At 37.8% G+C, this 72,089-nt stretch overlaps 1 protein-coding gene, 1 non-coding gene and 1 pseudogene across 2 annotated transcripts; 2 read left to right on the top strand and 1 right to left on the bottom strand.

The window, feature by feature from the left end:
• Positions 1-16,989: 16,989 nt before the first annotated feature.
• LOC127126294 (oligopeptide transporter 5) lies at positions 16,990-20,000 on the top strand. The gene is made up of 2 exons (XM_051055190.1): positions 16,990-17,158; positions 17,492-20,000. Exons 1-2 carry the CDS (start codon positions 17,084-17,086, stop codon positions 19,739-19,741), a joined length of 2,325 nt encoding a protein of 774 aa, XP_050911147.1. The 5' UTR covers positions 16,990-17,083; the 3' UTR covers positions 19,742-20,000.
• Positions 20,001-28,345: 8,345 nt separating this feature from the next.
• Positions 28,346-31,113, top strand: LOC127126293 (oligopeptide transporter 5-like; annotated as a pseudogene).
• A 20,160-nt stretch (positions 31,114-51,273) lies between these two features.
• Positions 51,274-51,380, bottom strand: LOC127133706 (small nucleolar RNA R71). The gene has a single exon (XR_007807656.1). It is a non-coding gene; the product is annotated as a small nucleolar RNA R71 (small nucleolar RNA).
• Between the last annotated feature and the right edge of the window lie 20,709 nt (positions 51,381-72,089).

Below are 72,089 nucleotides of genomic sequence, written 5' to 3'. Positions count from 1 at the left end.
GTAAGCAGGTGGTGAATGAGGGTACTCCTATAGCGGCACCGACGCCTGTTGGGTCGGAAAAAGAGCTTGATGATGAAGCCGAGGAGTTTTTGAGGATCATCAAGAAGTCTGAGTACAAACTTGTTGATCATTTACAGCAGACTCCGTCCAAGATTTCAATCTTATCTTTGCTGTTGAGCTCAGAAGGCCACAAAAATGCTTTGTTAAATTTTTTGAAGAGGGCTTATGTCTCGCAGGAGATTACGATTAATCAGTTGGAAACAGTGGTGTCTAATGTCAATGCCAACCATGGGATGGGTTTCATTGATCACGATCTTACTGTGGACGGGTGTAATCACAACAAGGCGTTACACATTTCGATGGAGTGTAAAGGAGCAGTGCTTTCACACGTTTTGGTGGATACTGGCTCGTCACTCAATGTGTTGCCTAAGAAGGCCCTGGCTAAGTTGGACTGTGAAGGAGTAATTTTGAGGCCGACTGATCTGGTGGTTAGAGCATTTGATGGCTCTAAGAGGGCTGTGTTTGGGGAAGTTGAGCTCCCTGTGAAGATTGGGCCCGAGGTGTTCAAGTCTGTGTTCTATGTCATGGACATTCAGCCGACATACAGTTGCTTGTTGGGTCGACCATGGATACATGCTGCTGGGGCAGTAACTTCGACTTTGCACCAGAAGTTAAAGTATATCTGGGACGGGCAGGTCATAACAGTGTGTGGGGAGGAAGATATCTTCGTCAGCCAGCTGTCATCGTTCAAGTATGTGGAAATGGACGGTGAAATATTTGAAACACCGAGTCAGGCGTTTGAAACCGTCAAGGTGGAGAATGCCATTTTTGCTAAGGAAGAGAAAAAGCCGTCCATTGCTTCTTACAAACAGGTTGCAGAGGTGGTGAAGAGTGGAGAAGCCCCAGGATGGGGAAGAATGATAGACATTGCGGCGAAAGAGGACCGGTTTGGGATTGGCTATCAGTCGGGCCAAGGCTCGTCTGGACAGAGTAGAGGACGTCGTCAACCGTTCACGTTCACCAGTGCTGGAATGCTAGATCCAGATCGCGTCTGTGCGGTGGGTGAAGAGATTGACAGTGACTGCGGCTCGATTCGTGGATAAAACCGTGCGTACCAGGGATGGAGGTCCAGAACTGGAAGGCCGAAAAGATCATCACTGTCACTCTGCGTGAAGAGTAATATTTATGTTTTTCAATTCTGTTTGCATGAAAGCCATACGCTTTGCCCGAAACGTAATGGTTCATTGTAAGGGCCACCTTATGTGTTTCATTTTGCAATATTTGCATCATCAATAAAAGGATGTTTTTTTCATTAAAAGCAGTGTTCCTTGTTTTTCATTTATTTTTGCAGTTTAATAAAAATAAAATAAAAATGGCAATGTTTATTTTCATTTTTCGTCCTTTTAATTTGTCTCGTCCCGACTCTAAAGCAATGCATGAATCAATATTCATGCAGATGCGATCATTCTCCGGATATCATTGATAACAATCCTGTTACACCCCTATATGACTTCGACAACCCGATCTATCATGCCGAAGAAGAAGGCGAAGAAGATTGTGAACTGCCGGAGGAATTAGCCGGGTTGTTGAAACAAGAGGAGAAGGTGATTCAACCGTACGAGGAGCAAGTCGAGACTGTTAATCTGGGTACCGAGGAGGTCAGAAAGGAAGTAAAGGTTGGGGCCGCTTTGGAGGTGAGTGTCAAGAGCAGAATCGTAGCGCTGTTGAAAGAGTATGTTGATATCTTTGCCTGGTCTTATCAAGATATGCCAGGGTTGGATACCGATATTGTTGTACACAGGTTGCCATTGAGAGAAGACTGTCCTCCAGTGAAGCAGAAGTTGCGCAGAACTCGACCCGAGATGGCCATGAAAATCAAAGAGGAGGTTCAAAAGCAGTTGGATGTTGGCTTCCTAGTTGTCACTAATTATCCGCCCTAGGTCACGAATATTGTGCCGGTGTCGAAAAAGGACGGAAAGGTGAGGATGTGTGTGGACTACCGGGATCTGAATAGAGCTAGCCCGAAGGATGATTTCCTATTACCTCATATTGATGTGTTGGTAGATAATACAGCTCAATTCTCGGTGTTTTCCTTCATGGATGGCTTTTCAGGCTATAATCAAATTAAAATGTCGCCAGATGATATGGAGAAAACAACGTTCATCACACCATGGGGCACTTTTTGCTATAAGGTGATGCCATTCGGTCTCAAGAACGCCGGTGCCACGTATCAAAGAGCTATGGTGACTTTGTTTCATGATATGATTCATCATGAGATCGAATGCTATGTTGATGACATGATAGCGAAGTCCCAAACAAAAGAGGGGCATTTGGTAGACTTGGCCAAATTGTTTGACTGGTTGAGACAATTCAAATTGAGGTTGAATCCGAATAAGTGCACTTTCGGAGTGCGGTCCGGTAAGTTGCTGGGGTTTAATGTGAGTGAAAGAGGAATCGAGGTTGATCCTGCTAAAGTAAAAGCAATACAAGAAATGCCTGAACCGAGAATAGAAAAGGAGGTTCGTGGTTTCTTAGGTAGATTGAACTACATTTCACGGTTCATATCTCATCTAACAGCCACGTGTGAACCCATATTCAAGTTGTTGAGAAAAAATCAAACGGTCAGGTGGAATGAGGATTGCCAAGCGGCATTTGAAAAAATAAAAGAATATTTGCAGGAGCCTCCGATTCTGATGCCTCCTGTGGAGGGACGACCGTTAATCCTGTACTTGACAGTCCTCGAGGGGTCTATGGGGTGTGTATTGGGGCAGCATGACGAGTCTGGTCGAAAAGAGCATGCAATTTACTACCTTAGCAAAAAGTTTACCGACTGTGAAACAAGATATTCACTGCTCGAGAAAACTTGCTGTGCTTTGGCATGGGCTGCTCGCCGACTGAGACAGTATATGCTGGTTCATACCACTTTGTTGATTTCCAAGATGGATCCGATCAAGTATATATTTGAGAAGCCAGCATTGGCCGGACGGGTTGCGAGATGGAAAATGATTTTGACTGAGTACGATATCCAGTACACTTCTCAAAAAGCAATAAAGGGGAGTGTATTGTCTGATTACCTCGCCCAGCAACCCATTGAGGATTATCAACCGATGAAGTTTGAGTTCCCTGATGAGGACATCATGTTTCTCAAATCGAAAGATTGTGAGGAACTGATCCCGGAGGAGGGGCCTGACCCTGAATCCGAATGGATTTTGATGTTTGATGGGGCCGTTAACGTGAATGGTAGCGGAGTTGGTGCTGTTTTGGTTACGCCGAAGGGATCCCACATTCCTTTTGCTGCCCGGCTAACATTTGAATGCACCAACAATGTGGCTGAATACGAAGCTTGTATCTTGGGCATCGAAGAGGCGATTGATTTGCGGATCAAAAACCTTGTTATTTATGGAGATTCAGCTTTGGTTGTGAACCAGGTTAACAGGAAGTGGTATACGCATCAATCCCGCTTAATTCCATACCGGGATTATACGAGGAGGTTGTTGACATTCTTCACCAAGGTGGAACTACACCATGTGTTGAGAGAAGAAAATCCTTTGGCGGATGCTTTGGCTCTGCCTTGATTAAAGTGCAATGGTGGAATCAATTTCCTAGTGTTGAGGTGGGACGACTGGATAGACCGACTTATGTGTTTGCTATCGACACAGTGCCTGATGATGAAAAGCCCTGGTATTATGATATCAAGCGTTATCTGGAGACCCAAGAGTATCCTGAGGGGGCGTCTAAGAAAGACCGAAATACTCTGAGGAGGTTGGGCATGGCGTTTTATCTGAACAAAGATGGGGTTTTGTATAAGCGGAATTTTGATTGGGTTTTGCTCATATGTGTCGATGACAAAGAAGCAAGCCAAGTGATGAAAGAGGTGCATGAGGGGTCGTTTGGTACCCATGCCAGTGGAAATGCAATGGTGAAAAAGTTGTTAAGAGTTGGGTATTACTAGATGGCAATGGAGGCCCAGTGTTTCAATTTCGTGCGGAGATGTCATAAATGCCAGATTTATGCTGACAAGGTGCACGTGCCTCCAAATCCGTTGAGTTTGATGTCATCTCCATGGCCGTTCGCTATGTGGCTAATAAGAATATTAAGAAGATTGTGCAGAAGATGGTCGTGACCTATAAGGATTGGCACGAGATGTTGCCGTTTGCATTGCATGGGTATCGAACCTCGGTGCGTACATCTACTGGGGCAACGCCTTTCTCGCTTGTGTATGGGATGGAAGATGTGCTACCGATTGAGGTCCAGATTCCGTCACTAAGAGTCCTTATGGATGTGAAATTGGAAGAGGCTGAATGGGTGAGAGCTCGATATGAAGAGTTGAGCCTGATTGAGGAAAAGAGGCTGACGGCCATTTGTCATGGGCAGTTATACCAGCAGCGAATGAAGCGTGCTTTTGACCGAAAGGTGCGACCTCGTGTGTATCATGTGGGAGACATGGTGTTGAAGAGGATCCTTCCTCCTCAGAACGATCGTCGGGGCAAGTGGACACCCAATTATGAAGGTTCATTCGTGGTCAAGAAGGTTTTCTCTGGCGGAGCCTTGTTGTTGACGACCATGGATGGTGAGGATTTTCCATCCCCTGTGAATGCGGACGCAGTTAAAAAATACTTCGTATAAGAGACCCGCTGGACGAAAAGAATAAAATAGTCCAGGCAAAAAGGGGCATCCCGGCGAACCAAAAAAAAATGAATGAAAAAGGTTCGGGCAAAAATTAGGGATAAAAAGAGAAAAAACTGTACACCCGGCAAGTCGAAAACCCCACAAGGGCGGCTTGGGCAAAAAAGGGTATCCCGGTGGACTGAAAACCCGAAAGGGCGGTCCAGGCAAAAGAGGGAATGAAACGAACAACTGCGTCTAGCATGGTCGTTTGTACTTTGGATATGACACATGGATAATCCCCGGTAGAGATCGGTCGGAAGCGTCTTGTTTAAAAGGCAGAAAGTGTGGAGAGTCTTGAGGACATATGGGTTGTAACCAGGTTGGAACTCAATGAGATCACGGGTTCACATTGCCATTAGGATAGATTTTCCTTTTGTGCGCTATTACCTCTTTTCAGGGATTGCTTCCTGTGTATTGCTCAATTAAGAGCCACCTTTTTCAATTAATAAAATGCATATTCAGTCAAATAATTTTGTTTTTGGTTTTCATTACCGCTTTGATTGCAAAAACATCCGTTTATTTTGATAAAGAATCTTTGCATTTTGAGACATATGGGTCCCTTCCAATGCATGCTCATAGGATTGAAAGCTTGAAATTTTATTCGGAAGGTTGAGTGACCTGGGTGTTGAAATTTTAGCACGCCTGAGGCACGTTTTATCTAACGATTTCTTTTGCAGGTGCTGTTGGTTATTTTCACTCATTTGTAGGTTGTGACGCGAAGCGTTTTTTTTGACAAAAGATTCCTGTGAAGTCCAATCAGGGACGAGGAATAGAAGAATGGTGTAAAGACGACGAAAGAAGTACGACGATCCTTGAGGGTTAATCAAGAAGACTCTTCAAAGTCGGAAGAGGTGGAAAGTTGACATTATGGTTAGATGGTGAATACCAGTGTTCGACGAGTCGACAGGTGTTCCGTGTCAAATATTTCGTATTTCCCCAGCGGATTTGAGGTCAAGTTTCCTTAGCAGCCAGGTCTGAAGTTGGCTGTTTCCCCTAGCAGGGTTGAGATTGTTATTTCCCTAGCAAGTCTGAAGGTTGCTGTTTCCCCAACGGAGGTGTGTCTTGTCAGGTTCTTCCCCAGCGAAGTCCTCAAGTGGATCGAGTTCAGTGGAGGTCATCCCTAGTAAGGGTTATCCTTTCCCCAACAGCAGTGCTGTTCCCTAGCAGGATTGAAGATTGGAGTGTTATCGAGTTCCTCAGCAGAGTTGCTCGTGCCGTCCCTTGAGGGGGATATTTTTTATGCATTCATCATTTAGAGAAGCATAGCATATTGCATACTTGATTGCATAGCATTTCCATGGGTATGGAGCATTACGCTGAAAAAATCATCATGCATTGGCATTGCAAGCATAAGCTAGTCTCGAGTCGTGGTTACCGTTTGAGAATTGGTTTAGCTGGTGGGTTAAGATGTTACTCTGAGGAGTTTAGCATCGTGATTATGAATTAACAGTATTCCCCAGTAGCGCGATATTGAAGGAAGAAATGCCGTTGTACGGAGATGGAAATGAAGATGGAGAACGGGGTTCATTGTTTGGCAGTAAATTCAAAGAAGTTTTTGGGGGTGCAAGAAAAGCAAAAATAATAGTGACAAAGAGAAAATCCCCAACGGATGTGGCATTCAGGCCAGTTTTTCCGATGTTCAGATCGAAGAAGTTCCCGACGTTCAGGTCGAAAAACTTGTGGCATTCAGGCCAGTTTTCCGGTATTCAGACCGAAGTGGCATTCAGGCCAGTTTTTCCGATGTTTAGATCGAAGAAGTTTCCGACAATCAGGTCAATGAAACTTGTGGCATTCAGGCCAGTTTTTCCGCTATTCAGACCGAAGTGGCATTCAGGCCAGTTTTTTCGGTATTCAGACCGAAGTGGCACTCAGGCCAGTTTTTCCGGTATTCAGACCGAAGTGGCATTCATGCCAGTTTTTCCAGTATTCAGACCGAAGTGGCACTCAGGCCAGTTTTTTGGTACTCAGACCGAAATGGCATTCAGGCCAGGCTCTCGGTGTTCAGACCGATATTAATAATCTCATGTCTTCCGATGCCCAGATCGAAGTCATTTTCAGTATTCAGACTGATGATCGGCATTCAGGCCATAGCTATTCCTGTGTTACCATTTATTTTGGTATCCAGGTTAACATTCTATTTCGGTATTCGGACCGACTCTCACCGTACCAGATGGATTCTTCTTTTAAGGTCATCTCTTTGCCGATTCTGACAGGCATTGTTACTTAATTCCTAGCGGAGCGCAAATTGTTCGTCTGTTCTTTGTATTCAACCACTCTTTACCCTGATCATCTGAAAGCCGAGGCTGTTCATATCGACAGGTTCACAGTGGATTGAATAGGGGTAGCTGTAACACCTCAAAATTGCCCTCCTCTTCTTGGGACTAGTTTGACACATTGCATTTCATATTTTAGAGCACTAGGCATTGCATTTTGCATCTCATATGAAATTAGAGAAGGTCATCCTCCAAAGTCTTTTCAGAAGATGGCAAGTTGCATGATTTAAGCCTGAGGGTCTCTATGATTGGTTATCAACCATCTGAGGGTTGGCACTTCAATTAGGGTTTCTTGATTCTTCAAAGGTTTTGAGCATTATCTTGTTTGCAAGGGTATATCACCATCATCATGGTTCTATCATCATCAAGAGTTTCATGATTCATTCTCAAGTTCCTCTGGATTAGGGTTGTGACCTCTGGTCAACCCTAATCAATGCCATTCTTCCAACTAGGGTTTCTCAAAGAGATGAGGCATTTTCTTGGGATGAAGATCACATGATTGCTATGAGTAGTTTACATGAGCTAGGGTTTCATTTTTGAGCAATTTCCCCAAGTGATAGTGGCTCAAGCTGATCAAGGCATTTCAAGGTCATCTGAGGACCAAAAAGTCAACTGTGCAGTCAACTGAGGGCTATGAGGTGGGGAAATGAGTTGAGACACCTCAATCATGTTCAAAAGAGGTCCATTTGACATTCTAAACATCTATCTTGAAGATTTTGAAGTCATGGCAAAAGTTTCCAAAAATGGAAAGTGACCTGTAATTTCAAGTTTCCAAAAATGGCAAGTTTCTAGTCCACATTCAACTTGACTTATCAACATCAAATAAGTTTCAAATGAATTTTTGGTGAACATGAAAGTTGAAGATATTTGTCTCCCCTTTCCAAAAAGTCCTAATTCATGTCCATATGATGAATGGTTGAGAAATTATGGCCAAATGATCACAAGGTGTGCATGGAAGTTCAAAGTGACATAACTTTTGATACAAAACTCCAAATTGGTCCATTCTTTTTGCAAAGTACTCCTCATGACCAATACTTCTTAAAACAAGCCTTGCCATGCATGGAAAAAGTGTGTATGATCATCATTCCTCAAGTGTGCATTTTGGAGGGAAATTTCACAATTCAAATTTGGCTTAAGCTACAAGCAAAATACCACTTCCATCATGTTTATTGGTTGGTTTTAAGTGAAGTTGAAGCTTGCATGGGCACTATTCACGTGTGGCATGTGTATGCTAACTCACTTTTGCAATTTTGCACTTCACTTGAATTCTCTCTAATCATGATTAGCACAAGGTTAATTGTGATTTCAGCATCATTACCAAGCCATATAAATAGCAAACCCTAACTGTATTTGCTGATAACAGAATTTCAGATCTCAAAATCTCAATTTCCCTCCAAAATTCTCTCTCTTCGAAACTTCAAATTCTCCACACAAACACCCAAATTTCTTTACATAACCTTGATCATCATCCTCCATTGATCAAGATTCAACCTCTGTTTTGGATAATTGAGCTTGATTTTGAGCAGATCGAGTGCCTCACCATGGCAATGGATTTCTAAAATTGAGGAGGATTCAAGGTGTTTCAACTGTTGCTTCTTGTTTAAAGCTTCAAAGCAGGTGCAGTGGTGTAGATCTGGAACTTTGGAGAGCTTGATCACGCGAATTCAACAAACTGCATTTCAAGTAGGTGAAAAATTGATCCTCTCTTTTTGCTGATTTCTTTTTATCATTGTGTAGATCTCTTATAGTAGAGCATGCTGATAGGTTTAGATTTAAAAATGGATGAGAAATGAGCATGTGGTGAGGAATTGAAGTTTTGATGATGATTATGTTTGTGTTCGATCCATGAAACCTAGCATGAATTAGGTTAAATTAATATGATATTTGAGATCCTTGTTGAAAACTGAGTCGATTGATGTACGCATCTCGCAATTCTGGAAAATTTTGTTGAAGGTCCACCGGAGAAGACGACCGGAGCTTAGCTCCGGCGTCTGGTTCGTATCTTAGGGTTTGTTCCACGTGTGCGTCCACATAGGCCTTGCGTGTCCTTTCCATTGGATGTTATCTGTTTGACCGTGCCACATTTGCTTTGACTAATGATTGTGCTAGTGACTAGGATTAATGAAACACTTCGTTTCATTTAGCTGATATGTGCTTCCATGTGTTCGCTTATGTGTGATAATGATTGGTCCATGCTGCTTTGACCTGCCATGTGTGTATATTGAATGCTTAGTGGCACGCTGACTGGGTTAAGTGATGCACTGTGTTTTGATGCTTAAGTGTGGAGCGCTGATTGCATTTTCGCGCTAGATCGTATGGCTCTGATTAATTCTGATTGGATTTGAATTTTATTTCCCTCCTTATTTTATTTTGTTATTTCATTTTATTTGTTCATCTTTAAAAAATCATGAAAAATAGTAGAATAGTCCAAATTGACTCCAATTTTTTTTCATAGTCTTGTTTTGATCTCTAGTTTTTTATAGCATTAATTTCATGATTTGTTTGTTTCTGGATTTTTATTTGGTAATTTTTGAATGAACATTGTGATATTTAGATATGTTGTGTTCAATGCTTTGTGAAATCTTCATTGTTGATCCAATTGATCTGAAATTTTGCATGCTTAATATTCACATGTTATATGATTTTTGAGAATTGGTTTGGAATTTTTTCTCATGTGCTATCACTGTTTTTGACACATGGAGATGTAGTGTGACAGTTTGTGTCACATTTTTAGCATTCAATTTATGCATTTTTGTTCATCTATCATCTGAACTCTTCTGGATTGGATCTTTTGCACACTACTTATTCATAACATTAGAAACTTGCATAAAAAATATCAAGGCCATTAGATGCATTTCTGTTTTGATTTGGGTTTTCTAATTTGGATGTCCATTTTGTGCACATTTTCTTGCCTTTGCTTTACATTGATCATTTGATGCATTTGCTTTGTGAATTGATGCTGGTCCTTTTGAGGACATCTTGTGACATGTTTGAAAGTGCATTATGTGAAATATTGGGTTCTGTTTTGATCATTTGGTTTGGTTTTGGACCTAGTCTTTGCACTAGTGTTTTGTACATGAACTAACCTTGACTTGTGTTTCAGGTTTGGACATTTAGCATTAATGGTTGAGTTGCTCACCTTTTAAGATGCAAATTGGATTGTGTTCTGACTTCTTTGTGTTTTGTAGGGTTCTAATTGATAGGCTTGAGCTCATTTGAGTGCTTGAGCATTGTTCATTGAGTTGTGTACAGTTGGATGGTTTCACTGCTTGTTTTCTGATTTTATAACTGAGATACTAACTGGTTAGCTTTTGTACAGGTACATTAGTTGCTTGCTTTTAGCTCTTGCTTGAGCTTTGGATTGTGGTTGACACACCACTTAGGTAGTTACCTTCTTACTCCATGTAGTCTGGAAGTCCTATCACCTTTTTGGCAGGCATTTGGCTGGAAGTCCTCCTTAAGAGGCTCTGTTTGTGTTTGTTTACATTTGTGCCAAAGACCTCCAAGTGAGGCATGTTACTTGATAAGTCCTCCTAAGTGAAGAGGCAATTGACAGATAGAAGGGATTAGTAGCCAATCCCCTGTTATTCAGTGAGTCGTTCTTTATGCTCGCACTACGTGCTGATGCTCTAGAACATGTACCCAAGATCTTTGTTTAGAGTCTGTCAAGTGGAATAGGGTCCCTCTTTCTAGATCCCCACGCTTTCATTGTCATTGAGCTCACCCTGGCCCGGGTTAAGAGCATGGGGTCTCATCCTCATTACCATTTTGATCTACTCACCCTGACGTTCAATGTCAGTGGTTAAGAGCCCAATTGATCACCCTTACAGCTTGGCTTGTTTGTCGAGGTTGATATGACCCCTTTTGACTAAAGCCTACCCATTGTTTGGTCCTCTTGTGTGGATATAGTGTGTGATGCTTGTTCACTTGCTGGTGTCTTTATCTGCTTTCCTCTTCTCATCTCCATTTCTGTAGGAGTTGTGTGATTGTTTTCTAAGGAAGTAGGATGCATGTTAGAGACCTTAACTTAGGGATTATTGATTGCATGACAACTTTTAGGCTCGAGTCTTAGTCTCCCTATTAGTTTGTTGTTTCCCTAGTCTCTGGTTAGGAGAGTCTTGTACCCCTGTTAAGGGGAACTACGTCGCCCTGATTCTCATACCAGATGAGATACGTAGGCAGGAGATTGAGCGAGATCTCTCCGGGAAACCTTTCTTTTTTTGTTGTTTTGTGTGCGTGTACCCTTCTTTGGTGTGAGTACCCGTTTGTTCCGCGTTTGCGTGTGTGGTATGTTCATTACCTTGAGGATTTCTTCTGTTATCACTTGGGGTTCAGATTGGGGTTCACTTATATCACTTGGGGTTCATATTGAGGTTTACCTACATCACTTGGGGTTCATTTATGACGATGGTCATTCATTTCATCTTTGGGGTTCATCTTTGGTGTTTGCTGGTTAGCGTTTGTTTTTGTTTGGAGTCAGTTGTAAGTCCATGTATTGGCATTCTGTTTCCTTTTGAGTGTTTCTTTTGACGTCTCAGCGTCCCTTTTTGGAGTCTTGTTTCGGCGTGCGTTAGCCGAGCTACGAGTGCTCTGATTCTCCTCTGGATAGAGAAGATACGTAGGCATAGGATGCAATGTCCTAGCAAGAATGTCCCCTTTCCCCGAACTACGTTGATTCTGATGTTTGTTTCTGATAAACTACGTAGGCCCAGGATGCGACATCCTGCCGAGTCCGCTTCCTCCATCTTCTTTCACCTGTTTATTATTCCAGTTTGTGCAATTTCTTTGAGCAGTTTATCAACAACCTTTTCCTATTCTTTTGAGCGTGGATCCCGTCGAGTACGACGGACGTGAGGGGTGCTAATACCTTCCATTTGCGTAACCGACTCCCGTACCTTGCAATCTCTGGTCGTAAGACCGTTCCTTTCCCTTTCTTAGGTTAGTCCTGCGCTCCCTTTCCATCATAGGATGAATAACGTCGGTGGCGGCTCTGTAGACCTGTTTTTTTTCCCGCCGGTTATTTTTCGCGTTGCGACACACAGTCTTCCAAGACTTATTATCAAGAGTTTTTAGGAAGGCTACCATTCTAGGTTTCCAGTAGTCATAGTTAGATCCATCCAAAATTGGTGGCCTATGAATAGATCCTCCATCTCTCTCCATTGTACCAGAAAGTGTTGTCCCTAGATCTCACCCAGAACCAGAGCAGGATGCCTGCTCTGATACCAATTGAAATTCTAGTATCAGATATGAGATGTCGAAGGTAATGTCACGACACTAATATCTGAGTAACACAAACAGGATAAAGATAAAGAATAGTAATGCAAAAGACACAAGCAATTGTTAACCCAGTTCGGTGCAACTCACCTACGTCTGGGGGCTACCAAGCCAGGAAGGAAATCCACTAAATAGAATCAGCTCAAAGACTCTCCGTACACTTCAACAAGTTACAGTCTTTCTCACCTAATCTCTACCCGTGCAATTTCTACCTAAGCACTCTTAGATATGAGAACCCACTCACTTCCCTACAATCACACCTGTGATTTTAAACAACAATTCCTTGAGAAAAGAAAACACTTTTCAATAACACTCACTTGATTTTAATTCACAGTTTCAATCAAGTAGATACACACTTGATCTTGCTTAACAACTTTGATCAAGTAGACACACACTTGATCTTGCTTAACAACTTTGATCAAGTAGACACACACTCTTGCTTACAAGCTTTGAGTGACAAATTACAACCACAAATCAGACCAATTCAATCATCTATGGATGACTTGAATGGCTTATAAGTCTCACGACTAAACAAGACACAAACCCTTGCTCTCTCTCTCAATATTTCGCTCAGTATTGGTTGTGTGTCAAATCAGGTTTTCCAAGTCCTATTTATAGAAGCATTCAACTGGGCTTGGACATCTTGAAAACCCTAAAGCTATTTTCCAATTAAATCTTTTCATAACAGCTGGTTAGATTTCCTTGGAAAATAAGTAAATCAGGTTGTAATCAATGATTGAATGCGCCTGCAAATTAGATCTTCAATCATACATAGATTGCCATTAAATGCGCAATCACATAACACCAGACATTCATACTGAATGTTCTGCGTACATGATGTCATTACATCGGATCTGACATCCTGGAACAATCCTGCATAATTCCATAATTCCTTTTATAATTTCCAGCAGGTACATAATATCAGATGTCATGACATCGTGTATGACATCCTGAAACAATCCTGCATAATTATGTTTTCCATTTAAACTCCAGCAGGTACATAGATATCTTATGTTAATACATCACATACAACATCTTGTGAACACTCTTTGTTTTACCAAAATTGCTGCCAACACTTAGAACCAACAACATAAAATAAGGTTATGGCAAAATGCCTTCAACATCACTAACATCGCAATTTAAAACAAACAATAAAACAAATCGTTCACCCACCCGATGTTACAGATTAGAGTAACAAAACATAAATATCACATCTGAGAGATAATATAATCCTCCATATTCCTTAATAACGCCAATTGTCTTCCTCCACTACTACAAATAATCTCATTTCACTTCAGACGTAGAAGGGATATAACCTCAGTTACACATGCGAGGTAATGAATGACAACATGAAAACCTACCACTTTACCCCTCGATTTTTGAATAAACAAGAAAAAAATGACACCGATCATGGATTCGATCCCCAACAACTGCATTTTTTAGATTTTTAAAACTGCGCTACTTTACACCTCGGTTTTTAACAATAACCGAGGGGTAAAATCCTGTTTTCAAAATTTTACTTTTATCTTTTTTTGTTTGTTTTAATCTGCAAAACATCAAATTTGTTGACAAATTCTAAATCTTCTTCATCATCAACAACAACACAAATAACAACAACAAAACAAAATCAATAGAATATTTAAACATTAAATCTCAACAACAATAACAACAACAAAGTCCATGAAATATTTAAATATTAAATCACAACAACAACAAATAAACAAAATCAATAGAATCGTTAAATACTAAATTTCAACAACAACAATATTAAACAGTTTACTTGATACAACTACAACTAACATTAATAAGTTACTTTCATGATTTTCTAACTAACATTAAACATTTTTAACAAAAATTATCAGAGAAAAGATTACAATAAGAAACTAATCATGCAATATTTTTCTGCTCTTACTTTCGTTATCATTGTTTTCAATATGTTAAGTTTAAATTTCAACACTTTGCATCCAAAATGGATAGTTGTGGCGACATTCACGTTTTGATTGGCTAGTGAGAGTATCACGTAGATCACTAATGTTTCATGTGGATCAATGATTTGACAATGTATTAACCATTATTACTTTATAAATTGACGATAAAGATTCGTTATTTAATTTTTTCATCAAATTAGTCATAAATAAAAAGAATATATAATTAAAAAAATGCTATTTTACCCCTCGATTTTTAGCAAAATCGTGGTAGTAGGTAAAAAAATAATTAAAATGTGATAAAATATAGTTGTTGGGATTCAAAGACGTGTCTTCTAAATACTTTATCCTTCAGTTTTAAGCAAAATCGAGATAATAAGTCATAAAAAAATTAAAAAGTGATAAAGTGTAGTTATTGGGATTCGAAGACGTGTTTTTTCCCCAATTTTCAGCAAAATCGAGATAATACGTCATAATTTTTTTTTGAAAAATATTAAAATATGTTAAAATGTAGTTCTTGAGATTCAAACGCGTATCATCTAAATACTTTACCAAATCAAAGGAATATATTGGTATTTGAAAAAAAAAGTGACGTGTATATTGTTTACACCTAGGTTTTTTTGTTGGTTGTTGGGTGGGGTAAAAAATTTCTTTATAAAATATATTATTTGTAGTAGTCCTCGTTGCAAGATTCTGAAAAATACAATAAGAATAAAAAATATAATTGCAAAATTATTATCCTTTATAAGTTTACAAATAAAAATTAGGTTCTTCAATAATACATTTAATTTAAAAGATTGAAGTTCAATGTCTCTACAACCAACAACCAAAATATAAAAACCATCTGTATTATAATATACAAGATGCCAAAAGGAAAATAAACTATACAAATAGAAAAGTATTTTAATACATTTCAAAGTTGTGATTTATTATAGGAGAATAATCTAACTTAAATATTGATAAATTTAAACATAATAAACCTACTTAACTAGTCTTATACTGATAAAATAAATAACTATGAATATTCCTATTTAACCGTTTAATATTTAGACTACATCTTTAGAGAATAAATACTCCTTTTTTTTTCATTTTTTTATAAATCGCTTTTAGAGAAAAAAAATTATACAAAAATATAAGCTGTTTTTCAATACCTAAAAATTATTAATATTATGAGTTTAATTGAAATACACTGACAGTGTAAAGGGATTTTACACCGTCAGTTAATCATAGACGTCGGTTATTAAAAGAAGTTTGACTTTTATTTTAAAAATCTATAAAGTAATACAAACGGATGATGGTGATGAATCGACGGTGTAAAACTTTTTACACTGACAGTGTATAGTAATTAATCTCTAATATTATTATGTTTTATTATATTATTAAATATTTATTATCATTTATTATGTCAATTATTTAAATTTATCTTTTCCTTGCAACTAATGAACAATAATATTATACTTTCTCCGTTTTTAATTATAAATCGTTTTTGACTTTGATACGCACTAAAAAAATATAATAATTATGATTAGAAAAAGAGAAATTAGGAAGAGTTTTATAAAAATTTTCTTCATTAATAATATTGTAAAGATAATTTAAAATAATTGAAATGAGAGAGAATAATAAATATTTAAGGACATAATAGAAAAATAACATTAATAATTCATTAATATTACAAAACGATTTATATTATGGTACAAAATATTTTTTTAAAATAATTTATAATAAAAAATAAAGATAATAAAATTTTTCATAATTTTTTCATTTTTATATAATAATGATTATTTTTCTTAATACCTAAAAAAAATAATCTAAAACTTATAAAAAAATAAGAAAAAAGGAGACGGTATCAAAAGAAGTTGAAAGATGAATTTTCAGGTTGATTTTGATCTAAAGTGTACGAAAATATAGGTGTGCGTATCATAATTGTAATAATGTATGATTGGTTGCTTGCTACACCATCTAATCAAAGTGTTGACAAACCAACCTAACTTCCCTCTAAAGACAAACACAAATTATGAAATTGATATTTTCAAATTCAACATTAAATTCACACAAGCTAGTTTTGCTCCTAATTAATACTACTGGTATTGTGTCCAGGTTCATGCATTATTATATATTTTAAGGTAGCCATTAGGCGACAAATAAAGAATCAAATAAAAAAATATTATTTTGAAAATTATGTATTAATTTTAATAAAAATATAAAATTATTTTTTTAATTGTTTTTTCCAATACCAATTTTCTATAATTGGTTTTCTTAACTTGTATCCTTGGGCACAAATTAGTATTATCCATATTTTTTTAGGTAATGCTAATTTATGCCCCACGAACACAAGATAAAAACTAAATAAAGTAATTTTGTGTTAGAAATTGTGCATTGATTTTAATAAAAATGTAAAAATAATTTTATAATTGATTTTTTTAATACAAATTTTCTACAAGTAGGTGTCTTATCTTGTGCCCCAAAGGCACAAGTTAGCATTACCCATATTTTTTAATTTAATTATTAATATATCTGATTTATATATAAACTAAATATATTAATGGTCAAATATATATAAAAAATCAAATTATTTATAATAGTGATATGATGATATATCTCTGTTTTTCTATTTAGAAGAAATAATTCATTTTTTAGATTCATTGAATAATTAATGTATCTGGTTTATAAATTGACTAAATACATAATTATTTAATATATATATATATATATATATATATATATATATATATATATATATATATATATATAATATATATATATAATATATATATATATATATATATATATTATAATATATATATATATATATATATATATATGAACTGAGAACCGAGGTAGTAGTAACTATTTCTAAGCTTGAATTCAACATATATATCCTTTCCAATACTAGACTTCACATCTCTCTATTTAATATTTGTAATCTTAATTTTTATAGCAACTATGAAGAAGAATGCATCACCTCTTTCTTCAGAGCATAGCATGTCTGTTACCTCCCCTCTTCTTGATTTGGAAAAGGTACATACTTTCACTCTTCAACTACATTAATCTAATGCATGCATAAGCTGCTTTGAATTTGCATGTTTGGGCATGTTTATTAATGGTTTATGGTATATATCCTCTAATCTCTATTATAAACAATAAAAATTTGTTTAGATTCATTCAATAATTGATAATTGATGTATTTAATATATAATAATAATTAGATACATCAATTATTTAATTAATTTAAAAAAGATTTGTTTGTAATAGTGACCAAATGGTATACTTAGTTAAGTTGTTTACCCAAGCAAAGCTTGATTAATGTTTTGTTCCTTTCAACTTTTTCTTTTGCTTTGTTTTTTGAATTAGGAATCTGAGATATCAAGTGGTGAAGGGTCTCAAAATAGGGTCATAGAATTAGAAGATGAAGAGAAAGATGAATATAGCATTAATGATAGCCCCATTGAGCAAGTGAGGCTTACAGTTCCCATCACTGATGACCCTTTTCAGCCAGCACTCACTTTCCGGACATGGATTCTAGGACTAGCTTCATGTGTGCTTCTTGCATTTGTGAACCAATTTTTAGGCTACAAAACCAACCCTTTGAAGATCACTTCTGTCTCTGCTCAGATTATTACACTCCCACTTGGGAAACTTATGGTTTCAACACTTCCCACAAAACCAATTCAAGTCCCTTTCACTGATTTGTCTTTTTCGTTGAATCCGGGGCCATTCTCTTTGAAGGAACATGTTTTGATAACCATCTTTGCTAGCTCAGGATCTAGTGGTGTTTATGCAATTAACATCATCACAATAGTGAAGGCTTTCTATCACAGAAGTATCAATCCAGTAGCAGCGTATATGTTAGCACTATCTACTCAGATGCTAGGGTATGGATGGGCTGGTATTTTCAGAAGGTTCCTTGTTGATTCGCCTTACATGTGGTGGCCTGAAAACCTTGTGCAAGTCTCTCTATTTAGAGCATTTCATGAAAAAGAAAAAAGGCCTAAAGGAGGAACTTCTAGGCTGCAATTCTTTTTCGTAGTCTTTGTTGCTAGCTTTGCGTATTACATCCTTCCCGGCTACTTTTTCCAAGCAATATCAACTGTCTCTTTTGTTTGTTTGATTTGGAAAGATTCAATCACGGCGCAACAAATTGGTTCAGGCATGAAAGGCCTCGGTATCGGTTCGTTTGGTCTCGACTGGAACACTGTTGCTGGCTTCTTAGGAAGTCCTTTGGCTGTGCCTGGTTTTGCCATCATCAACCTAATGGCAGGATTTTTATTGTATATGTATGTTTTGATTCCAATTGCTTATTGGAACAATTTATATGATGCAAAAATGTTTCCCCTCATTAGTTCTCACACATTTGACTCTACCGGTGCAATTTACAACGTTACTCGGATCCTCAATACCAAAACTTTCGACATTGATATGGAAAGTTACAACAGTTACAGCAAGATCTATATGAGTGTCACGTTTGCGTTCCAGTACGGATTGAGCTTTGCAGCTCTAACAGCCACAATTTCACATGTTGTACTCTTCCATGGAGAAATGATACTCAATATGTGGAAAAAGACGGCAAGTTCACTAAAAAAACTTGGAGATGTCCATACAAGAATTATGAAGAAAAACTATGAACAAGTTCCTGAATGGTGGTTTGTTTCCATTCTGATTCTAATGGTTTTGATGGCTTTAGTAGCTTGCGAAGGCTTCGGCAAGCAACTTCAACTTCCATGGTGGGGAATCTTACTTTCTCTAGCAATTGCATTAGTTTTCACTTTACCAATTGGTGTAATTGAAGCAACCACAAACATAAGAACAGGTCTCAATGTGATCGCAGAGTTGGTTATTGGTTTCATCTATCCAGGAAAGCCACTAGCTAATGTAGCTTTCAAAACATACGGCCATATCAGCATGGTACAAGCACTTGCTTTTCTTGGCGATTTCAAATTAGGCCACTACATGAAAATTCCACCAAAATCAATGTTCATTGTGCAGCTTGTAGGCACGGTAGTTTCTTCATCTGTTCACTTTGGAACAGCATGGTGGCTTCTAACATCTATCGAGAATATATGCGATGAATCATTGTTGCCAAAAGGTAGTCCTTGGACATGTCCTGGTGATGACGTGTTCTACAATGCTTCCATCATATGGGGAGTTGTAGGGCCAAAGAGAATGTTTACAAAGGACGGCATTTATCCTGGGATGAATTGGTTTTTCCTTATTGGTCTACTTGCACCTGTTCCAGTGTGGCTTCTATCAATCAAATTTCCTAACCAAAAGTGGATTCAACTTATCAACTTTCCTATTATCATTGGAGGTGCGTCTAGCATTCCCCCTGTGAGATCTGTGAATTATATTACATGGGGAATTGTTGGAATATTTTTCAATTTGTATGTGTATAGGAAGTTCAAAGCATGGTGGGCTAGACATACTTATATTCTGTCAGCTGGTTTAGATGCTGGAGTTGCTTTTATGGGTTTAGTACTTTACTTTGCACTTCAATCTTATGGTATTTTTGGTCCAACATGGTGGGGGCTTGAAGCAGATCATTGCCCTTTGGCCACATGCCCCACAGCTCCAGGTATACATGCAGAGGGTTGTCCTGTTCCCTGACTTCCATGTTACCATTCCATCACCAATATTGGATATGTAAAATGTACAAAACTAAGAACATGGTTTATTTGGATATCTGTATTTAATTTTTTAAACTAGCTTGTCTCATTTTTCCCCATTGATATTGGACTGTCATGTAATAATGTCTATCTTGGCTCGTAGTTTTCTTAATCGGTGTGTACTCCTCATACTGGCAGTATGATTGTCATACTCAATATGGATCAATTATATATCATTATCTAAAAGTAAGTGTTACCTATCTCCTCTTATCAACTAGTCTAGTCTAATGCTCACATTAGAATTAAGATTAATGACAGTACTAGTATCATCGCGGAGTTGGTTTGTCTGGCAAATGCAATCTTTATGCTCTGATATAGGAAGCCACACATCAGTTCTGTTATTTTTGTATTAGAATTTAAATTGTTAAGTTATATGCTTGTTCCAATTTGTTATACATACCAGAATCTATTTTTTCAACCTTGAATTGTACATAATGTATACTTCAAGCATTGATATAATGTGCAACAGCATTTTGCCATCTACTTCATTCTTCTGGAGGTGTTCTTGAGTTGGCTTTTGCCCAAGAAGACCCAAAAATACAAAATATGGGTAGTCTGAATAGTTCCCCTAAAAGATTGATAACAGATTTGGCCTAATCTCCCTTGCCTTAGGGCTTCTGCAGACCTTTCGATTGAAAAGAGAGATTTACACAAAGTGTTGACAAATACTCACAATCTCTCATAACCCAAAACCCAATTACACCCGATAATATTTCTTCCTAGAACTTTCTCTCTTAGTGCTTTGAAATTTATCTTTTTTAAAATGAATTTCTTTTTCAATGGTGGAATGATTGAACTATTCATTATCTCCTCCTATTTGAAATTGATCAAGTAGCCTATTTGAAATTGATCAAGTAGCTTCATGATCAAGCAACTTGGTGAGCAAATTTATTATTTTGGCGGACACGTTAATTTATTGAATCATTGACTTGAAGATTGTTTTCAATTGGTCTTTACACCTTGATCACATGACATTGGTGAGATATTGGTGTAATACCCCAAAATTTATCCTTCATTTTTTCCCAAAAAAAAAAAAAACAGAAAAAAAAAAAAATTTATTTAATTAATTAATTAACTAATTAAATGAATAAATAAAATATAACAAATTATTTTGGACTTGGGTCTCCCTCATTTGAGCCCACTACCCATGAAAATCAGTCTATAAATACTGAAGTTTCAGTAGAGGAGTTACACTTGGAGTTACACTAGGAGATTCACTGGAGAAAGAAGGAAGAGAAGCAAAACCCTGAGGAAAAAGATAGTGAGAGAAAAGCCAACAGAGTTTCAATCAAGCTCTCCAATCAGGTTTGCCCTATATCCATCATCTTTATGCCTTTTATTTGAATGCTTTAAATGTATGAGGTATTATGGGTGAATTTGATACTTTTTTGTGAGCCTTTTGTGAATTTTGATGGAATTATTCATGTAATTACATTTTGATTTAGGGGCAACTCTGGGTTACCCTATTTTGTTTATTCTAACCTGTCTTGTGTTTCCATGGCATTGTTTTCTCTTGATTTCATCCTGCTGCTCTAACCCTTTGTCGAGTTTTGTGAGGGCTCACATGGCTTTCGCAGAGACACTCGCGTGGTTTCCCACTTTATTTGTGGGATACCCCCTGGAGTTTTATTCTGATTATTCGTGTTGACTGATTTCCTTTGACGGTCCAGCTGGAGACATTTCAGGGTTTCTTGCCCCTTTAATGGCTATAGCTTCGGATCTTTATCCGTGTGGTATTTTTTTCCCTTTCTCATACTTTATCGCTTTCTTAGCTGGAAGACCTCGATAGGAGGCAATGTTTGAGCCCCTTGGTGGCATTTTACTTTGAGATACATGTTTTGTATTCATATCCCTGCAGGTAGCGCGGTTTCTTCGTCAAGGACTGCCTTTTTGCCCTCGAGCATCCCAAACCCTAAAACCCAAAGCAACATGTTTACTCCTTCTACTACAGGAGAGTAAGTCTCCAAAGGTCGAGCATCCAGTAGATTGCGTAGTGACGTCGTTCGTCCAAAACCCAATCCATAACCCCGTAGTTAGCCGAACTACGGTTTGCTCTGATTCTCATTCCAGATGAGATACGTAGGCATAAGACGCGATGTCTTAGCGAGCACACATCCCCCAACCCATAGGTCAGCCGAGCTACGAAGACTCTGATTCTCATATTCAGATGAGATACGTATGCAGTGGATGCGACATCCGCGCGAGTCATTTCTCTTAAACCTTTTTAGTAAATAAACACATTAGGTAAACCCACACCCTTTAGACAAAAACCACAAAAGTGGATCCCGTAGAGTACTACGGATGCGTAGGGGTGCTAATACCTTCCCTTCGCATAACCGACTCCCGAACCCAAGATTTGGTTGCGAGACCCCGTCTTGTCCTTTCCTTTTTCAGGTTTACTTCGAGCGTTTCCTTTCCCTCCTTTGGGACGAATAACGCACGGTGGCGACTCTTCTGTCTTTTTCTTTCGCCGGTTGTTTTTTTCGCGCACTGTATTTTTCAGGTTGCGACAATTGGATCCAACTCTAGTATGGTCGAAGGGTAGTTTCTTGGTTCGACAATTCGACAGGACTTTAGCAGGTCGTCGAAGTCTGTTCACATGCTGTAGTCGAAGTATGCTAGGATTGTTAGCATGTCGAATTGAGTTTGTTTGTTATGCCCAATTGTTTAAATTAGTTTGTTCTCTAAATTAGCTTGTGTAATGGATCTGTGTGTAAAAGTTCATTAGTTTAGTATGTTAGTTTTCTTATAAATAGCATACTAGTCTCTCATCATTGCATAACGTAAATCCTAATTAGGGTGAGAGAGGTTATTTGCTATTATGTAACACTTTTAATCTTGTTTCAAAGAGAACGTAAAAAATATTAGTTTATAACCAATTTCATTGTGTTCTTATTGTTTTCTTCTTTTCTACCCTTGTGGGTTTCTTATCGATCAAGAAACCAATTATACTTTGTAATTTCAGCATCGTTTTCACAACAACATCTTTCTCTAGTATGTTGCTCTATAGAGCCAAGTGAAGTTGAGTGCAACTTTAATTTATCGATGGTTACCACTTTTGCCTTGGTGATTGACTTTGTCTACGAAGTCTGCATCTACATAACCTTGTATTTTTATTTTTCCTTTGTTGAAGTACAAACACTTGCCTATGGGTCTCATAGATCCTTTAAAAATCCACATTATGTCTTCCTAATAAGCTTTACCAGGATTTTACATAAAGATGCTAACAACTCCCATTGCATGATTAATGTTTGGCCTTATACATATCATAACATATATCAAACTCCTAATGGGTTATTCATACTGAATCTTAGTCATAAAGTTCTTTTTCTTCCTTTGTATGTGGTGAGTGTTCTTTGGATAAGAGAAAATGACTTACCAAGGGTGTGTTATCCGGCTTGGCATTTCTCAAATTTAATCTTTGCAAACGCGATTTGTCTACTTTGTCAGAGATAACTCCAAAATGACTGAGCTTATTACACAGATTTCATTTAAAAGTAGGACGATTGAATTTCTTCACAACATCGCAGATATTACTAAATGATTTATTGGGTTTATAACCTACGCCATAGAAAGTGCAAACAAAATTTATTTTCATTGTCCATCCACCGGCGATTGAGCAACCTGAATTAACAAACAAAGTAATATTGAAAGGGGTCAAGAATAAATTAGATAACGAAGGACTGTGGGCTGAGCAACTACATGAAGTGTTGTGATCATATCACACTGCTCCTCATTTAACCACCAAGGAAACTCCTTTCACTCTGGTATATGGGCAGACGCCATGTTTCTTGTCGAAATGGACATGCCTTTCTAGTAGAGCTCTCAGCTTAATGGAAAGGAAAATAGGGTAGGGTTAAGATCTGCTTCCGATCTAGTCAATGAAACAAGAGACGTTTCTCGCATTCAAGAATTCACCGCCAAGCAAAGGGAGGACAAAAGATATAACTACAAAGGGGTCCGAAGGAAAATGCAGGAGGGAGACTTGGTGTTGTGATAGGTCGTCGTGCCCGCACAACAGGGGGAATTGAAATCCAATAGGGAAGGGCCAGATCGTTTATACTAGAAGCTACCTTATGGAGTCTACAAGCTCGGGTAGTTAGATGGATGCCTCATTCCCAGAACTTGAAACTCAGTCAATCTCAGATATTATTATAGTTTATTGTTAGAAAGGTGAGTCGCCTATCAATACATGAATCTCTTTGAAAAGACTTTTATAATTTGTAACAAGAATATCCCTGCCACCTTAAAAAGGGCAATACTAATGATGAAATTACACTAGAAGATTCTTGCCACCTTAAAAAGGAAATATAAATGTTCGAGTTCCACATTAATATTTTTGCCGCATTAAAAAGGGAAATATAAATGTTGAAAGTCCACGGGAAGATCCTTTCCATCTTAAAAAAGGCATATAAATGTTAGACTTACACATTAAGATCATTGCCGCCTTAAAATGGGCAATATAAATATTGGACTTCCATATGAAGATCATTGCCACCTTAGAAAAGGGAAATATGAATGTTGAACTTTCATAGGAAGATCCTTGTCATCTTAGGAATTAGAAACTTAAACATCGTCTCTATAAGACATCTCAATAAATTCTCGCCTAAGGTACTCAACTAAAGTCTTTCTTGAGGGACTCACTTAAAGTCTCGGCTGAGGGATTCGACTAAAGTCTTGCATGAGAGACTCGCTTAAAGTCTCGTCCGAGGGGGCTCAATTAAATTTTTGTCAGAGGGACTCAACTTAAGCCTCACTTAAAATGCTCCACTTAAGGTTCCCTTCAGGGCGTCCGAATAAAATAGATGAAACTAAAGAGCTTTGTCCTTTACAAGTTCTTGTGCTTTAAGGGCTATACAGTGGTATATTTGAAAAGGCTCACAAGGGATAAGGTAAATGGCCCACAAGGGAAGAGGTAGAGGCATGAGACTTAGAATCTCACCCATGGCTTCTTCATGATCGTCCATATCTAGTTCAAGCACCCATTTTTAGATGGAATACCCTTTCATCATATATGTCGCCCGAGTCCTCCATAATTCGCCCAAAATGCATGAACATGGGGGTGACGTGTTTTTAGTCCACAAAGACATATAATAAGTCATCAAAACCAACCATATTATATTCAATAGTAGGAGATTAGCTATCCACTCCCCTATTTTCTCCTTAGGGGTTGCTATTCCTATGAGGCATAAGAGCCAAGTCCAATACTACTATAAATATCTCAGCCCTAGAGTTGAGAAGGAAAAATATGATTCACACACATAAAATCACATATACAGATCTTTTCACTTCCTATGTGAGTTACCTATCAACCCTACAACAAACCTTAAAGAAACTGACAACCCTTAATTATTAGGGGTTGTGACATATTATACTTTTAGCAAGTATACAAATCAAATTGATTCTAAGAGATTTGGATTTATTTTCTTAGTCTCCTTTCAATCCCTTTTCCCATAACTTCATGGTATAAGTCAATAGTTTAAAACCCCCATATAATTTATTTGCACAATTTTGTACATCCACTTGTGTTAGCGATATGCATAGATCTAGAGGTGGGGGTGTGAATAGATCCCAAGTTAAAAACTTTGACAAAAAATAGGTTTAAAAATTTATGGTACGGAAGCAATTTTAAAATATCCCGGATAAAAAGTCATCCAACCGAACACGTTATTAAAATGCTCGGATATGCGTAGTAGTGACAATGATATGATAATGATTCACAAATCGATCAACAACAACTAACCACAACTAGTTGAATGAAAAGTAATAAGGAAAGTCTACTTCCAATGATAAATCACACAAAAAATCAATTAAAGCAATTTGTCGAACACTTAGTGTGCGATCAATATTGTTTGGAGTTTTACGTGGTATTGTTGATCTCAAAATCTAATCACAACCAAAAGATTTGTGATAAACTCAACAACACCAATTTCAAAACACAATAAAAAATTGTTATACAAACAATTTGATCAAACGATCTATGAAATCAAAACTTTTCAAACCGAAAATAAAAGAGAGATGGAGAAAGAGAGTACACAAAGATTTGTTTAGGCAGTTCCCCAATCGACCTTGCTATAGGTACGTTTGCCCTCAATTCGAATACGAATTGAGAAAGTGTAATATATCTTACTTTACAAATGTATGTGTACAAGAGAGATGTAACAATCTAACCCTACAAACCCTAGGATTGATGTTAATTCTATCACCTTCTCTTCCTTTGATCAAACCTTGATCAAGTAACCAACAACCTAAGAACACCTTCTCTTCCATAGTTTTAACTTGGAAACGACCTAAGATTTATATTTCATGAAATAAACCCAGACCTTACGAGAAAAATCATCAGTGAATGTCACAAAGTACTTGGAACCTCGAACGAAGGGCTCTTTTGTAGGCCCCCAGACATCAGAATGGACATAGTCTAAGATACATTGGTCTTGTGTTTCCTGGTCTTGAAACAAACTCTACACTATTTCCCAAGAACACAATAATTGCACAATTCAATTGTGCAACTATGAACACCCTTCAAAAAATTCCTCTTATGTAGTTCCATCATCCCAGGTTCACTGAGATGATCCAAGCGCATGTGCCACAATTTGGTTGCATCATTATCAGTTTTAACAGATGCTACATCATCCATAAATTTGCCCCTAACAACTTATAAATGTCTCCTGCAGTCCTCCTTGTTGTCATCACTGTCATTGCACCCTTACTAACCCTCATGATGTCTCTATCTCCATCTGACCGAAATGAATATCCATTTGCTTAAGAGTACTTAGAGAAATCAAATTATTCCTCAATTTTGGAACATAACACATCTCACTCAACGTGCACACGCCACCATCATCCAAAGACAACTTCCCAGTGATGGTACAAGTTTTATCATCACCTAAATAGACAAAACCAAAATCACATGTTTTAAAAGAGTTGAACCATTCCCGGTGGAACGTCATATGGTAGGAGCACCTAGAATCAAGAATCCATGCATTAGTGCATTTTGTAGATGAAACGCAAAGAAAATTTCCTACGTCTGCGACTATAGAGTAACTACAATTCCTTTTATTTATATCTTGTGAATTCCATATAAATTACAGTGTTACAAACCATATATATAATACTAGGTTTTAGTTTATCTAAAATCCTAATCGCTAATTTCCCTCACCAAACAATTATCTCTACCCATAATCATCTCAACAACATGAGTTATTCTCTCAACAATGTATAGTTATCTCAACAACCCATAATTATCTCAATAATATGAGTTATGCTCTTAACAACACATAGTTATCTCAACAATCTATAATTATCTAATAATATGAACCATATTCAATACTTTATAGGTTTTCTCTGAGCCAAAACTTTATCTTCTTCGTCCATAACACACCTCATTTAATTCAAATCTCTTGTTTTTTTTTCTTTTCCTTTAACAAATTTATACATAGATTTTTCCCACTCCTTAATTCCTAAAGAATGATATAGGGCCCGTTTGTTTTGACTTTTTTTAAAAATGATTTTTATAGTGTTATATATTTTAGTGTAAAAAATTTTTACAAAGAAACTTTTCATAAAAGCTTCAAATGATAATTTGGTTTGAATAGTTATTCTTAAAATGTTATTTTAGGTATTTCATCATTTTATCGAAACTTTTTTTGGATATCAAATTTTCAAAAAATCACTTAATTTTGAAGCTATTTCAAATAGCTTTTCATAAAAATCATTTTTAAGATACAACTTTTTGAAAAAATTGTGATTTTGATTATGTTTTGATCTTCAATAATGTATATTTATGCTATAGAATGAACAATTCAATCTTTTAATTTATAAAAAACAAATTTAAAAAAACTTATAATATTTAAAAATATTTTTGTAGAATCCATTTTAAAAAATACAAAGAAAAAATCCATTTTTTTAAAGCTAAAACAAACTGGCCCATAATCGGTCTAAAACTTTAGTTTTTATTTTTACTTACGGTCTTTTTATATCTTTGTTAACTTTTTCTATATTTACAAAACTCATGTAATCAAAGAGGAAAAAAACTTGCAAAATTCTAATGTAGCTTGGCATATACAGCTAAGATTTTAACTCCAAATAGTTTAAGAGACAACTAATTAGTTTACTGCGCCGCTTATGAAAGAATTGATTATAGATAGTAACTTGTAAATTTGTAATGCAATTTAAGAAGAAGGAAAATACAGGCTTTGTTAATATTTGAAGGGCTGTTGAATGAAATTAAATTGCATTTACAATCACTTCAACCTCTCTTGTTTTTATTCTTGTCTCTCAAGTCTCAACTGTCCAATCTTTTGGATGGACTTTGTGTTGCAACGTAGAGTTCATACTCTACTATCTATTTTATTTTATTTTTATTTTTATCTTTCATGTCTTGCAATGTATTTCTATAACTATAAGCTCCATTGCTTTTCTATAATTGTAGAATCACTCTATCTTTTTTTAATGAGTTTTTTTTTAATACATAAAATGACAATTTATTGCAGTCATATATTTTTCGTTGGATTCGATGTGAGTGTCTATCTCCAACAGAATATTTGGTATTGACTGAGAGAATAACTTTGAACGATATCAACTGTGCCAGCGTAAAGAGATGATAGATTCTAGATTCTAAATTCTACTATTTGCAGATATTTTTTTCAATGTAAAAAATGGTTTTTGTTTCTGGTTCTTCATTCGTTTTTCAATATTGTTTACAGGAATAACAGCTGCTGCATATTCACTAGCTTCAACCATGGTATTGCTGCTACAAGTTTTTTTTTCCTTTTATCTCGTATTAGAAATCGATGTTATATTTTGACTGTAGTTTTTATTTATTTTTTGCACAATATTAATTTGATCCATGCTGATGAATGATAGTTATTTTGTTCATTTCAATTTTCTCCTTTGCTTTGTTTTTTGGATTAGGAAGCTGAGATACCAAGTGGACAAGTGCCAACAAGTATAGCCATGGCAGATTCAGAGAAAGATGAATATAGCATTAATGATAGTCCCATTGAACAAGTGAGACTAACAGTTCCAATCACTGATGACCCTTCTCAGCCGGCACTCACTTTCCGGACATGGTTTCTAGGACTAGCTTCATGTGTGCTCCTTGCATTTGTGAATCAATTCTTAGGCTACAGAACCAATCCTTTGAAAATCACTTCTGTCTCCGCCCAGATTATTACACTCCCACTCGGGAAACTTATGGCTGCAACACTTCCTACACAACCAATTCAAGTGCCTCTCACAACCTGGTCTTTTTCGTTGAATCCGGGGCCGTTCTCTTTGAAGGAACATGTGTTGATAACTATCTTTGCTAGCTCAGGATCTAGTGGTGTTTATGCAATTAGCATAATCACAATTGTTAAGGCTTTTTATCACAAAAACATTCATCCTGTAGCGGCTTATTTGTTAGCGTTATCAACTCAGATGCTAGGGTATGGATGGGCTGGGATTTTCAGAAGGTTCCTTGTTGATTCACCTTACATGTGGTGGCCTGAAAACCTTGTGCAGGTCTCTCTATTTAGAGCATTTCATGAAAAAGAAAAAAGGCCTAAAGGAGGTACTTCTAGGCTGCAATTTTTTTTCCTAGTCTTTGTTGCTAGCTTTGCGTATTACATACTTCCCGGGTACTTTTTCCAAGCACTATCAACTGTGTCTTTTGTATGCTTGATTTGGAAAGATTCTGTCATTGCACAACAGATTGGTTCCGGAATGAAAGGCCTTGGTGTCGGTTCATTCGGCCTTGACTGGAACACTGTTGCTGGCTTCTTAGGCAGTCCTTTGGCTGTTCCTGGATTTGCCATCATCAACATACTAGCTGGTTTTTTATTGTATATGTATGTTTTGATTCCAATTGCTTATTGTATGATGCAAAAAAGTTTCCACTCATCAGCTCTCACACATTTGACTCTACTGGGTCAACATACAACGTTACTCGCATTCTCAATACCAAAACTTTCGACATTGATATGGAAAGTTACAACAGTTACAGCAAGATCTATATGAGTGTCACGTTTGCATTCAAATATGGATTGAGCTTCACTGCTCTTACAGCAACTATTTCCCATGTTGTCCTCTTCCACGGAAAAATGATTCTACAGATGTGGAAGAAGACAACGAGTTCGCTAAAACAACTCGGGGATGTGCATACAAGAATCATGAAGAAAAACTATAAGCAGGTCCCTGACTGGTGGTTTATCACTATTCTGATTCTAATGGTTATGATGGCCTTAGTAGCCTGCGAAGGCTTTGGCAAACAGCTCCAACTTCCATGGTGGGGAGTCTTACTTTCTCTATCAATTGCATTATTATCCACCTTACCAATTGGTGTAATTGAAGCAACCACAAACATAAGAACAGGTCTCAATGTGATCACAGAGTTGGTTATCGGTTTCATCTATCCAGGAAAGCCACTAGCTAATGTAGCTTTCAAAACCTATGGCCATATCAGCATGGTACAAGCACTTGCTTTTCTTGGTGACTTAAAATTAGGGCACTATATGAAAATTCCACCAAAATCAATGTTCATTGTGCAGCTTGTAGGCACAGTAGTTGCATCATCTGTTCACTTTGGAACAGCATGGTGGCTTCTAACATCTATCGAGAACATATGCGCTGAATCATTGTTGCCAAAAGGTAGTCCTTGGACATGTCCTGGTGATGATGTGTTCTACAATGCTTCCATCATATGGGGAGTTGTCGGGCCAAAGAGAATGTTTACCAAAGACGGCATTTATCCTGAGATGAATTGGTTTTTCCTTGTTGGTCTACTTGCACCTGTTCCAGTGTGGCTTCTTTCTCACAAATTTCCTAACCAGAAGTGGATTAAACTCATCAACATTCCTACTATCGCTGTAGGTGCATCTGGCATTCCACCAGTGAGATCAGTGAACTATATAACTTGGGGAATTGTTGGAGTTTTTTTCAATTTGTATGTTTATAGAAAGTTCAAAGCATGGTGGGCTAGACATACTTATATTCTTTCAGCTGGTTTAGATGCTGGAGTTGCGTTTATGGGTTTAGTACTTTATTTTGCTCTTCAATCTTATGGTATTTTTGGTCCAACCTGGTGGGGGCTTGAAGCAGATCATTGCCCTTTGGCCATATGCCCCACAGCTCCAGGTATACATGCAGAGGGTTGTCCTGTACCCTGACTTCTATGTTACCATTTCATCAATATTATCAGCTGAATATCATATTGGATATGTAAATGAATAAAAGAAAGAACATGTTTTATTTTGATCTCACTATATTTGAGCTATCTTACTTTATTTTTCAGTATTGATGCATTGTAAAAGTCTAAAGGAAAAGGAGTTAACTATACCACTTCATTTGCTATTTTAAATGTATGTTTAGTTCTATAAAGCATCCATTTTTCAGTTTACTCCCTATAAAATTTGTATCCAGTTTTAATCATGTATTTTACAAAAACAATGTTCTTAGTCTCTGTTGATGCCTTTGAATTTTTGGTGTTGCTGCAAAACTAAGAACAAATGGAGTTGAAACAGAGAAATTAATTTGCACGATAAACTTCCAAAGCGTGTAGTTTTACACTAAGCTTAAGGAACAATTCACTCCACCAATCTTTCTATGTTGGATGCAAAATGAGTTACCGGCGAATTTCCTGCAGGATACTTTGGAATCCTTAAAGAGAATTGCACAATCTCTCTAAGCGTATCTGTTGATAATATTTTACAGAAGAATGTTTCTTTCAATTGCTCTCATGCATTAGAGAAGAGAAAGATGATTTAGAATGAGAAATTAATTGAGATTGGTTTTTTTGTGTATTTTCCCACTGTGACCGTAACCTGTAATTTATATTGAAAATCACGTCCGTTATAAAACAGTAGCAACTCTTAGAAAAGGCATGACACTATTCCAATTGCAACTTAGTAACAACGTTTCGTATAAGAATAGCAAATATTTGTTTATACGTTGCAACTACTCCTAAAAGAAAGGAAATCAATTAAATGGCACTTTAGACCAATAATAATTACTATAGACCATGCAATTGAAATATGAAAACTTTGAATATAATATTTATATTTATATTATTAATTCAAATAATATAATCATAAAATTAATGATTATTTTGGAAATTTTCTCACAATCCCCCACCAATTTCAAAATAACTAAATCTCATAATTCTGGAAAAATCATGGTTTCAGATATTGGTATCTCACGATTTGAACCAATACTTAGTAAGATATGGGTTTCACTCATCCCGAATAGACATTGGTAGACAAGCTTTGAACCAACTACTCATTAGAACAAGTGTGCAAAACTTACACATCAAATCTCGATACTATCAAAAGAATTATAAATATGACACATTTGATAAGGCCCTATGTCATGTATCCTTTTCATGAGAATTTAAGAGTCAAGCCCTTGAACTCTATGAAGCAGCCTACTTCATTCTCATATAGGTAGACTATATTAGAAAAGCTCCCATAATAAGCATTCCAGCAAACATATGCTATATATCTATTAAGAGAATAATCTCATCCTATCACTTTTACTTTTATGGTCTGATTACTTTTTGCCCATTGGGATGTTTCTATTGTTAAGTACTCCAATCACTCTAATAATATACTTTCATCATTGAACTCAAGACTTGATTTTAATCAAGTGTGAGTTGAGTTTCCACTATTGGTGATCAATAAGATATGGGCTTGAGACCCATCCCCAATGATGTCTTCAACACCATGTCTTTTGTCAGACCTTTCTTCAAAGGATCTGCCAGATTATTATTAGTTCTTACGTATATTATGGAGATTACTCCATTTGAAATTAAATCTTTCACATAGCTATGTCTTATACCAATATGTCTAGATTTTCCATTATATACTTGGCTATATGCTTTAGATAGTGTGGATTGACTATCACAATGTATCGATACAGGTGCTATTGGCTTTGGCCAAATAGGTATCTCATACAACAAGTTTCTTAGCCATTCAGCCTCTTTACTACCTGCAGCCAGAGCAATAAATTCTGCAGCCATGGTGGAGTCGGCAATGCAAGTCTGTTTCTTTGAACCCCAAGAAACCGCACCTCCACCAAGATTGAAGATCCATCCTCTAGTGGATGCATGATCTTCTATATATGTTACCCAACTGGCATCTGTATACCCTTTTAAAACCGAAGGATATCCACTATATGTTAAAGTGTAGTTAATCGTCCCTTCAAGTATTTTAATACTCTATTAATAGCATGCCAATGATCTTTACTTGGATTACTTGTATACCGACTTAACCTACCAACAACATATGTTATATCAGGTCTAGTACATGTCATAGCATACATCAAGCATCCAATTACCTTTGAATATTCAAGTTGTGCCAGTGGACACCCTTTATGTGGTTGAAAATTAACATTTTGATCAAATGGGGTAGAAACAGATTTGCAATCCAAATGATCAAATTTCTTAAGCACCTTTTCAATATAGTGAGATTGGGATAAGCCAATATGTTCACCATCTCTTATGATTTTAATCCCTAAAATCACATCTGCTTCACCTAAGTCTTTCATATCAAAAAATTTGGATAAGAAAGCTTTAGTCTTTTCCTTTCTGCTATCCCATTTTGTTGTGGGGAATAGGGTGCAGTTATTTGATGTATAATACCAGTGGACTCAAAATAATTAGGATGATAGAATTCTCCCCCTCTATCACTCCTAAAACATTTAATAAAAGTTTCATGTTGGAGTTCTACTTGAACTTTAAAAAATTTGAATTTTTCTAAAACTTCATCTTTAGAGTGCATTAAATAAACATAACAAAATCTAGTGCAATCATCAATGAAAGTGACAAAATATTTTTTACCACCAATAGTAGGTCAACCATGTAAATCACATACATCAGAATGAATTAAATCTAATACTTTAGAATTTCTTTCAACTCTCTTAAAAGGTTGTCTTGTAATTTTAGTTAACATGCATGTGGTACAAGAATTTAAGTTTATATCAAAATTAGGAATTAAACTTGATTTCATCATGTCTTTTAATTTACTAAAATTAACATGTCCTAGTCGCATATGCCATAAATCACAAGACTCAACAGTATAAACAGAAATCACATTATTATTATTATTAACAATATTACACATGAACATATTCTCACAAAGATAACCTTTCCCCACAAACATTCCCCCTTTGGAGAGAATAAATTTATCTCCCTCAAATACAGATTTGAAACCATACTTATTAAGTAAAGGTACAGAAATCAAGTTTTTCCTAACTTCAGGAACATAGAATACATCTTTAAGAGTGAGTATTTTTCCAGATGTGAATTCAATCTCTACCAATCCTTTTCCTTTGACTTGGACGGTAGAAGCATTTCCCATGTATAAAACACTACCATCTTCTTCATTAATGGTCTTGAATAGTTCTTTATTTTTGCACACATGACGGGTAGCACCAGAGTCTATCCACCAAGAATTAACATCTTTTATCATGTTGATTTCAGAAATAACAGCAACAAGATTTTCTTTTATTGCACTTGAATTCTTATCTTTGTTCTTTTTCTTTAAGAACCTGCACTCATATTTAAAGTGTCCTGGATTTCCACAATGATAACAATTTCCTTTCTTTTTCTTTAGGTTGTTATAACCTTTGTGGTTTTCATGAGAATTTTTGAAATCTCGTTTTCTTTTATTGGAATGTTTGCTTGAATTTCCTTCCTCCATCACATGGACCTTCTCTTGAGTAAATTGGCTTTTAGTATCATCTTGTTTTCGATACTCTTCTTCTAAACGAAGGTGATTACCCAATTGTTCAAGAGAAATATCCTCCTTCTTATGCTTCATGGTTCTTTTAAAATCTTTCCAAGAAGGAGGAAGTTTATCTATTATGGAGGATACAATTATAGTTTCATCCATGTGCATATTATGTTGTTTGTAATTATTGAGAATACGTTCAATTTCATGCATTTATTCCATAACAGACCTACCATCTATCATTTTATAATTATTAAATTGAGAAACAAGAAACTTCTTACTTGTAGCGTCCTCTTGCATGTATCTTGATTCCAATTTCTCCCATAACTCTTTTGCGGAGTTACTGCTATGATAAATGTCGAACAACGAATCGCACATACCGTTGAGGATGTGTCCCATGCATATATAATCATCATTGTCCCACTTTTGTCTCTCTCTAGTTTCAGCAATTATTTCATCTTCTTTTTCTTCCGGTTTTGGAATGTTAAGGACATACACCACCTTCAGTGTTGTGAGAAGAAATTTCATTTTTTTCTGCCAACGAATAAAATTCCCTCCATCGAATTTCTCTAATTTCACAAAGTCAGAAGTCATCTCTTTTAGTGAAGCAACCATTGAATAAGAAAAGAATTGTTCCTTAAGATTGTTGATGCCTTTGAATTTTTGGTGTTGCTGCAAAACTAAGAACAAATGGAGTTGAAACAGAGAAATTAATTTGCACGATAAACTTCCAAAGCGGGTAGTTTTACACTAAGCTTAAGGAACAATTCACCCCCACCAATCTTTCTATGTTGGATGCAAAAGGAGTTACCGGCGAATTTCCTGCAGGATACTTTGGAATCCTTAAAGAGAATTGCACAATCTCTCTAAGCGTATCTGTTGATAATATTTTACAGAAAAATATTTCTTTCAATTGCTCTCATGCATTAGAGAAGAGAAAGATGATTTAGAATGAGAAATTAATTGAGATTGGTTTTTTTGTGTATTTTCCCACTGTGACCCTAACCTGTAATTTATATTGAAAATCACGTCTGTTATGAAACAGTAGCAACTCTTAGAAAAGGCATGACACTATTCCAATTGCAACTTAGTAACAACGTTTCGCATAAGAATAACAAATATTTGTTTATACGTTGCAACTACTCCTAAAAGAAAGGAAACCAATTCAATGGCACTTTAGACCAATAATAATTACTATAGACCATGCAATTGAAATATGAAAACTTTGAATATAATATTTATATTTATATTATTAATTCAAATAATATAATCATACAATTAATGATTATTTTGGAAATTTTCTCACAGTCTCTCTAGAATTATGTAATTTTATTGATACTAAAAACATATTTAACCCTAAATTAAATGTATGGAATATGTGTTGTGAGTTGTAATTCAAGTATGGTTGTTAGAAGTGTAACTTGCATAATAAGTTAGTTGGTTAGGTTACTTAAGAGTCTTAGAGTTTTGATTTGTTATCTTCTGTTTTTATCAGTTAGTTATTCATTCATTCTCTCATCTCTTTTATCTCTCTCAAAGTGTGTAAAGGTGATTCTTGTTCTAACTGTATGGTCATGGCTTATGAGTAAATATTTGATTTAATTAAGGCACACACATACTTATTTTTAGGATTTTTTTTTAAAATAACCATGTTTTTCAAAAATAATACCAAAATAACCACTACTTCAAAATATTTACCAATATAATTATTTTTCCAATTTGAATTATGATTTTATGAATTTTTTGTTTGAATTTTTGCTTCTTTTTCTTTTTTTGGGTATGCTTCCACGTGTAGAAATTTTGTTTTTTGTTATTTTCCCAACAAATACTTCAAACAAATAACAAATGCTTATAAGATTTACGTTATGACAGAGTGTCATCACAATCCCAAACTTATTATGTTTCTTGTCGTCAAGGAACTCATTTCAACTGTGAAATTCCTCAATTCTCTGCACATACCAAACCAACAACATACATTAATTGTAACATGGTTAGTACTTCAATTTATTACCATAATTCATATCAATCCAAAGAGTTTTCTCCAACTTCCCCATGTACTCAACCTTGTTGGAAATCCCCCAAAACCTATGGAGAATTTCAATCAACCTTGATGAACAAGATTGTTATTATCCACACAATAGCAATGAAAAGAAAGGAACAATGAAGAAAGAGAAAGTGTATTGAACGATGAAGGAGAAGAGTAATATAATTCTGCAGAGTTTCTCTCAGCCCACAAACTGTGGAAAACTTCTTATTCACTTTGCAACTGCAAAATATTGTGAATTACAAGTGTTGTAAATACTCTATTCACTTCTGTTACAAAATAAGGGTTACTCCCTCTATTTATAGATTTCGGTTAACTTGGACCTCAAGTCAAAGCCCAAAACTATAAAAGCCCAAAATTATAAAAGCCCAAAATTATAAAAGCCCAAAATTATAAAAGCCCAAAATAGCTAACACTACTTAACACACTAGGTGATTGGACACTTCCTTGCTCTATCGAGCAACCTACTTTGACACAAAGAATTACAATTCAACGCACCATCGAATTCATTGTGTCCAAGCTATCTACATTCATCATAGTTCTTAGTCTTCTGAACACTTCGACCTGCACTCCCTTTGTCATGATATCTGCAATCTGATTCTCAGTTCTACAGTGTTCCACATTCATCCGACACATCTTCCAGTTGTGAAGGAGAATTGCCATCCAAGGCGCAGCGGAATTTAAAATTTTCTCCTTTAATGATCCTTACGAATGGGCATGATCAGTGATAGAATCGTTACCTCTTATGCCGATCACGAACGTTGAACGATGACAACGTCTCTACTCAGTCCACACGAACGGATTCCTTCAATCTCAGTGCTAGCTGGTACGAATGAAGGCTTTGAGTGAGAGAGAGAGGGAAACTAAATTCCAAGTCTTCACTTGAGTCTGAGTGATAATGCTTCTACCCAAGGGGTTCTATTTATAGAACCACTTGTGTGGGCTTCAAGCTAAAAAGCCCACTTAAGTGTATTTTGGCCCATATCTTATAATATGCCCAAAATCACTTAAGTATTTTGTACCTTACCATATTTCATATTCCACTTAAGTGCACCGTACCTTACGATGTTCCTTAGTTACTCTATCTCTCATCAATCCGTCCTTTGTGTGTGACCCTGTAGGTTTTCGCGACGTTGGCAATTATATTAAATCACGCATTTAACATAATAAACAGTGAGCGGTATCTAGCAATACATCACTGCTACCCAAGACACGAAAATGTCATGTGATCTGACAAAACCTCATGTGACAATAATTATGTGTATAATTACCCCTTTGCCCTTATGTCTATATTGAACACAAGGTATAGACCGTGTCATCCTTGTCCAGTTCAATATTGGGCCCATAGACATTTATCCTGTTACGCAGGATGGGAAAATTCCATCTAGGTCACTCATGTCCCTCAGCATGCTTCGTGGAGTACCCATCAACTGTCTTTATGGTTATCTAGTTACGGACAATGTTGGATCAACAATAAAGCACTCGACTCTACATCTAGGGTCCACAGTGGTTTCAGGTCGAAGAGTGGTATACACCATTATCACCATGAGAATAACTTATGACACTTTGCATAACTTTCTATATAGTATTCTCATAGCGGGTCAATCCGGTATAAGTATTACTCTTAATATTCATACCTATGTTTAAGACTTGATAACTCTTTATCCATGATCCATGAGATGTGATCATCAGTCTACAAACATAATAGTCTTAATGCTTTAATGTTATCCCACTTCACAATAAAGCTCGACTACAGATACTTTAAGAATAGTGTCCTTATGTTTAATGTGATCTCATGATTAAGTCATACTTGATACATTAAACGGACTAGCTATTCTAGGGACTTTATTAATCAAACATAATAAAGAAAAAGCCTTTTAATTATTAATAAATAATTCGATACAAGTACCAAAAGTATTGGTCTCTATGGCTTACACCAACAATCTCCCACTAGCACTAGAGCCAATCAGGCATACCCCTAATGCCCATTGATCTAGTATGGACATCATGCTTCTGCTGCGCAAGAGGCTTTGTCAGTGGGTCAGCAATATTGTCAAGTGTAGGTACTCTACATATTTTCACATCTCCTGTATCTATTATCTCTCGAATGAGATGATAACGCCTAAGTATGTGTTTGGATCGTTGGTGAGATCTAGGCTCCTTAGCTTGTGCGATAGCACCATTGTTATCATAATAGATACCAATGGGATCCACAATGCCAGGAACTATGCCAAGTTCACTAAGGAAATTTTGATCCAAACAACTTCCTTTGCTGCACTTGAGGCAGCAATATACTCGACCTCGGTTGTAGAATCAGCAACTGTATCTTGCTTTGAACTTTTCTAGCTCACAGCGCCACCATTTAAGCAAAACACATAACCATTGGAACCATTCATATTAAAGCGTCTCAGCACTTTGTCTATGTACTCTGACTTAGGCCAAGCATTTTGTGATCTATCTCTATAGATTGTGATTCCTAATTTATAGGCTGCTTCACCTAGGTCCTTCATAGAAAAGCATTTCCCCAACTAAGACTTTACTTGTTGTAGGGTAGGGACATCGTTTCCAATGAGTAATATGTCATCTCCATATAACACCAGGAACACGATCATGCTCCCACTAACCTTCTTGTAGACACAAGGTGAAGGAAAATTGCGATCCAAAACGCAGCGGAAATTAAAATTTTCTCCTTTAGAGATCCTTACGAATGGTCATGATCAGTGATAGAATATTTACCTCTTGTGACGATTGAAACCTTTGGTGCAGATCTCTTGTGACGATCAAAACCTTTGATGCAGATCCACGGAGCGATCACGAACGTTGAACGATGACAACGTCTCTACTCAGTCCACACGAACGGATTCCTTCAATCTCAGTGCTAGCTGGTACGAATGAAGGCTTTGAGTGAGAGAGAGAGAGAGAGAGAGAGAGAGAGAGAGAGAGAGAGAGAGAGAGAGAGAGAGAGAGAGAAAACGAAAATAATGCAACCGCAATGAATGCTTCTGCACAAGGGTTCTATTTATAGAACCACTTGTGTGGGCTTCAAGCTAAAAGCCCACTTAAGTGTATTTTGGCCCATATCTTATAATATGCCCAAAATCACTTAAGCCCATGGTACCTTACCATATTTCGTATTCTACTCAAGTACACCGTACCTTACGATGTTCTATAATTCACTTAAGGGCACCGTACCTTACGGTATTCCTTAGTTACTCTATCTCTCATCAATCCGTCCTTTGTGTGTGACCCTGTAGGTTTTCGTGACGTTGGCAATTATATTAAATCACGCATTTAACATAATAAACAGTGAGCGGTATCTAGCAACACATCACTGCTACCTAAGACACGAAAATGTCATGTGATCTGACAAAACCTTCTGTGATAATACTTATGTGTATAATTATCCTTTTGCCCTTATGTCTATATTGAACACAAGGCATAGACCATGTCATCCTTGTCCAGTTCAATATTGGGTCCATAGACATTTATCCTGTTATGCAGGATGGGCAAATTCCATCTAGGTCACTCATGTCCCTCAGCATGCTTCGTGGAGTACCCATCAACTGTCTTTATGGTTATCCAGTTACGGACAACGTTGGATCAACAATAAAGCACTCGACTCCACATCTAGGGTCCATAGTGGTTTCAGGTCGAAGAGTGGTATACACCATTATCACCATGAGAATAACTTATGACACTTTGCATAACTTTCTATATAGTATTCTCATAACGGGTCAATCCTGTATAAATATTACTCCTAATATTCATACCTATGTTTAAGACTTGATAACTCTTTATCCATGATCCATGAGATGTGATCATCAGTCTACAAACATAATAGTCTTAATGCTTTAATGTTATCCCACTTCACACTAAAGCTCGACTACGGATACTTTAAGAATAATGTCCTTATGTTTAATGTGATATCATGATTAAGTCATACTTGATACATTAAACAGACTAGCTATTCTAGGGAATTTATTAAACGAACGTAATAAAGAAAAAGCCTTTTATTATTAATAATTAATTTGATACAAGTACCAAAAGCATTGGCCTCTAGGGCTTACACCAACACAAGGCTCATCTTTGTTCTTGATGAATCCATATTGTTTTACCGTTTCATCAAAACGAAGATTCCATGAGTAGGTCACAGGCTCATCTTGATCCATGAGTGATACATCACCTTGATCTGTTATGAGATATCCATATCTCTGAGGTAGGTGATGTATCCTGCTTGACCTACGCTGGTCTTGTTCTACTTGAGCAGGTTGCTCTTTACACAACTATTTGTGTTTCCTGCTCTAATTCCTCCATAGGTGTATCAATGCCTTGTGATTCTTGAATTTCTTCAAGCTCTACTTTCCTCCCACTGATTCCTTTGGAATTAAAGTCCTTTTCTAGGAAAACTCCAGTTCGAGCGACAAACACTTTTCCCTCAGAAGGATTGTAGAAGTAATACCCTCTTGTTTCTTTAGGATACCCCACAAATAAGCATTTGTCAAATTTGGGCTCAAGCTTAGTTGAAATTTGTCGTTTCATATAAACTTCGCAATCCCAAATCTTCATGTAAGACATATGTGGTTTCTTACCACTCCATATCTCATATGGTGTCTTTTCAACCTTTTGGATGGAACACGGTTAAGTGTATAAGCTGATGTCAATAGTGCATGTCCTCAAAAAGGAGTTTTGGAAGATCGGCGTGACTCATCATGGATCAGACCATGTCCAACAGGGTTCGATTTCTTCTCTCAAATACACCATTCCATTGGGGTGTTCCAGGAGGAGTAAGTTGGGATAGGATCCCACACTCTTTCAGATGGTCATCAAACTCTAGGCTTAAATACTCACCACCTCGATCTGATCGAAGAGTTTTAATATTCTTACCTAGTTGGTTTTTGTACTTCATTCTTGAATTCCTTGAACTCTTCAAAGGACTGTGATTTGTGTTTCATTAAATACACATAACCATATCTACTGAAATCATCAGTTTATGTGATGAAGTACTGAAAACCTCCTCTGGCTGGCATGTTCAGTGGTCCACATACATCAGTATGTATGAGGGCCAAAAGATCATTATCTCTTTCACCTTTTCCTGTGAATGGAGACTTTGTCATCTTTCCAATTAAACAAGATCTGCATGTCTCATATGATTCATAATCAAAAGAGGCCAACAGTCCATCTTTATGGAGTTTGGAAATGCGTTTCTCATTTATGTGGCCTAATCGACAATGCCAAAGGTAAGTTGGATTTAACTCATTAGGTTTCATCCTTTTAGTATTAATGTTATAAATAGGCATTTTAAGATCAAGGACATATAGTCCGTTGTTCATTTGTGCAGAAGCGTAGAATATATCATTCAAATAAATTGAGCAACAATTGTTCTTTATTATAAATGAAAAACCAAACTTGTCCAAACAAGAAATGGAAATAATATTCCTGCTAATTGCAGGTACATAATAACAGTTCTCTAACTGAATTATTAAACCACTAGGTAAAGTCAATACATAAGTTCCTATGGCTAAAGCAGCAACCTTTGCTCCATAGCCAACTCAAAGGTCGACTTCACCTTTTGCCAAATCTCTACTCCTTTTTAGTCCCTGCACATTTGTACAAATGTGAGAACCGCATCCAGTATCTAATACCCATGATGCAGAAGTAGATAAATTAATTTCAATAACAAAAATACCTGAAGTTGAAGTCTCTACTCCATTCTTCTTATCTTCCAGGTACTTTGGGCAGTTTCTCTTCTAGTGTCTGGTCTTACCGCAATGGAAGCAAGTGCCTTCTTTTGCTATGCCTCCACTAGGCTTTAAAGCTGCAACGGTGGGTTTGGGTTTGGCAACTTCCTTGCCTTTCCCTTTATCACCCTGCTTAGTGGGCCTTTTGTTCTGTCTCTTTCCATTTCCGATCATCAGAATGAACTTCCCTTTTGACTTCAGATTCTGCTCGGCAGTTCTTAACATGGCGAGCAGTTCAGGAAGAGATTTGTCCATTTCATTCATATTGAAATTTAGGACAAATTGACTGAATCTATCTGGCAACGATTCCAAGATCAAATCAGTCGCAAGTTCCTTTTCGAGGGGAAAACCCAATCTCTCAAGGTTTTCCACATACCCAATCATCTTGAGCACATGGGGACCTACAGGGGCTCCCTCAGCTAACTTGCCTTGAAAAAGGGCTTTTGAAACTTCAAACCTCTCATGCCTTGCTTGCTCTTGATATAGCATCTTCAGGTGTTCGATCATATCAAACGCTGACACGTTCTCATATTGCTTTTGCAATTCTGAGTTCATGGTAGCTAGCATGAGACAAGCAGTTCCATTGGCATCATAGACATGCTTCTTATAAGCATCTCTTTCTGCCTTAGGTGCAGAACTAGGAGGTTCCTCTTCAGGAACAGGTGTCTCCAAGACATACAGCTTTTTATCATGTTTGAGGATAATCCTCAGGTTTCGGTGCCAATCCAGAAAATTTGTCCCAGACAATTTTTCCTTATCAAGGATTGATCGCAAAATGTTGTTGGAGGTGTTTGCTGTCATGGTTATCTACATAAGGATTAATGAAAATATAAGTATCATTGACATATTTAATTAAGCCTTTAATTAAACATGCTCCCACTATTTTACTCAAAACAAATGACCCTTATCATTTGATTCGGAAAATCCCGTTGGAAGATTTTCTAGTGGGTCGAGATCCATATTTCACTTCGTTCTAAGTCCGCGTAGGCGGATTACACAAAACTAGGTCATTTAGGTAGGAACTCCTTCCAATTGTATCTCATACAACTCTCGAAAAATTCAGTTGGGTGAATAACTCCTTATTCCAATCCATCATATGGATCATTCCCAACTCTTGCTTCTAAACATATATAATATTATTATAATTAAGTTTGACCTATCGTTTTAGCAGTTAGATATTACAATTATCCCATCGCACCTTACCAATATAGAAAATGCACCTCGCGTAGGCGAAACCTACATTATCCGATACTAGTCTTGATGATTGCTAAAACTTGGAAAGCAAACACATATAATATTATTATAATTTGTTTAGTTAAGTTTGACCCATTGCTTTAACAGTTGGATATTACAATTATCCCATCGCACCTTACTAATATAGAACATGCACCTCGCGTAGGCGAAACCTACATTATCCGATACTAGTCTTAGTGAGTGTTAAAACTTGGAAAGCATAAACTTAATATTTAATTTGAGGGAATTGCAATTTTTTTTTATCTCACCGGCTTATTTATCATATAAATCGCCTCTCACATGCATCAACATACATTCACATGCATCAACATACATACATACATAATGAAACAGTTATGGCCCCTAGCGCAATTGTTCTCCCAAGCCAATGAGAGGACCTAAGCTAACCTAACAACAATCTAAGCTTCTCCAAGCAAGATCTTCAAGGTTGTCCTCCTTTGGCACTGACTTCTTTGCTTTCTTCATATCATTACATTATATAAAAGAAACTCGTTTTACATACGAGGGAGTGAGATGAGAAAAGAAGTTACATTGAGAGATTAAAAGAGAGGCACGACACGCAGGTCATATTTTAAAAACCAAAACAAAATAGAGGAAAACTAAGGCCATAACCGATCACCACAAGACAATGATAAACACATTATTATTATTATCAATTTTAATTCTTTTAATTAATTAAAACCAAATTAAATTTCGACGACCGATCACACTACGCAGAGTTAGCCGGGGGTCCGCTGCCCGGTTAGCGGACGGTGGGTCAAGGGGGCAGCGCCCCTGGCCGAAATTTTTAATGAACAATTCATTTAAAATCGACGTCGCTTTTCGCATCAACACTTGATACTCTAAAGCACTGAGTTAGCCGAACGGGTGAACTTTGCCTCGCGTTAACCAGTTAACCAAATGCGTTAACCGGTTAACATTGTTTGAAATCTATTCAAAAATTGTTTTCTGCCTTACGTTAACCGGTTAACCAAATGCGTTAACCGGTTAACACTGTTTGAAAATCTCTTGGAAAACTGTTTTCCGTCTTGCGTTAACCGGTTAACACTGTTTGAAAAACTTAAAATTTTTATTTCGCATTGCGTTAACCGGTTAACCATATGCGTTAACCGGTTAACACTGTTCCAAAAAGTGTTTAGAAAGCACAACTCTTGTGCAGTCACAACCCTAATCGCATAACTCTCTGACAACACAACCCTTGTGCCGTCACTAACCCTGATGCACCAATTTCAGTCCGTCAAACACATCTCGATTGTTGATTCAATATGATTAATCAACACGTCATTTCTTCACCATACTAATGTCGGATCAAGAAGCAAATGACCATTGATCGCTCAAAGGAAAACAACCATTGAGTGTTTGAATGAACGAAACGAGAACACTATATCATATATAATGTATTTTGCATCAGGATTACATATATCATATATATAACTTGATCGATCTCAATTTAATCTTTGATTCATTCTGTCTTTAATCATATTAATACAGAATAAAAACAATTATCAGATTCATGGTTTCGTAAGTGGCTCTGATACCACTGAAGGAGAATTGCGATCCAAGGCGCAGCGGAATTTAAAATTTTCTCCTTTAATGATCCTTACGAATGGGCATGATCAGTGATAAAATCGTTATCTCTTGTGGCGATCACGAACGTTGAACGGTGACAACGTCTCTACTCAGTCCACACGAACGGATTCCTTCAATCTCAGTGCTAGCTGGTACGAATGAAGGCTTTGAGTGAGAGAGAGAGGGAAACGAAATTCCAAGTCTTCACTTGAGTCTGAGTGACAATGCTTCTACCCAAGGGGTTCTATTTATAGAACCACTTGTGTGAGCTTCAAGCTAAAAAGCCCACTTAAGTGTATTTTGGCCCATATCTTATAATATGCCCAAAATCACTTAAGTATTTGGTACCTTACCATATTTCATATTCCACTTAAGTGCACCGTACCTTACGATGTTCCTTAGTTACTCTATCTCTCATCAATCCGTCCTTTGTGTGTGACCCTGTAGGTTTTCGCAATGTTGGCAATTATATTAAATCACGCATTTAACCTAATAAACAGTGAGCGGTATCTAGCAACACATCACTGCTACCCAAGACACGAAAATTTCATGTGATCTGACAAAACCTCCTGTGATAATAATTATGTGTATAATTACCCCTTTGCCCTTATGTCTATATTGAACACAAGGTATAGACCGTGTCATCCTTGTCCAGTTCAATATTGGGCCCATAGACATTTACCCTGTTACGCAGGATGGGCGTATTCCATCTAGGTCACTCATGTCCCTCAGCATGCTTCGTGGAGTACCCATCAACTGTCTTTATGGTTATCTAGTTACGGACAATGTTGGATCAGCAATAAAGCACTCGACTCTACATCTAGGGTCCACAGTGGTTTCAGGTCGAAGAGTGGTATACACCATTATCACCATAAGAATAACTTATGACACTTTGCATAACTTTCTATATAGTATTCTCGTAGCGGGTCAATTCGGTATAAATATTACTCTTAATATTCATACCTATGTTTAAGACTTGATAACTCTTTATCCATGATCCATGAGATGTGATCATCAGTCTACAAACATAATAGTCTTAATGCTTTAATGTTATCCCACTTCACAATAAAGCTCGACTACGGATACTTTAAGAATAATGTCCTTATGTTTAATGTGATCTCATGATTAAGTCATACTTGATACATTAAACGGACTAGCTATTCTAGGGACTTTATTAATCAAACATAATAAATAAAAAGCCTTTTAATTATTAATAAATAATTCGATACAAGTACCAAAAGTATTGGCCTCTAGGGCTTACACCAACAAGTTGTTCATGTTTGCTAGACCAACAACCAACCTGATTGTTTCGATCCTAGCAACAGGTGCAAAAACCTCATCGAAGTCGATTCCTTCTTTCTGAAGAAATCCTTTCGTCATAAGTCTCGCCTTGTGTCGAGTCACTTCTCCTTTGGGATTCAACTTCACCTTGTATACCCACTTCACATCGATTGCCTTCTTGTCTTGGGGAAATTTGACAAGTGACCAAGTGTTGTTGACTTCGATTGACTTCAGCTCTTCGTCTATTGCTTTCATCCACTTCAAATCTTTCAATGTCTCAACTGCATTGACAGGTTCGACATCTGCATAGAAAGAAAAATGTACCAACCCACCTTCTTCATCGACCACATCATCTCATGTAATCATACATTCTTGCAACCTTGCAGGCATGTCTCTTGTTCTTTGAGGTCTGCTTGTGCTTGCTTCACCTCTGACTTCTTCCTGTCGAACTTCTCTTTCGACTTCACTAGTTGGTTCATCACAAAAGATTCTCACTAAATATTTCTTGACATTCTCAGTCTAATCCCACTCCTTAAGCTCATCTATGATCACATCTCTGCTGATCACTACTTGCTTATTCTCTGGGTCGAACAACTTATATCCTCCAGTCGAATGATATCCTATCAGGATCATCTGACTCAACTTATCATCAAGTTTTCTTCTCAACTAATCTGGCACATGTCTATGTGTTATAGATCCAAACACCCTCAGATGACTCAAGCTAGGCTTGACACCAGACCAACATTCTTCAAGCGTGATTCCTTCTAGCTTCTTCGTTGGAGATCTGTTCAGGATATATGTCGCAGTCGACACAACTTCTCCCCATAATTCTTTGGGTAGATGCTTGCCTTTCAGCATACTTCTAACCATATTCATAATGGTTCTATTCTTCCTTTCTGCGACTCCATTCTGCTGTGGAGTGTAGGGTGGCACCACCTCATGCACAATCCCTTCTTTCACACATAATGCATCGAAGTCTTTCGACACATATTCTCCACCACCACCAATTCTTAAAATCTTGATCTTTCGATCGCTCTGTCTTTCGACCATAGATTTAAACTTGGCAAATACCTCGATCACTTCACTTTTCTTCTGGATCAGGTAAGACCACAATTTTCGACTGAAATCATTTATGAATGTAACAAAGTATTTGTTACCTCCAATCGAATCCACCTGGAGAGGACCATATACATCAGAGTATATGACTTCAAGAATTGCCTTCGACCTGCTTCCTGCATCCTTACTGAAGTTGTTCTTATGCTGCTTTGCCTGCACACATTCTTCACACACTTTGTTCGGAATGTCGATTTCTGGTAATCCTGAAACCATATTTCTTCTCTTTAAATCTCTGATGTCTTTGAATTTGAGATGGCCAAGTCTGTAATGCCATATCCATTCATCTCTACTGGTTGCTGTTGCAAGGCACTTATGCTCCATCACATTTAGTTCAATCTTGAAGGTTCTATTCTGAGACATTAAAGCCTTCAAGATCAACCTTCCATTTGAGTCGAGAACTCTCATCATCCTGTCTTTGATCGGCACCATGTAGTTCTTTTCGACCAACTGCCATATGCTGAGCAAATTACTCTTCATGCCTGGCATGTACAACACATTTGAAATTACTGACCTCTTGCCATCTTTCCTCATAATCAGAACATCACCAACACCTTCAGCTGCTAGAGTGTTATCATTTGCAAATTTCACCGTGTTCTTCATTGAGGGCTTTATGTTGAAAAACCAATCTTTTCTTCCAGACATGTGTGATGAGCATCCTGTGTCCAAGTACCACTGGTCCTTGAATCTCTCTTCTTCTCTTGTTGTAACCATCAGCAACGTCTTTTCTTCTTCATGTTTCGCCAGCTTTGCATAAGTTTCTTGATTCTTCTGTTTTTCTGGACAATCACTAGAATAATGACCATACCTTTGACAATTGTAACACTGGATGTGACTCTTGTCTGGCTTTTGACCACCACTTCTTCCTCTACCTGCAACACCACCTATTTGGTTGCCTTGGTTCCAAGGTTTTCTCTGATTCGACCAATTTCCTTCTTGCTGATTTCGACCAGTCGAATTGTTGTAACCTCCTCTGCCTTTGTTGCCATTCCAGCTTCCTTTACCTTTTCTTTCTTTCACTGATTAAGCCTGCAAAGTCATATCACTCTTCGACTTTCGTGCAGCTCTTTCAGCCATTCTTTGTTCATGAGATTCAAGCGTCCCTTGAAGCTCTTCCTTTGTCAATTTTGACAAATCTTTCGACTCTTCTATGGCTACTACCATGTGGTCGAACTTTGGAGCCAACGACCTCAAGATCTTTCCAACAACAGATCTTGATGTCAACACTTATCCACATACCTTGATTTGATTCACCAGTTTTGTAACCTTGGTGAAGAAATCAGTTATGCTTTCATTGTCTTCCATCTAAAGCAATTCATACGTTCTTTTGTGAGTTTGTAACCTCACCTCTTTCACCTTCTCCGCGCCTTCAAACGATTTCTCCATAATTTCCCATGCTTCTTTCGTTGACTTTGCATCACTAACCTTTTCAAAGTTATCTGCATCAACACATTGATGGGTTATAAAGAGAGCTTTATAATCTTTCTTCTTCAATTCTTTATGTGCAGCCTTTTCTTGATCCGTCGCGGCTTCTGCAAGCGTTGCTACTCCTTCCTTCACAAGATCCCAAAGATCTTAATAACAAAACACAACCTTTATCTGCTTGCACCAATTCTCATAATTGTTGTTCTTAAAAATTGATCACACTGAATCACACCGCGTTTTTTACTCGGATTTCACATGTTTTTTAGGTCTTTATTATCATTTTGCTTGTGTTATGCTTTCTTTTATGTTGTTTTCAGGTATTTAGCTCTTTCATGACCTTTTTAGAAGAAACGAAGCAAAAAGACCATAAAATTAGGGTTTTCGGCAAAAATTGTACTCATGGTGTTCTGCATGGCGGCCGCTATAGGAGAAGCCATGACATATCAACCCTCAACCAGGAGGAAACTGCCACGATCCCCTGAACTTCCCCATTTACTCACATGGCGTGTGCCATGGAGGGGTGGCGGGCGCCACCTTTGCATTTCACGTTCCCACTAAAGAGAAGTTGAAGGGCATCCTGGTCTTTGCATGCTGCTGAATTCCTCTATAAATAGGTAATTCGAGTTCATTTCTAAATCATCCAACTTAGTTTACAACACTAAGACTATATTATCATCTGTAAAAGCGGTAATCCATCACATCGAGGGGTTATCGAACCTTAGTGAGATTGAGTTGGAGCACTTTGATTTTGCTGTCATCTTTATTTTCAAAGTCAAAGGTTTATTTACTTTCTTATACCAGATTTGAAGCCTCCGTTTGGAGAAGGTTCTAATTTAATCGCATTTTTATTTTACTTGCTATGCTTTACTTTATTTAATTTCTTGCCATGCTTTACTTTATTTGATTTCTTTCCATGCTTTACTTTATTTAATTTTCCCGCCATTATCTTTATTGCTCGCTTTAATTGTTTTACACGCTTTACTTGTTCTTTACGTCTTACATTCTAAACAACTTTTCAACATGTTCAATATCGTTGTATTTGTGTGTATTACCATGCCTGGCTAAATCTTTCAAAGGTTAGAATGTAAGGATCGCGGTTAAAGAGATGTTTCACATATTGCATCTGTAGAAATGCTTTAGGGACTGTTTTGATTCTTAATTCGAGTTTTCTAAAACAAACTTGGTTAATTTTAACTACTCAAGGAGTGCGAAAGCACCCTGGCTTAGTAACTAGGAATGTTTATCACTTTAAGGAAAAACGATTTTTGAAACTGTTTTCGGACGCGTTGATAGATTTAAAATCAGAAAACTCCTTAGGTAAAGCTTTCCGAATCAAAATCACTTTTCAACTAAGTTTACGAGTCTTATTTCTTAAAAATGGGTTTACTACTTTAGCGTTTTGTGCATCTTTTATAAGTGACAATAAAAGGCCTTAATTTAAGGGTAAACTCGGTTCTGAATACGCGAAAGCGAAAGTTCCCGTTAAATGGATTCTTTTCAAGAGTATAAAATATTGCCCCATAAGTAGTTCTATTTAGACAATCGAAGCATCGTTTAACTGACGTGAAATACATTCAAGCCTGTCTTTATCTGCACTGTATTTATCATTTTCTTTATTTACTGTTATTTTGCGACATCAATATCTCATTTGTACTGCCTTAGATAAACATAGTAACAATAGTAATCGATAGATTGACGATTTGGTCTCTGTGGGATCGATATTCTTTTATATTACTCTGACGCGATTCGTGCACTTGCAAATATAGCGATCAAGTTTTTGCCGCCGTTGCCGGGGACCAACTTCGTCAAATTTCGTACCCTGTTGTTACACCGTCTAGACTAAGGCATTATTAGCCGGTAAATGCGAAGAACCCGTAGTACCGGAAATTTAGTAGATCCTTTAGCGGAACCCGAACGTTACACTCGTACACGCCTCTTACTCGTCCGAATTAAGAAAGCTATGGCCGAGGATCGCGACCGGAGACCTCTTAAGGAATTTGCCCAACCCTCTGGCGAGGAACCTAGTTCTAGTATAGTAAACCCCCTCATTCCTGCCAACAATTTCGAACTAAAACCATATTTACTGCAACTAGTGCAACATAACCAATTCGCGTGTCTCGCTATTGAGAACTAAAATCAACATTTAAAATTCTTTATCCAATTGGCCGACACCTTTAAATCCAACGGTGCTTCACCTGATGCGATTCGTTTAAGATTATTTCCTTTCTCCCTCAGGGATAGAGCACGTTCATGGTTAGATTCACTTCCAGCTAACTCAATAACTACCTGGGAAGACCTTAGGAGAGTATTCCTTGCTAGATATTTTCCCCCTAGTAAGACTGTTGTTCTTCGAAACCAAATAACTAGAATTACTTAAAACCAAGGAGAATCACTTTTTGAAGCTTGGGAGAGATACAAGGAGCTATTAAGAGTCTGTCCACACCATGGCCTAGAACAATGGTTGATCGTTCATACCTTCTACAATAGACTCCATTATAACACAAAGATGAGCATCGACGCTGCCGCTGGTGGCGCGTTGATGAACAAACCTTACTCTGAAGCTTGTGTCCTAATTGAGAATATGGCCCAAAACCATTACCAATGGGGAACCGAACGAGCATCAGTAGAGAAAAAGGAGACCCAAGGTGGAATACATAAGATAAGTTCTATTGACATGATGCAAGCGAAGATGGACGCTTTAGCCCTTAAGGTCGAACATATTTCTACAAACTCAAACATCGCAGCGGTAGTCCAAACAGAGTGTGAACGACCTGAACACCGACCAAGTGAATTACGCCCAAGGTAACCCATTTTCAAACACTTACAGCCCTGGATGGAGGAATCACCTGAATTTCTCCTATAAAAGCCAGAACCCTATCCAAAATTATGCACCTTAAAGACCACAAGGTTTTCAAGCCCAAAAAAAAATCAACCTATGCAAGTTGTGCCCCAGAAGCCTAACCTTGAGAAGGTCATGGAGAACTTTATATCGGACCAGACTCAGCAAAATAAAGAATTCCTAAACCAGAACATTCACGTAAACGAACTGATAACACAATTAGGGACTAAGGTTGATCAGATAATTACTCACAATAAGATGCTTGAAAGCCAGATCTCACAGGTAGCACAAAACCAAGCCCCACAAACTACACTTGGAGGAACATTCCCTGGACAACCTCAACTCAACCCTCGAGGGCAAGCTAACGCTATCGCTTTACGAAGTGGGACCGCTTACGAAGGGCCTCGTAACCCAGCAATGAGCGAGTCCAAAGCTTCTAAAGAAAATATACCTACTAACCAAGAAGAGGAACCAGTGGAACCCGAAAAACAAACCGACCAAGAAGGAGAAGCCAAGGATAAAACATACAAACCGCCACCCGCGTACAAACCACCAATCCCATATCCGCAAACACTTAAACAAACCAAAATCAATAACCAATACCAAAAGTTTATAAAAGTGATAGAGATGCTTCATGTAGAGATTCCTTTCACCAAAGCCATCACCCAAATTCCATCTTACGCCAAATTTCTCAAAGACATCTTAACCAACAAGCGTAGGCTTGATGATCCCAAACCCTTGGAATGCAACTTTATTTTCGAGAATAAACTTGCTAAGAAGGAGAAAGACCCTGAGAGTTTTTCTATACCTTGCATTATAGGGAGTCATGTGATCGATAAAGCTTTCCTAGACTTAGGCGCTAGTGTGAATTTAATGCCCTTAACTTTGTGTAAAAGGTTAAACTTAGGAGAATTACAACCAACTAAGATGTCCCTCCAATTAGACGATAGATCTGTTAAGTATCCTGTAGGTAGGGGTGGCAAAACGGCCTCGGCCCGCTGGGCATGCCCGTTTTGTCCGCACTTTTATGCGGGGTGGGCTAAGGATTTAGGCCCTCACCCTCAAATGTGTCCGCCCCGCCTCGCCCCGTTTTTTTCGCGGGCTTTTACGGACACGTGTATTTACATAAATTTTTGCAATTTTAGGCTTAAAGAGTGCAGTGTCCACGGGCTTTCCCCGCCCTCACTTTTTTACGGGGCGGGTCTAAGTTGTAGGCCCACATCCTCAACTATGACCGCCCCGCCCTGCCCCGTTTTTTTTGGGCTTTTGCGGGGCGGGCCTAAACGGGGCGGGCATGCCTGTTTGCCACCCCTACCCGTAGGCATATTAGAAGACATCCCCATTAGGATTGGTTAACTTTATATCCCGACAGACTTTGTGGTCATGGATATCAAGGAATACGACGATATCCCTATCCTTTTAGGTAGACCATTTTTATCAACAGCCAGAGCTATAATAGATGTTAAAAGAGGAAAATTGACTTTCGAAGTAGGAGATGAAAAGATAGAGTTTATTATTTCAAAGTTCCTGATGGCACCAATCATAGGGGACACATGTTACGCGATTGATATCATAGATGAATGCATAACGGAATTTGATCAAGAAGAACCTATGATCGAACCATTTTCAAACCCTAATAAAAAGGATGACGAGCCAAAGGAAACGGAACCTCACACTAACGAATGTTTGGCCCTTACTCCTGACCTTTCACCAAATTCTCAAAAACCAACTCAAGAACTTAAGGAATTGCCCAAGAACCTAAGGTACGCGTTTTTGGATAAAGAAATGAACCGCCCAGTAATAGTTAGTGCCACCTTAAACCAAGACGAGACAAACCAACTCTTGAATGTTTTACGAAGATACTCCTCTGCCCTAGGATACAACATCTCTGATTTAAAAGGTATAAGCCCATCTATGTGTATGCACAGGATCTCGCTAGAGGAGGATTCAAAACCTTCCAGAGAACATCAGAGAAGAATCAACCCTGTAATGAGTGAGGTGGTAAAGAAGGAAGTCCTTAAACTACTAGAAGCTGGTATAATCTATCAGATCTCCGATAAGTCTTGTACATGTGGTACCCAAAAAAGGAGGCATCACAGTCATGCAGAACGAGAAGGGCGAGCAGGTGGTTAAACGTATATAAGGTGGATGGCGTATGTGCATAGACTATAGGAAACTCAATAAGGAAACTAGGAAAGACCATTTCCCCCTTCCATTCATAGATCAAATGCTTAAGCGTCTTGCCAGACACTCTTACTTTTGTTATCTGGATGGATATTCTGGATTTTTCCAAATACCCATACACCCCGAGGATCAAGAGAAAATAACCTTCACCTGTCCTTACGGAACATTTGCTTATAGAAGAATGTCGTGTGGACTCTGCAATGCGCCAGCTACTTTCCAACATTGTATGATGTCAATCTTCGCAGATTATCTCAACTGAATTATGGAAGTGTTCATGGATGATTTCTCGGTATGTGGGTTTAACTTTGAGAATTGCCTCATTAATCTTGAGAAAATCCTAGAAAGATGCGTAGAAGTTAACCTTGTATTAAACTAGGAGAAGTGCCACTTTATGGTTAAAGAAGGCATAATGTTAGGACATATAATGTCATACGGTGAACTGACTTGGGGTATTTTGCTTTTTATCGCAATGTCGCGGATAGCAAGAGTCGCCACCGACTTTTCTTTTATCCAATAAGGAAAGGTGGAAAAGAACAGGAAAGACCTCAATAGATTTTGGGTTCGGGAGGTACATTATACAAAGGGAAGGTATTAACACCCTTTGTATCCATGGTTATCCATGGGCTCTTAATTGCTGGATCACTCATATTTTTGTCTGAAAAGTGTTGGTGAATTGTTTAAAAATGTTTCGAAAAAAAGAGTTTAACTTTGTAATGATTCTCGTATGAATGTATACAAAGTATTTATCTCGTTTGATTTTGAAAAACAGTTTAGAAAAATATAACTTGGTAATGATTCTAGTATGAATGTATACCAAGTGGTGATTTTCTAGGACTTGCAAAGTGTGAGGGGTGGAAAATGTTTTAGGTTATGATCCAGTAATTGAGAGTTATACCTTCTTAAGGTCATTATGGGCATTTCCTATCCTTATGAGGGTAAAACTGTCCTTACTATTGAGAAGTAAGTAGTTTTATCCTTTGGATGTAAAAGGGTCATTGTAGGATCATCGATAGGTCATTGAAGGCAACAGTTGTAAGGATACTTTAGCATTCGAAGGGACGATCATCATTTAACCGTAGGCTACACCGAAGGGTCATCGAGGGACAAAATCGTATTTTCGAAGGCAACATCCGAGGGACCATGATTTAGTTTATGATGATTTAACTGAAGGGTCTTTGCTAAGTGTATCCCTACATTCGCGGGACATGACCGTAATACCGAAATCGTGGGGTAACAAAGAGAGGTCCAAGATCACATATTTAAAGGCCGTACTTTACAATCAATTAGGCAATTAGGATGAATCTCCACATTAAGATCAATACATTAAAATCAGCTAAGTAATTGAGGGTGGATCTCCACATTAAAATTAATACATTAAAATTAATTAGGTAATTTAGGGTGAAACTCCACAAAGGTATCCCACAAATAAAGTGGAAGACCTATACAGCGATCTTTTCCTGGGGTGTGTGTGAACCTTTGCAACATTCAGCAAACGGGTTAGAATACTAAATCAGGGCGCAATCGGGGATTACACCGCAAAACGAACACAGCAGTATGCATGGCAGGCAAACAACGCAGAATTAACATAGAATAGATCAGATAAGCATAGGACATAACAACCAAAATATTAGCGACTGTCACGTTCGCCTCTGCCTCGCCTAGCGAAGGCCTAGCGAATATTCGCTACATGCTCGCTTAGCGATGTGCTAGCGAGCGGCTGCGGGTTTTGAATTTCAGAACAGTATAATCTCAGCATGCTGCAAGCCTTATGGTATTCAATTACAGCAATAATATGGTCAAACATTCAGGATAGGCAGGCATACTTAAACTCACATGCAAAATCTAACTACATATCCAAAAATTCGATTATGATGCATTATGTATTTAGAGATTACAACTTGGAAGCATAAAACAATAGTGATGCGTAAACCTGTTGCAGCTGAATTGTAACACTGAACTGGCAGATCGCTTTTGGTATCGGGTGGAGTTGGACGGCGGTAACTTCGGTGCGGATGAGCGCCCGTCAGGGTTTCTTTACTTCGACCTCTCTGGACTAGTCTTTAGGGTTTCTATGCCAGGGTTTCCGTCCGTCTTCGTCTGTTTTTTTCTCCCCTTTCGTTACTGAAGCTTGGCTATTTATAATGCTCTTGTTGTGACCTAATGGGCTCAGAATGAAGCCCAGAAATTCTGATATTCGCAAGCTTCGCTAGGCGAAGGAGTTGCTCGCCTAGCGAGCAAGCTAGTTTGGGCTTTTACTGGATCTGATGCTTCGCTGGGGCGAGTGTCATGACGAAGTGTTCGCTAGGCGAAGGAATTACTCGCCTAGCGAGCAGGCTAGTTTGGGCCATTTGTGAGCTGGGTCTTGGTTCCTTTACGATCAATGTCTTGGAAACAAGTTGAAGTGCCTTAGAAATGCCTTGTTATATGAACGGGCAAATTTTGGGGTATGACAGCTGCCCCTGTTCAATATTCTTGAACCGAGAGAGTTAGAATGGTATGTACGCCATTCGTGGTCTGGAGGTGGAAGATTATTGAACACTAGAATGCCCCCAAAAATTTGCGCTTGTTAATCGAAGTTGGTCTTGATGGAGATGGGCTTAAAGATGCCATCCAGGAAGTTTGATGATGAGAGCTTCAGAGTGCGTCGTACATTAGACGATATCTGAAGACATGGGTGTCATACCGGGTCATACGCTAGACCGTATAGTGAGTCATCCATTATGCTATCGACTTCGCCGGGGAGTCAGAGTGTGTTATATACTGCCGGGGATAAGGGATCAGAATGGATCATACACTAGATCGCATCTGAATAGCAGAGTGAGTTGTCCATTAGGCGGATGACTTCACTGGGGATGAAAGATCAGAATGGATCGTACGCTAGATCGTATCTGAGTTGCAGAATGAGCCGTCCATTAGGCTGTATCTGAGGAAGGTAGAATTAGAATAGATCGTTCGCTAGATCGTATCCGAGTTGAAGACCCAAAGGGGTCGTACGTTAGGCCGTATGGGAGTTGCGGAATGAGTTGTCCATTAGGCCGGTGACTCCGCTGGGGAGGAAAGATCAGAATGGATCGTACGCTAGATCGTATCTGAGTTGCAGAATGGGCTGTCCATTAGGCAGTATCTGAGAGGGGTAGTCTTATGCTAGGCTACACGTCAGAATGTACCGTACACTAGGTAGCATCTGAGGAACTGAAGGTCTAACTGGGTCGTACATTAGACCGTATTTGAGCAGAATGAAGGTCAGAAGGGATCGTACGTTAGATCGCATCTGAGTTGAAGGAGCCATATGTTGAGCTGAATCAGAATGAACCGTATGCTAGGCTATATCTGATCGTATTTGTAGATGCTGTATTTGCAATAAATGGCCGGGATGGGCTTAAAGATACCATCCTTTAGGAGGATAATTAACCTGAAAAATAAAGTTAGCTTCATGCCATGTCATGATGCCTGAGATGTTTTATGCTTTCGACAATAAATGCGAACAATGTATGCCTGTGCATGCTATGAAACGGTGTAATGTATATGATGCGGAATGAAATAAATGTGAACATTGTACGCAGGTATGTGACGTGAAATGATGTAATGAATGCACTATGCGTCTGAAACGTTCTTCCAGGAGACTCTACTGGGGAAATAAATCTCAGTCTTCTGATCGGAGGTATTTGTATTGATGACCCTTTCTTAGCTGAGGATACTTGATTTCTGTCTGATGGCGGAAAACACTCAACAGAGCCCGGCTGGGGATGGAAGAGATGACCAGTCTGTCTGGCGATGCCAACCTCTTCTGGGAAATAGCTGGTTCTTGTTGGGGAATAGAATTAGCAACGGATTCATTGGGAAGCGTGATTAGACCTTCTCCTCGATCCTGAAGTCGTGTAGTAATTGCTATTGCTATTCTAGGCATGCATTTTTGTAAACATTGATCGTATTCAAATGCATAAATCAATTCAAACTAAATCAATGGATGTTTATGCAAACAAAGCAGAGGAAGTAAGACAACAACATTTTTTCGAAATAAAATTGTATTGATTTTAAAAGGGGGCCTATAAATAGGCAATTTGTGTACAAGGAGACAGAAACCCTAGTAAGAGGAAATTGTCAGGAAAACAGAGAGAAAGCTATGCAGAAAAAGTCCTATCGATTCTAATTCCACTACTGTCATTATGTCTTCAAGCCTCTCATCTCCTGCTGTCGGATAGAAGTGATTGGCTTGTTCAGTCCCTTTGACCTGGTTGAAGCTGACAGAGAACGGGACATAGTCATACGCTTTAATCCCTAATTTTTGCTTGGACCGCCTTTTCAGGTTTTCAGTCCACCAGGATGCCCTTTTTTGCCCAAGCCGCCTTTTCAGGTTTTCGACTTGCCGGGTGTACGTCTTTATATGTTTATCCCTAATTTTTGCCCGAACCCTTTTGGTTCGCCGGGATGCCCTTACTTTTGCCTAGGTACGTCGACCTAGCGGGTCTCTTTTATGCGTAGTATTTTTTAACTATGTCCGCGTTCACAGGATGCGGGAAGTCTTCGCCATCCATTGTAGTAAGTATCATGGCTCCACCAGAGAATACTTTCTTAACCACAAATGGCCCTTCGTATGTGGGAGTCCACTTGCCTCTGGGATCACCTTGTGGTAGAATGATACGCTTGATAACTAAGTCGTCGATTTGGTACGCTCGTCTCCTGACCTTTTTGTTGAATGCCTGGGTCATGCGCTTCTGATATATCTGCCCATGACAAACAGCCGCAAGTCTCTTTTCATCAATCAAATTTACCTGATCGAGTTGAGTTTGGATCCATTCATCCTCGTCTAAACCTGTCTCTTTCATGATTCTTAGAGAGGGAATCTGAACCTCCACCGGTAAGACGACTTCCATTCCGTAGACTAAAGAGAAAGGAGTTGCCCCTGTCGAAGTGCGCACTGAAGTGCGATAACCATGCAGAGCAAATGGTAACATCTCATGCCAGTCTTTGTACGTTACTGTCATCTTTTGCATAATCTTCTTAATATTCTTATTAGCAGCCTCCACGGCGCCGTTCATCTTTGGCCGGTACGGAGAAGAGTTATGGTGTGTTATTTTGAACTGCGTGCAGAGTTCAGTAATCATCTGGTTGTTCAAATTGGAGAGAGCAGGTTTCTCAGATGTATATAAGATAAGATCCATCTTAGAAATCAATAAAGTGGTATGATTCAACATATACTGTCTTAGTCGGCGAGCAGCCCAAGCCGAAGCATAACAAGCTTTCTCGAGCTGTGAGTATCTTGTTTCACAGTCGGTACCTTTTGCTAAGGTAGTATATTGCATGCTCTTTTCGACCAGACTCGTCATGTTGCCCCAACACACACCCTATTGAATTTTCTAACACGGTCAAATACATGATTAGAGGTCTTCCTTCAACAGGTTATAAGAGATACTTCTTGATTTTGTCAAAAAGCTTCCTGACATTCATCATCTCTTGACTGTTCTCAGTAATTTGAAGATGGGTTTGCAAGTAGCAGTCAAATGGGAGATAAATCGGGCGACGTGGTCCAGATTCACAATTTCGATCGATGCCTCATGCGGCTGAATAGTCCTTTCTTCTTGCAGTAGTCTGGCAAGTTCTCAGGTACTTCACAATCTTCCTCACTTCCATCCTTGGCTTGGTAGATCGGATTTTCAAAGTCATAATGAACAGTAGCAGAGTTATTACCAACAGGATCCTGAGTGGATATGAATACGCAATTTGTTACGTGAGTGTGTGCAAGAAAACATAGATTTGTTTAAAAGATGACAGGAAAGATAAAGAGCGCAATATTTGAATGCAAAAAAAAAAAAAATCCATTGATTCATTGAATGTGAATATGCTTATGAAAATGACAAAACATTTAACCAAATTTGATACATTAGATGAGCAATAACAATTATTCCTGACTAAAGGAAATCGGGATAGTGTCTTCAGCCTTCCCGTTATTGAGTCCGTCACCAATTGTTGGGAAAATCCAGCTATCCAGGTTGCAATCGCTATCAGCATCTTCTACAGCATTAACAGTCTCGTCTTGGTTAGGCAGAGGGGCAGCGATGTCGTTAGGAGTCTCCGGAGGATCAGAGGTAGCCGCCTGTATCTTTCCACTTTGAATACCGCGTTCAACATGTTCACCTGTTAATATAAGTTCAGTGAAACCTGATGAGGAACTTCTCAATAGATGGCTGTAGAATGGTCCAGTCAGTGTACTCATGAACATGTCCACTAATTCTCGATCAGTCATAGGGGGTTTGACTCTGCCAGCCAAATCTCTCCATTTTTGAGCGTATTCTTTGAAGCCTTCTTTAGAGCCCATAATCATATTCTGCAACTGTAGCCGAGTAAGCGCTAGTTCAGAATTATACTGGTAGTGCTTGTAGAAAGCTGTCGCTAAATCAGTCCAGGTGCGGATGTCAGAGCTCTCGAGCTGATAATACCATTCCAACTGTGTGCCAGACAGGCTCTCTTGGAAGAAATGGATCCATAGCTTCCTGTCAGTGGTATGCGGCTGAATCTTTCTCACATAAGCTCTCAGATGCATCTGAGGACAGGACGCACCATCGTACTTAGTGAAAGTGGGGATTTTAAATTTGCGAGGAATGGTCACATCGGAGACCAGACCCAAACTTTCGAAATCCAGACCGGGCGCCTTCTGACCCTCCATAGCTAGCATACGTTCTTCCAGCAACTTGTACTTATCACCTTTTGGAGAGTACTGCTCATTCTCATAATCTTCATCGTCGTCCTCCTGGCTGAAGAGATCAGCATTCTTCTCTTCTTGATCCTTCGGCGTTCTGATCTTGACTCCTGTGGCCTGTCCTCTAAGCCTTCTTCCCAGGTTAATGAAACTCACAGCTTTCTTGTCTTTCTTCTTTTCGAGCAAAAGAGCCTTCAGTTCCTCCTGCCCCCTGGATAAGTTCAAGATCATCTTCTGGAGTTGAGCATTCTGAGCCTGGAGATCTTTGACAATTTGTTCGAGGTCCATTTTTCTGTTTGCAATAGGAAGACCGTGAGACCACTGATCCCTTTAGAGTACCTGTTATGCAATGCTATGCAATGTATGAAATGTTTTCAAGGACTTTTGGAATTTAACTTTGCATAAACTACCAAAAAAAAAGGAAACTCTTGTTTTTTTTTTTTTTTTTTTTTTTACAAAACAGGGCAAAGTTAAATCCCTAAGCCCTCGAAATGGTTAGTACAATGCCATGATGTTATGATGTTATGATGTTATGTAAACAACAAGCACAAGCAAGTCACACAACCATCATTCCTGAGTTTTAAGGCTTGCATGAGTTCCATAGGTAAGTACCCTCCCCACTGAAGTTTGGTTGGTTCAACCTGTCCTAGAATAGTAACCGGATTCTAGAAGGATCTCAAATCATTGACCTTTCCTTAAGTCCACTTCAGTGCAACACCAAGTGGTTGACCGAAGCTTCCCTAAAGTCCAATCTCAAAGAGTGTAGTATCGAGTCTCAACCAACCTCAGTCGGAACCGAAGTCAGTTATCTCACTACTTTCTAATGGCTAGGATGAGTCAATTAGGGTTCTAAAGGTCTGGTTAATGCTTTGATGACACCACGCAGATGCCAAATTTTTCCTCAAGTAAACATGAGGAACATCAGGACATCCAAAGTGTCACATTAACCGTAGCCATCATTTTAACCATTCCAGTATACGACGGATAGTCGCGATGATCTATTGTTACTTACCTAAGGTACACTAGATCCGGGTGTAGGATCTTTCACTCAAGAATACCCAAGCAATCCCTTAAAAGTAAATCAGACAATTTTAAATAAGTGATCTTGTTTTTTAAGGTAACCTCTCTTGTAAGTATCCCCAGCAGAGTCGCCACTTCTGTCATACGGTGAACTGACTTGGGGTATTTTGCTTTTTATCGCAATGTCGCGGATAGCAAGAGTCGCCACCGACTTTTCTTTTATCCAATAAGGAAAGGTGGAAAAGAACAGGAAAGACCTCAATAGATTTTGGGTTCGGGAGGTACATTATACAAAGGGAAGGTATTAGCACCCTTTGTATCCATGGTTATCCATGGGCTCTTAATTGCTGGATCACTCATATTTTTGTCTGAAAAGTGTTGGTGAATTGTTTAAAAATGTTTCGAAAAAAAGAGTTTAACTTTGTAATGATTCTCGTATGAATGTATACAAAGTATTTATCTCGTTTGATTTTGAAAAACAGTTTAGAAAAATATAACTTGGTAATGATTCTAGTATGAATGTATACCAAGTGGTGATTTTCTAGGACTTGCAAAGTGTGAGGGGTGGAAAATGTTTTAGGTTATGATCCAGTAATTGAGAGTTATACCTTCTTAAGGTCGTTATGGGTATTTCCTATCCTTATGAGGGTAAAACTGTCCTTACTATTGAGAAGTAAGTAGTTTTATCCTTTGGATGTAAAAGGGTCATTGTAGGGTCATCGATAGGTCATTGAAGGCAACAGTTGTAAGGATACTTTAGCATTCGAAGGGACGATCATCATTTAACCGTAGGCTACACCGAAGGGTCATCGAGGGACAAAATCGTATTTTCGAAGGCAACATCCGAGGGACCATGATTTAGTTTATGATGATTTAACTGAAGGGTCTTTGCTAAGTGTATCCCTACATTCGCGGGACATGACCGTAATACCGAAATCGTGGGGTAACAAAGAGAGGTCCAAGATCACATATTTAAAGGCCGTACTTTACAATCAATTAGGCAATTAGGATGAATCTCCACATTAAGATCAATACATTAAAATCAGCTAAGTAATTGAGGGTGGATCTCCACATTAAAATTAATACATTAAAATTAATTAGGTAATTTAGGGTGAAACTCCACAAAGGTATCCCACAAATAAAGTGGAAGACCTACATAGCGATCTTTTCCTGGGGTGTGTGTGAACCTTTGCAACATTCAGCAAACGGGTTAGAATACTAAATCAGGGCGCAATCGGGGATTACACCGCAAAACGAACACAGCAGTATGCATGGCAGGCAAACAACGCAGAATTAACATAGAATAGATCAGATAAGCATAGGACATAACAACCAAAATATTAGCGACTGTCACGTTCGCCTCTGCCTCGCCTAGCGAAGGCCTAGCGAATATTCGCTACATGCTCGCTTAGCGATGTGCTAGCGAGCGGCTGCGGGTTTTGAATTTCAGAACAGTATAATCTCAGCATGCTGCAAGCCTTATGGTATTCAATTACAGCAATAATATGGTCAAACATTCAGGATAGGCAGGCATACTTAAACTCACATGCAAAATCTAACTACATATCCAAAAATTCGATTATGATGCATTATGTATTTAGAGATTACAACTTGGAAGCATAAAACAATAGTGATGCGTAAACCTGTTGCAGCTGAATTGTAACACTGAACTGGCAGATCGCTTTTGGTATCGGGTGGAGTTGGACGGCGGTAACTTCGGTGCGGATGAGCGCCCGTCAGGGTTTCTTTACTTCGACCTCTCTGGACTAGTCTTTAGGGTTTCTATGCCAGGGTTTCCGTCCGTCTTCGTCTGTTTTTTTCTCCCCTTTCGTTACTGAAGCTTGGCTATTTATAATGCTCTTGTTGTGACCTAATGGGCTCAGAATGAAGCCCAGAAATTCTGATATTCGCAAGCTTCGCTAGGCGAAGGAGTTGCTCGCCTAGCGAGCAAGCTAGTTTGGGCTTTTACTGGATCTGATGCTTCGCTGCGGCGAGTGTCATAACGAAGTGTTCGCTAGGCGAAGGAATTACTCGCCTAGCGAGCAGGCTAGTTTGGGCCATTTGTGAGCTGGGTCTTGGTTCCTTTACGATCAATGTCTTGGAAACAAGTTGGAGTGCCTTAGAAATGCCTTGTTATATGAACGGGCAAATTTTGGGGTATGACATATAATATCTGAAAGAGGCATTGAGGTCGACAAAGCAAAGATAGAAGTGATAGAAAACCTTAACCCTCCTAAGACTGTTAGAGAAGTCCGAAGTTTTCTTGGACACGCCGGTTTTTACCGATGCTTTATCAAAGATTTCTCTAAAATAACAAAACTCTGACCGACCTTCTGATGAAAGACGTTGAATTCATTTTCGATGAAAAATGTATTGAAGCCTTTAATCATTTAAAACAAGCGCTAATTTCAGCACCCATTTTACAAACTCCGGATTGGACTCAACCTTTTGAAATAATGTGTGATGCTAACGATTTCACTGTAGGAGCTGTTTTAGGACAAAGAGAAAATAAGAAATTACATGTGATATATTACGCTAGTAGAACCCTAGATGCCACTCAACTTAATTATACGACAACAGAGAAGGGACTCCTAGCTGTAGTTTTTGCAATTGATAAATTTAGGTCTTATCTTGTCGGATTTAAGATTACAGTCTATACAGACCATGCAGCTATCCGTTACCTTCTAAGCAAAAAGGATGTGAAACCTAGGTTACTCAGATGGATCCTTTTGCTGCAAGAGTTCGACTTAGATATCCGAGACAAAAAAGGAATAGAAAACGTAGTTGCTGACCATCTTTCCAGACTAGAGCATTTGAAGCCAGACCATTTACCTATATAAATGATGATTTCACCTATGACAGATTGATAGCTAAGTTAGATACCGTTCCCCTTGAACCTGATAAAGAAAACCTTGGAACAGTTTCAGAGATTAGCAGAGTACCATGGTACGCTGATTTTGTGAATTATCTAGCCGCTTATATCATACCGCCTGACCTCAATTATCAACAAAAGAAGAAGTTCTTTAAAGATGTAAGACATTTCTATTGGGACGAACCACTCCTTTTTAAAAGAGGAACAAATAACATATTTCGACGTTGCGTCCCGGAAGAAGAAGTCAGAAATATCATAGAGCATTGTCACTCTTCACCCTATGGTGGTCATTCAAGCACATCCAAGACATACGCTAAGATCCTTCAAGCTGGTCTTTATTGGCCAACACTATGGTGTGATGTCCATACTTATATTATCCAATGTGACCGGTGCCAGCGCGTTGGAAACATTGCAAGACGCGACGAAATGCCTTTGAAGAACATCCAAGAAGTGGAATTATTTGATGTTTGGGGTATTGATTTCATGGGACCTTTTCCATCTTCGATGGGAAACAAGTATATTTTGGTAGTCGTCGACTATGTGTCCAAATGGATAGAAGTTATAGCCTCACCCACTAACGACACAAGAGTAGTCATCAAGATGCTTAAAAATAATATTTTCCCCAGATTTGGAGTACCACGACTTGTCATAAGTGATGGTGGATCACATTTTATATCCAGGATATTCGATAAACTCTTAAGAAAGTATGAAGTAAAACACAGAGTAGCAACACCATATCATCCCCAGACTAATGGTCAAGTGGAAGTATCAAACAGAAAGATTAAGCAAATCTTGGGAAAAACTGTTTCAATATCCAGAAAAGATTGGTCTGAAAAGCTAACAGAAGCATTGTGGGCTTACAGAACTGCTTACAAAACCCCTTGGAAAGTCATGTCATTTACATTTTGAACTTAAGCACAAAGCGTATTGGGCCATCAAGACCCTGAATTTGGATTACCTAGCGTCTGGCGAGAAGCGAATCCTCGACATCCACAAATTGGAGGAACTCCGCCAGAACGCTTACGAGAATGCCATTATATACAAAGAAAGAACCAAAGCATGGCATGAAAAAAGGATTTTGAAAAAGGACTTTAATATAGGCGACTCTGTTCTCCTTTTCAATTCCAGATTATGACTTTTTCTAGGTAAGTTGCGTTCGAGATGGACATGCCCCTTTAAGGTTTCCAAAATCCTCAAATCTGGAGCAGTTGAAATCCGGAACAATTCCTGTAATCCGTTTGTGGTAAATGGACAAAGACTGAAGCAATATCAAGGAGGTGACATCCCCACAGAAGGCCCTGGCCATACTCTGATCGACCCTCCGGTTCCTACCTCTGATATATAAAGTTCGAGTCGTCAAGCTAACGACGTTAAACAAGCGCTGCATGGGAGGCAACCCATGATTTCTTTTTTCCTTTACTTTACTTTTACTATTTCAATTTATATTTTCATATGTTATATATATATATATATATATATATATATATATATATATATATATATATATATATATATTATATATATTATATATATATATATATATATATATATATAATATATATATATATATATATATATATATATATATATATATATATATATATATTATATTATATATATATATATATATATATATATATAATATATATATATATATATATATATATATATATATATATATAATATATATATATATATATATATATATATATATATATATTATATATATATGTTTAGACTAACAGTTGCAATGTTTGCGATTTCAGGTGTCCTCTGTTTTTAACCTAACTTTTCAGGATGGAGAATTTTGATACTATGTCAGTGATCTTTCGTGACCCAGTACAGGAGCAACGCTACACCATGCTTTCCCAGCGTCCAATGCTGCCCACCAGATATCCTGATTCAAGCTGCATGGAGGCATTAGGCATTGAGCCTAGTGTTAGGCATTTGTGCAATCAATTGCAATGGGATGAGTATACTGATGCGATGAATGTGACTTACAGGAACCTCACTTTAGAGTTCTTGAGCTCACTGAACTACGAGCCCTATGTTGGTCACGTTATTGATGGTGGCTACATTAATTTCAGGTTGTTTGGGACAGAATACACCTTCAACCACAAGCGTTTCAGTGACTTACTTGGATTTCAGACTACTTATGATGTCTCATCTGAGCTCCCCATGAGCTATTTCCTGAGTAGAGACGTTGAGAAGTTCTGGAGTGACATTACATGTGGAGGTAGCCCTGCCCTTCCACCCAAATCTCTAACAAGATCCATAATCCTGTTTTCGGATACTTTCAGATGATTATTACCCACACCTTCCTAGGGAAGAGTGACGCTGATACACACGTAAGTGCTGAAGAGATTTTCTTCATGTACTGTACCACTCAGTCACGCCCGGTAGCTTGCAGAGCCTTTCTGATCGAGAGTCTCTATCTTAATGCTCGCTCCTCTGTGAGTCTTATACATGTTGGAAGCAGGGTACCGCTCCCGGTTTTTACATCACTGAGGAGATGTGACGCGAGCACCTGGCTCGGGAAGAAAGGCGTGACACCCTTCTAGATACCATAAACCAACAACTGACTGATAATATGAGCTTTATGGTAGCTACCCAGCAGCATAGTGAGCAAGCACATCGGACTATCACTGAGTCCTTGCTTGCGATCAATAAAGAGCAGTATCACCAGCGACAGGCTACTGAGCGTCACTTCGCACTTATCGAGGCCACCTAGAGGTCTCTCTTAGGTCACTCTAGGAAGCTGCAGGAAGGTCTTAGTGCTCGTAGCAGGAGTCATCGACCCAGGCATCCTGACCAGGGAGGTGACGGTACCAGTGCTCAGCCATAGTTGTCTCTTTCAGGTTACTCCTACCCTATATCATATCGAAACATTGGGGACAATGTTCGGTTTAAGTGTGGGAGGAGATTTTTATCGCTTTCCTTTATTTTCAGTATGTTTAATTTCCAGTATGTTTTGTGTGTTTGCTTTTCTTTCAATAAAATAACATGTGTTTAACGAGTCATCTGTGTGGTGTATCCGTACTTCTCCCATTTCTTTAGCCTTACCAAAAAAAATTGTGAGGAAAAGAAAACAGTGTATTTTGAATATTCAGGCTATAAGACAGGATGTAAAAGACTTGGGAAAACTTTTTCTAAAAATCGATATCGTCTTGACACCGTAGGCTTCATGATTATAAGAGTCGATCCTGATACCCCATATGATGTGGCCCTAATTTTTGTTCCAAATAAGTCCTTAAGTAGTTTATCCTTGCAGTCAGCTCCGACTTAAGCATGCCCTACGTAGGGGACCGATGGAAATAAGTGAATGATCATAAAAATTTATGCTTTGTCCTCTAGTTGTATGAAATTCCGGGCTAGGTGACTCTCACACGGTCATTTAACCCAGCAAAATAAAGACGTTTGCGAAACATGCAGAAGAAAAATAAAAAAATATATAATAATATGCCTATTGTTGGTTGGTTCAGAGGTATCTGGTGCTGGACTTGGTAGGGTGGATTACGATCCAATCCCCCACAACTACAATTGGGTTAAATAAAGGGGTTACACCAACTTATGTACCAGAGCCCCATGCTTAAGATCATAATCACTAACCGGTCACCTTACTATAAGTATGTACGGATAACGGGCTTAATGTGATTGCACCTGAATGAAAAGGACTTGAAGAAGATGAAAAGAAGGCCTAGGTATGGTGGGGTGATATGGATTGATTTGTATAGGAACGAAGCCTATGACCGCACTTGCGGGAAGTGTCACTACAATATCCTTAGTCCGATTCATTATTACCTATCGATACATTCCTTGAACGAACTTATAAGCCTTGTTGCCTTGAATTAACTCTGGTTGATACTGTTTTTCTTGCATGAGCTATAAAGAGTTTTTGCTTGAGGACAAGCAAAGGTTTAAGTGTGGGAGAATTTGATCACACTGAATCACACCGCGTTTTTGACTCGGATTTCACATGTTTTTTAGGTCTTTATTATCATTTTTCTTATGTTATGCTTTCTTTTATGTTGTTTTCAGATATTTAGCTCTTTCAGAATCTTTTTAGAAGAAACGAAGCAAAAAGACCATAAAATTAGGGTTTTCGGCAAAAATTGTACTCATGGCGTTCTGCATGGCGTCCGCTATAGGAGAAGCCATAACACATCAACCCTCAACCAGTAGGAAACTGCCACGATCCTATGAACTTCCACATTTACTTACATGGCGGGCGCCATGGAGGGGTGGCGGGCGCCACCTTTGCATTTCACGTTCCCACTAAAGAGAAGTTGAATGGCATCCTGGTCTTTGCATGCTGCTGAATTCCTTTATAAATAGGTCATTCTAGTTCATTTCCAAATCATCTAACTTAGTTTACAACACTAAGACTATATTATCATCTGTAAAAGCGGTAATCCGTCACATCGAGGGGTTATCGCACCTTAGTGAGATTGAGTTGGAGCACTTTGATTTTGCTGTCGTCTTTATTTTCAAAGTCAAAGGTTTATTTACTTCCTTGTACCAGATTTAAAGCCTCCGTTTGGAGCAGGTTCTAATTTAATCGCATTTTTATTTTACTTGATATGCTTTACTTTATTTAATTTCTTGCCATGCTTTATTTAATTTAATTTCTTGTCATGCTTTACTTTATTTAATTTTCCTGCCTTTATCTTTATTGCTCGCTTTAATTGTTTTACACGTTTTACTTGTTCTTTACATCTTACATTCTAAACAACTTTTCAACATGTTCAATATTGTTGTATTTATTTGTATTACCATGTCTGGCTAAATCTTTCAAAGGTTAGAATGTAAGGATCGTGGTTAAAGAGATGTTTCACATATTGCATCTGTAGAAATGCTTTAGGGGCTGTTTTGATTCTTAATTCGAGTTTTCTAAAACAAACTTGGTTAATTTTAACTACTCAAGGAGTGCGAAAGCACCCTGGCTTAGTAACTAGGAATGTTTATCACTTTAAGGAAAAACGATTTTTGAAACTATTTTCGGACGCGTTGATAGATTTAAAATCAGAAAACTCCTTAGGTAAAACTTTCCGAATCAAAATCACTTTTCAACTAAGTTTACGAGTCTTATTTCTTAAAAATAGGTTTACTACTTTAGCGTTCTACGCACCTTTTATAAGTGACAATAAAAGACCTTAATTTAAGGGTAAACTCAGTTTTGAATACCCGAAAGCGACAATTCCCGTTAAATGGATTCTTTTCAACAGTAGAAAATATTACCCCATAAGTAGTTTTATTTAGACAATCGAAGCATCATTTAACTGACGTGAAATACATTCAAGCCTGTCTTTATTTGCACTGTATTTATCATTTTCTTTATTTACTGTTATTTTGCGACATCAATATCTCATTTGTACCGCCTTAGATAAACATAATAACAATAGTAATCGATAGATTAACGATTTGGTCTCTGTATGGATCGATATTCTTTTATATTACTCTGACGCGATTCGTGCACTTGCGAATATAGCGATCAAGAATCAAAAGATTTGCTGGAAAATGTCTGTTTGGATGATTCGTTGCCATGGTGATTTTCTTCACACGAATCGATTAAACCAGAGCTCTTGATACCAGATGTTGGAAATCCCCCAAAACCTATGGAGAATTTCAATCAATCTTGATGAACAAGATTGTTATTACCCATACAATAGTAATGAAAATAAAGGAACAGTGGAGAAAGAGAGAGTGTATAGAACGATGAAGGAGAAGAGTAATATAATTTTGCAGAGTTTCTCTCTACCCACAAACTGTGGAAAACTTCTTATTCATTTTGCAACTACAAAATATTGTGAATTACAAGTGTTATGAATACTTTATTCACTTCTGTTACAAAATAAGGGTTACTCCCTCTATTTATAGATTTAGGTTAACTTGGACCTCAAGTTAAAGCCCAAAACTATAAAAGTCCAAAATTATAAAAGCCCAAAATAGCTAACACTACTTAACACACTAGGTGGTTGGACACTTCCTTGCTCTATCGAGCAACCTGCTTCGACACAAGGAATTACAATTCAACAAACCTGTATCTCATCTCACATTTGTTTGTCAAATTTATGTCAAAGTCAATCAAAGTCATAATGAAACATACACTTTTGAGGTCTTTTTAAGGTTGTAACGTGGCTTATGTCAAGGTAGGATATTTTGAATTAGTATGCTTAAACCTTTAGAGTTAGGTACCTAGTTTTCCTTCTGTTACCATGTTCCTTTTATAACTATATTTTGCCTGGTTATTCGGTACTTAGAAATTCATTTTGTTGGTCTTATTCATCTTTCTTTTCTTTTTCATAATTTTTTTTGAAGAAGTCATTTTATTTTATTTTTCTTTTTTTCTTTATTTTGACCAATTTCTCTAGTATCCCAACCCCAAACTTAAACGTTGTTAACTTTCAAGAGCAACCCCAAACTTATTCTTTTTGCATCAGACAAGGAAATTAAACTCCCTACCTAACTCCAAAGAAGATGAAAAGATTTAATCTTTCAAGTTAAATGGCTACATAGTAGGCTATGTCACCGAAAGAAAGGGCTTAGGCTCAAAGTGGTTAAACTATGGATATAAACATTTAAATCAGGTTGGTTTAAAAAGGCTCATATTTTCACAAACAACTTCCTAGTTTGTATTCATCAGAATAATAGACTAAGCAAAAACAAAATAAATTCTAGAAAATAATTAGTGTGCGGATACTCTCATATGACGGAAAAGTAAACAGTGGATTTTTTGGCTTAAACCTTACTAGCCGAGGTATTTGGAGATTGAGCACATGTCAGTTGGATGTTTTCTTCTTCTTTATCTTTCAATCAGTTTGTGAAACTCCATTCCACAATTTTCTTTCTTTTTCTGTTCTTTTCTTTTTATGTGTCTTGCTTTTCTTATCATTGGTAAGGCAGTGAAATAGTTGAAGAAAACACCAAACAAATATATTTGTTGATTAAAGAACAAATAAATTACAAAAAGGAAAAGTGTAAAGCAACTACTTAAGTTCATGAATGGAAAGTACAATAAGCGATAAATAAACTCTAAAAAGAAGAACTGTTAGCCATCATAATCCATGTCATCAGATGGAAGGGGTTGATAGTGGCCCATAACTACCAACTCTCATTCAACTCTTGATCTGATCTAACCAACATAGCTTGCATCTTGTTCTGTTGGTTAGGCAATGATTTATTTTACTTGTTAAAATATTGCTCAATGGATAATTGTGCTACAAATCTCCTTCTCTCTCTCTCTCTTAATCTCTAAGAAGGCATATCGTGGCAGTGATATGCCAACCTCTCTTGTAAACCATGACTAAACTAAGGTGGCTAAGCATAAAAGTTGGCTGAGATATTAGTGGCCCAACTTTCCATGCTCAGTGCATGATCTTCCACATCTAGATGCGTTTCTCAACACTATGCTCTTTCTTCGGGTGTTATTGGTTTCACTTTATGGTTGTTGTTTCGTCTGTTTCTCAACTTTTTCTTCAACCCTCTAACTTTGACCTCCAACTACTTTTTTCATAAATCTTACATTTTTTTGGGGTCTTTACAGCTACC

This window comes from Lathyrus oleraceus, chromosome 3 (assembly GCF_024323335.1).
Source record: "Lathyrus oleraceus cultivar Zhongwan6 chromosome 3, CAAS_Psat_ZW6_1.0, whole genome shotgun sequence".
NCBI lineage: Eukaryota > Viridiplantae > Streptophyta > Magnoliopsida > Fabales > Fabaceae > Lathyrus > Lathyrus oleraceus.
This window is presented reverse-complemented; position numbering and strand designations above follow the sequence as displayed.

Bases quoted from the DNA above. Each gene is read 5' to 3' on its own strand.
- LOC127126294 (XM_051055190.1), top strand. From the start codon at position 17,084: ATGAAGAAGAATGCATCACCTCTTTCTTCAGAGCATAGCATGTCTGTT. The intron at 17,159-17,491 runs GTACATACTTTC...TTTTTGAATTAG, and splicing joins CTCTTCTTGATTTGGAAAAG to GAATCTGAGATATCAAGTGG.